At 35.8% G+C, this 72089-nt stretch overlaps 3 long non-coding RNA genes across 9 annotated transcripts; 1 reads left to right on the plus strand and 2 right to left on the minus strand.

The window, feature by feature from the left end:
• The first annotated feature begins 39377 nt into the window (after positions 1-39377).
• LOC141659337 (uncharacterized) lies at positions 39378-48125 on the plus strand. Of its 3 annotated transcripts, none has more exons than XR_012549717.1 (9): positions 39378-39696; positions 39830-39911; positions 40074-40147; positions 40451-40510; positions 40633-40863; positions 41135-41305; positions 41386-41419; positions 41575-41696; positions 47817-48125. It is a non-coding gene; the product is annotated as an uncharacterized LOC141659337 (long non-coding RNA). The 3 variants fall into 3 exon arrangements; XR_012549716.1 differs by having other exon boundaries at positions 39378-39519; positions 39603-39696; positions 40633-41305; XR_012549715.1 differs by having other exon boundaries at positions 40633-41305.
• A 961-nt stretch (positions 48126-49086) lies between these two features.
• Positions 49087-52734, minus strand: LOC141659338 (uncharacterized). Of its 4 annotated transcripts, none has more exons than XR_012549720.1 (8): positions 52496-52734; positions 51803-51920; positions 51474-51720; positions 51108-51152; positions 50143-50223; positions 49732-50023; positions 49576-49632; positions 49087-49438 (listed from the first exon to the last, which is right to left on the minus strand). It is a non-coding gene; the product is annotated as an uncharacterized LOC141659338 (long non-coding RNA). The 4 variants fall into 4 exon arrangements; XR_012549721.1 differs by having other exon boundaries at positions 50143-50237; XR_012549719.1 differs by having other exon boundaries at positions 50143-50237; positions 51595-51720; positions 52496-52733.
• A 3330-nt stretch (positions 52735-56064) lies between these two features.
• LOC141723375 (uncharacterized) lies at positions 56065-59036 on the minus strand. Of its 2 annotated transcripts, XR_012576259.1 has the most exons (5): positions 58747-59036; positions 58462-58533; positions 57929-57989; positions 56539-56611; positions 56065-56216 (listed from the first exon to the last, which is right to left on the minus strand). It is a non-coding gene; the product is annotated as an uncharacterized LOC141723375 (long non-coding RNA). The 2 variants fall into 2 exon arrangements; XR_012576258.1 differs by lacking the exon at positions 58747-59036 and having other exon boundaries at positions 58462-58583.
• Positions 59037-72089: the final 13053 nt, after the last annotated feature.

Below are 72089 nucleotides of genomic sequence, written 5' to 3' on the forward strand. Positions count from 1 at the left end.
ATGCCAAGTGGGGCACGTGTTATACCACGAGAAAGTATGGATCGAACCAGTAATGGTCGAAATTGTTCAGGGCAATTAGGACTTAAGATAAAAGATGTTCTAATTATGATTGAGAGTCAGTCATGACAGTGATTAACCTCTAAAGACTGAGGCAATAACTTATGGAAAAATGGTGATATTTTTTTTTTATCAGATTTTAAGGAAAACATCTTCACATAAGCTGTGATTGAAATGAGGTAGAAAATTTAGTTGAAGGTGGTTAAAAGACATTGATTATAAGGAACTATTACTATCAGGAAAGGCCAAAGAGGTGGCCGACACTTTAACGGTAAAAAGGATAATTGTAGGCGCTTGTGCCAAAGGATACAGTGATGATGGTTAAAAGCTGAAGGTTGTATTATGATTTGGAAGATTGACATTCCTTCTGATGACTGTGCAATACCCAGCCGTAATAGTAGTTGGTAAAGGTTTAATTCGTGTAATCGCCATGAGCGGGCTATCTATCTTAGAAGGTATTATCTTGAGAATGAGCCAGGACCATGTTTCAAAAAGGACTAAACAAACCTTTGAGTTAAGTCTTCTATTGAAGGCATATGATTAAGAATGGTATTAACCTGCTATCGTTGCTTTGAGCGAAACTCTTCTACAATTTTATCTGCTTCATGTCATGTATGTATGTCAGAATCAGGAATGTACTCCATGAATCATGAATGGTGATTATGTTACCTCCTTAGAAGGATTTGATACGACATGTATGGACTCCGTATGGTTAGATATTAAGACTTCATGGAAAATGAATGACTACAGTAGGTCAGTGGTGGACCATAGTAAGGCAGCAATGATTCTGTGAGTAATGAGCTGATTACAACCGTGAGAGTTGTATTGGAATGGTTGTTGAGATTGAGTACCACTAATCGGGTCGTGGTAGTGTATAAGTTATCATTGATAGACTAATTAAGTAGAGTGTCTACCTAGTGAATATTTATTCTTTCTTATCAATAGAGAGTCGTATTATTATACAAGGAAGGTTGCGGTGCAAGCATAGAATTCTAGTAACGATGATGTATAGAATGAGATCCCAGATTCAATTTTTAATGTCGAGGGAGTTTCAAAGGTGATTGTGTATAAGCTCGAGGAAGAGTGTGGGTCCATAGAATGATGGACGGGATAGCGAAAATATTTAGACATAAGAAATACGATGCTATAATGCTTAACGTTGATATAAATACATATATGTTTTGTTCTCCTATGACAAACCTCTATAGTTGAGAGGTAGATTCCAAGCCAGATATTTTATGGCAATATTTTTTTTACATATATACAATTCTCTTCAGTTCGTTCTTTTCTCTTCTTTTCATTTCAAGTAAGCTGAGAAGAACAACCCTTCCAGAAGGGGAGGTATTGCCGAATGACTATCTATCTTTGTGATAGAAGCCTAGTAGGATACCATCTATTGTTTAGTTGCTTGTCAAGTACTAAAGGCTGGCCACCTTCTGTACTAACTATGCGATATAACAAGTGTTCATGATCATAGTGATCTCTCAACAAATTCCTTTACTTCTATTTGATTGATCAAATTTTGGAAAATAGAAACAACTGAAAAAGGAGTAATAAAGTGGTGGTAGTATGCGGAATGGAAACACATTCGTGATACTAAGGTTGACGTGGTTATTAAAAAGTTATAGAATGCTAGCGAGCAAAAGTATAACTAGTATAATATTAGGAACGGAAGGTAGTAGCGACTACGAACTGGGAAAAAGGATGGGTAGTGAGAAGCAAAAGCTATAATGATTAGAAGCTATGATGAGAGTCTGTGTAATAGACTTGAAAGAATTTGGAATGATCACTTAACGCGGATTAAGTTATCTTACGATAATAGATCATATGTCAGTATTGAGGTATCGCCTTATGAGATCCTTGAGGGAAGACAAGGTCGATCTCCCTTATGTTAGGATGAAGTTGTAGAGCGCAAGATGCTCGGACCCGCAGTAGTCCAAAGGACCAGGGATATAATAGATCTAATCAGAGGACGACTGGTAGTAGCCAGGAAGGACATAAGAAGTATGTCGATTTGACACGAAAGGACAAAGAATAGGAAGGAAGCAACCTTGTATTGTTAAAAGTATTCCCTTGAAAAGAATTAATGAGATTCGGAAAGAAAGGAAAGCTAAGTCTACAATTTGTTGGACCCTTGGATATATTAAGAAGTATTGGGAAGTTAGCATATGAGCTAGCCTTACCCCAGAACATGTAGCTAGTCATAACGTGTTTCACGTATCAACGTTAAGGAAGTGTAATTCAGATGCCAGATAAATAGAGGCATATGAGCGCATAGATATGCAACCCGACGTAACCTATATGGAGCAACCAGGAAGGGTTATAGAGTGAAAAGGAACAAGTGCTTAGGTGAAGGATTATCAAACTAGGCAGAGTTGGTGGTAGGACCACAATGTGGAAAATTGACTAGAGAGTTAGAAGGCACAATGCTAGAAAAGCATCCCCAACTGTTTTCTATCTGATTCCGGGACGGAATCCTTTTAAGGAGGGGAGACTGTAATAACCCCAATTTTTGGGAAATTTTTGAAACCCTTATGAATAGTGTTTTTGCTGAATGAGAAAACTTTTCATGCCACACTATGTAGGGGTTCTGATATGGATATTCTGAGATTTTATTAGTACTTTATATGGGATATAAGTGTATGTAAAGATCGTCAGAATCCAAATCCGAACACTTTGATTTTTCCCGGAAATACACTAGATACGGAGAGAGTTGAGTATAAGGTAACAGGATAAAAAGGATTTAAATTAAAGGATTATAATAGAGGATCATAAAAAGGAATATAATGTATTGAGAAAGGTTAAGGGAACCTAAGTAATAAGATCCCGGGTATGATCCTTCAAACGATAAACGAAACGAAAGTTAAGCGAACCGTATAACAGATCAGCGGTCATTAGGCAAATGATTAGGAAGTTAAGCAAAGGGATTAGAGGGAGTGATGTCACCCAACCAATGAGAGGAGGACAAAGAGGGAAAGATGACATCACAACATGATATAGGCATGACATGGGAAGGAAGGAGGTGTGGTGGCTTTTAACCACACAAATTCAAGGGCAACAAGGTAATTAACTAAATCAAACACAAAAACAAGTCAACCAAGCCAAGCAAAATCATTTTTCATCAAAATCAAAAAGCAACCAAGGCATGGTTCATCTTTGCTCTCGGCTTTTTACTATTCAAAAGGCAAGGAAATTCAAAAATCAAAGATCCAAGCTTCCTAAATTGGTGAGTTAATTCCCTAATCATCTTCATGCTTAGTTAGGCCTATATCATGAGTTTAAGCCATCAATTCCTTCTCCATCTTCTTCATTTAATCAAAGAAGAAGACTATGAATAGTGTTTTCAAGTTTTTAACTTGAAATTTTTCTTGTTTTCCTTGAAGATCCAAGCATTCCTAAGACTTCTCAAAGCTTCTTAAGGCTTCCTAGCTCCTCCCACCACTTCAAGGAAGGTATATCATCTCCAAACCCTAGATTCCTATGTATTATAAGATGATTTTGATTAGTAGGGTGATATTGTAGCTTGATGTTGTGATTTAGTGTTTGGGATTTGAAATGGTATTGAATTGGAATGGTAAATGTTGTTGTTTTGATTAAAAGAACTTAAGAATGGTTAAAGTTAAGCTTAGGCATAAGTATGAATGTTAAAATTGAATTTGTTGGGGTTGTTATGATGTGATAAGGATGGATGTTGGTTGTATGTTGGATTTGAGGTTGAATTGGGTTGGTTTTGAATGGTTTAAAATTGGGAAATCGCGTAAACATAGCCGTCGTAACGTCCGATTTTCTTTAGACTGTTTTTGTGCATAACATTAGGACCCGAGAACCCCCTGCTAGATTATGACCATTACCATGTTTAGATAGCTCATGTTACGAGCTTCGTTTTGATATGTAGTTCGTTCGATTCCGATGCACGGTTTAGGAGAAACGACCGTTTCAAGTAACGGCGTTTCGCGAACGAAACTTTTCCCCTCGCCTTACTTTGAAACATAGATTAAAGACCAAAAAGGGTTAATTAATGTATGAAACATTTATGGTAAGTGTGTTAGGCAGTTGGTAAGACACTCGCGAAGGAATCGCCTTAAAACTCGTAAAGGTTAAATTATTAAAAATGGTGGAGCCGAGGGTACTCGAGTGACTTAAGTGAATCAGTAAGCGCAGAATAAGCGGTAGAGTCTAAGTTAGTTAAAGTATAGATTTACAAGTGACTTTGGTTTAATTCCAACTTACTTGTTGTTTATAGGTTACCAGACTCGTCCCGAGCCTTTTATCACCCCAAGTCGCTCAGGCAAGTTTTCTACCCGTTATAACTGTTGTTGTGATGTATATATGTATTTGCATTATCTTGCGATAGATGCATGTTGGTTAATTAGCAAATGTTGCAATATATTGAAGCATGCTGCTATGGTATATATATATATGCATGCCTGTTTAGTATTCTTTCCATATATATCTGTTGATTCAGTTGATAATACCTATGCTAGAGGATAGCGGTAATTTGCATATACCCTTAGTACAGGGACCCAAAGGTGAAAATATTTTCTAAAACCGGGAGTCGAGGATCCCGAGTAGATTTTGTATATATGGATATAAATATATATATATATATACTTATATATATATATGGTCATAGTTTTCAAAACTATTAATCGAATAAGGTTTATTCGATAACTTTAACTTTATTTTATTATTGAATATTATTTCGAATATTATTCGAAGGCGTATGACTCCTTTATATTAAATGAATATTATTTTGAATATTCATTCGAGGACTTATGACTCCTTTTATTTTATTATTTGAATATTCATTTGAGGGCTTATGACTCAGTTTATATTATTTAATGAATATTTTTGAATATTCATTTGAGGATCTATGACTCCGATTATTTGCTGAGATATATTCTTTATTTTATTAAAGAATAAGGTGTAAATAATCAAACTTATTTTCGATTATTCAAATAAAGATAGTACTTTCATATAAGTATATCTTTGGTTATTTAATACTCGTTTCATGTATAAGTTTTAAAACTTCTACTTCAATTATTTTTATAAAGATTATTCTTTATGGGAATATTATTTAAATAATAATATTCAGTCATTTTCTAAATATTCTGGGGACTGATTTACTTCATTAAATCATCTTTACTCCAAACACTCTATAAAGTGTTTTCGAGTCTTCAAAATAATAGCGGATCCCAAAACTCATTTTTATATTTAAGATCTTCCTTTTTAAGGGGATTTAAATACTCGCTCAAAACCTGAGGGATCCGGCTCCGTGGTGTATTTTATATTCGCAACACGGTTGCAGTTTTGGTAAATGACTTGATTACTTACCCAACGTTCGGGAAGTAAGTCCATCTATTGAGTCGGCATAAGCAACATGGGCTCAGTGGGCGTCCATAATAGTGTAAGTGGCTCAGTGGGAGTCCATCAAATGCATAAGTGGCTGAGTGGCAGTCCAGCATAAGGTCCTATTGAGACCAGGGTGATGACCAGTGGGGAATTCGTCCATCTACTAGTAGAAAAGGTTACTTATTGGTATCTTTGCCTGATCAGCAAGATATCTGGTTCATGCCAAAATTCTTTTCCTTTCCAAATTTATTGGATATTGCAATTTTGTTCATACTTTACATGACAGAGATTTTCAGGAAATTATATAAAGAAGATGTATATGTGGATATATATATATATATATATATATATCAGAACTTAATGAAGTATATCATGACTTCATTTCCTTTAATAATATTTCAAAGATTTAATCTATTCAAATCTTGTCTTGCATTCTCATCTATGTGATGAACTGTTGAAAACTCTTAATACTTTGAACAGTGGTAGTTCAAATAGCTTTATAAATGATATAAGTGTAGGGAAGTATTTGGTAACTTCATCCCTTGTTTTTACTTATATCTAGTAAGTAATTATCTTACACTTGATAAAAGATTCTAGTAAGTATCCATTTAGATACTTATATTATTGTTATCACTACATATTATCTTGCGAGCTGTCAGGTTCACTCTTGCTTTTTTCTTCATCACACAACAACAGTTAGGAAAGATGGCCAGACTCCAGCAGACCCAGCGCAAGCGCGTGGGAAGCGTCCCGCGTCTTCCCGATGATGTTGTAGCTGCTATAGCTGCAGAGGTAGATCTATTGGTAGATCAGGCATCCTATTTTGAGAATCAAATTATGTATAATTATAACTTGTGGCAGATAATGACAATTAACTGTAAATTTATCAAGTAATCATTTTGGGTTGTAATAACTTTAAATTGTGGATTCAAAGACTTGTGATTATTTTGGATATTCATCTCTGAGACTATAACGTGTGGTGTGTGTGTTTATTGTGGGGTCACAGTACAGGGTAGTTGAGTAATTATTAAGATTGGGTGTTATTAAGGGAAATGGAACTCGTGACAACCCGGATCCCCGACCCCGGATTTGGGGGTGTTACAGAGCTGCAATCTTTCAAACTGGTGAAGAACTGCAGAGCTTAAAGATGCAAAAAGGAGAATGATTGATGAACTCAGATATGCTGAGAAATGTTTGTTGGAGAACTATCTCAGAACAACTCTTGACATCAGAGAGATCAGATGATGAAGCCAAGTCGAAGATCTACAACTGCTTAAATTCTGATATTTGTACAGACTGAAGTTGTTATCAGAAGTTGAATATTGGTAAAGCTTTAAGGACTGTAAGTTGTAGTTATCTAGTCTAATTCTCATGCATTTGTACTTAATGTTTTTGACATCATCAAATATCTGTTAAACTTGTATATTATGCTAATTTACAAGTTGGGGGAGATTGTTAGATATATTTGATAATGTCATAGCTAATATAATTTATGTTTAGATTTCAGATCTTACTTAACAGGATAAATCAGTACTTAACTGTTGATCAGTACTTATACTGGAAGTCCGGACTTAAGGATATCAGTACTTATATTATCATGAGATAATCATCAGAAGTTAGATATCAGAACTTAAGTGCTGAAGGATGATCAGAGAAGGACAGTAGCTGATTAAAGGAAAGAAGATCGAGATAAACATAAGAAGAGATATGCATGAAGAAGGAATTCTGGAAGAATGGAATACTTGGAAGAAAAGATATCTGATTGATATATTTTAGGAAGCAGAATTATATTCTATATCAATTAGCGATTATCTTGTAACTGTGTAGTATATAAACACAGACATAGGGTTTACACTATAAGTGTTATCATATATTCGAGAAGATTATTCATTGTAACCCTAGCAGCTCTCGTGATATTTGTTCATCACTGAGAGGTAACAGTTCCATACTGTAACAGAGTTTATTGTTTCAATAAAGTTTGTTTTCTGTTACTTAATATATTAAAGTTCGATTTGATTGTATTATATACTGTATTCACCCCCTCTACAGTGTGTGTGACCTAACAAATTCTATGAGTCGATTATTGATAGATGCTTATGATATGTGAGCAGAAGAGGAACGACGTAGGAAAGGGAAACAGATAGTTGAGGAGTAAGACGGTTGTGATTGGAAGCGAGTGCAGTGTAGTAAGCTAATACCAGGCAAGTGTTCTGAACTTTCTCAAGATATTGTAGTACTGGATAGTCTTGTTGATATTGCAAGTGCTTGAAGCACTGAAACCCAAACCCTGATTCCAGTTATTGTTCTTGATCCATGAACCTTATTCTTTCTATACTATTGATTGTTGTATACCCAAACACGAACCACAAGTATACAATACTACTCCACAAATACATACATATTAAATATAAAACACGGAACCAGATTGCTTATACCTTCAAACCATTGTATTTTATGCTTTGAAAGCCCAAATCTTTGAAACCCTGAAATGTTGATTCCTTTGTTATCCAATTATTTCATTACCCAGCATCCAAGCTTTTAAATTACCTTATTGATCCTTACAAAGATTGAAACCCTTTCATTGTTAAACACTCATTGTTGTTAATGATTCTGGTTATTGTTTATTATTGCATATTTTGTTATTATATTAGAATTGGATTGTTTTTATAAAATTATGGACCAGATTCGTGGTCAGACCATACAATGGTCAAGTTAGGCCAATGTGTGCCTTGGATCCAGTAGTTAGAGCAATGTTGTGTGCCTTGCTGGGGGTTAGTGCGTGATTGATCAGCAGCCTAACCTTGGTTTTTAAATTAAAAGTATAATATCTAATTCTAAATCATAATCCATTGTTCACTTGATATCATAATCATGTTCACCTGATGATCATTATTCTCAGTTTTGTCATTGTGACTTGCTGAGCTAGTTAGCTCATTTGTGCGATGTTGTTTATATTCTTTCCAGTTAAAAAGGAACCAGTTGGTAAAGAAGATCCCCAGTCCAGCGTGAGAGCTAGGGGTTCAGGTTGAGAAAGCTGAGCTAGTAGGCTTCTTTTGGGATAATTTAAGGTTGTAAAAGTTGTAATAAAGTTTAATACTCTATTTTGAGTTTGGAATAGTTGGGATTTGAACGGTTTGTAATATATTAGTGTGTTTGGCTTGTGTGCATACTTTAACCTGTTGCGGTCCGTGGTGGTTGGTAAGTAGGGTCACTGCATATATTATTATTATCTTTATTATTGTTATAAGCAGGTTATAAATAAGGTGTGAGTGTGGACCCCAAACTTCTGACCCGGGTTTGGAGGGCGCCACAAGTTTGGTATCAGAGCTACAGGTTATAAGTCACTGACACAAGCCTAGGTTGACAGGAATGGGTAGAGGGTTAGGATTAGAAGTAAGAAATAGAAAGATAGAACGTCGAGAGGTTGAGTGCTTCGGTATATCAGGTATTAGTGTAATTCGCGTTATGGTTCGAGATTCTTATATTGCGATATGATTTCAGATAGCATCGATGGCCGACTCTTTTATTCCCGTATCAGCTGATCACTCAGAGCCTTCAGTTGGAGTGCCATCTTCGGATCCACGTCCTGTTATTCCACCAGCATTGGCTATTCTACCTCCACCGGTGTTGCAGCCCGTACCACTGCAGGCTATTCCACCTCCAGGCATGAGACCACCTGTTAGAGGATCCCCACCTGCTGATTCAGGCTTTACTAGTCATTCAGTTACAGGAGTACCTTTCCAGTTCTCTTCCTATCATGTCCCATATCATCAGTTTGAGGCTTGCCTTATGGAGCAGCGATTCCTACAGGGTCAGATCCAGGAGTTATTGCATATCATGCGTACCAGAGAGGTTGGGAGTGGTGAGAGGCGACTTAGAGAGAGGCTCCAGGCATTTCGTGGAGCAGCTGCTGTGAGGATTGCTGAGGCTAAACACGAGGACATCACTCATGATTTCCTAGTGGAGTGGGCTAAGTGGGTTCTAGAGGAGCTTGAGGAGATTGGAGGTCCAGACTTGCTATGAGCCAGAGATTTAGAGATGGAGATGCTGAGCAGTGTTGTTATGGTTATGTAGTATGTACATTAGTGTGTAGTATGTATTAGTAGACTTTTGAGTTGTATTTATAGACTAGCTATGCTGACTAGTGAGTAGGTTGTTGTACCATTTTTGCTTTTACTTTCAAAGCGTCTTTACGCTTGTACTACCTAAAACTTTTGATCTATATATATCAGTACCTTTTTCCTTTCCAGCACTGTCATTTACTTTATTGCACCTGTTTTACCTTACCTTATTTATTGCACCAGTTATACCCTTGTGATACCATGTACCCTATTTTCCATAACTGTTTAAATTATGTAAAGAAGCATGCAATTTACTTAGTTACAACTCTTTTAAAAAAAAGAGAAAGAAATATTTCTGTTTTGCAAAACTATTCTTTTATGCAAAAGATTGATTCAAAAGCTAAATAAGTTGATTAATTCTTTACAGAAAATGCTTCCCAGAAGAAATACCCGCACCAACACCCAGAATGAAAAAAACCAACAACAATAACAACCAAGATGATACAAACCCGAATGTGAACCCAGGACCCATGGACCCAGCAATAGCCCAGATTCTTCAAATCTTGGCCCAACAAACAGTTCACCTGGCATAACAACAACAAAGACAGACCAATCCCCAGGTAACTTTCAAAACTTTTCAGGCAGTAAACCCACCAGAATTCAAGGGTTCCCTAGAGCCGATTGAAGCAAATGTGTGGTTAAAAGAAATAGAGAAGGCATTTGCCTTAGTGAAAATGAAGGAGGAACAGAAGGTTGAGTTTGCAAGTTACTATTTGAAGAATGAGGCCACCTATTGGTGGGAAATGGTGAAGACATTGGAAGGCACATATGTTATTACTTGGGAAAGGTTTAAGGAATTGTTTTTAGAAAAGTATTTTCCTCAGTTTGTTCAGGATCAAATGGAGCTGAAGTTTTTAGAATTAAAGCAAGGGAACATGTCGGTAACAGATTATGAGGGTAAGTTTGAGGAATTGTCAAGGTATATACCGTCGTATGTGGATACTGACAGGAAGAAAGCTAAAAAATTTCAGCAAGGTTTGAAACCATGGATCAGAGGGAAGGTAGCCATTTTTGAATTGGATACCTATGCAGGAGTAGTACAGAAGGCTATGATTGCAGAGACAGAGAGTGAGATGTTCCAGAAGGAAAAGGAAAGCAAGAAAAGGAAGGTTGAGGGAAGTGAGGGTCAGTCACAACCAGGGAAGTTTCCAAACTTTAAGAAGGAAAGTTCCAGCCAGGGAGAAATTTTAATTTCAGGAGACAAAATGCAGGAGACGGAGGCCAGGGCAACCGTCCAGCTAATGTGAATCAGCCAAGTCAGTTGAGACTAACTTTTACGGATTGTCAAGTATGTGGGAAAAAGCATGGAGGAGTTTGTAATAAGTTGAATGCGGTATGTTTCAAATGCAATCAGAAAGGGCACTATTCAAGGGAGTACCGAAATCAGCCAGCAAGAGAGCCAGCAAATAAGGATCAGCCTATCCGGAATCCAGCAGTGAAGGTTCCAGCCATTGGATTTACATGCTTCAAATGTGGAAAGCCAGGACATATGGTCAGGGATTGCAAGACACCATCCCCAGTCAGTAATGCATTGAGGATTATGGGATCTACCCCAACAGTGAATGAGACTCCAAGGGCTAGAGTTTTCGATATGTCTGTGAAGGATACTCTTCAGGATACGGATGTCGTGGCAGGTACGCTTAATGTGAATTCTTTACGTGCCAAAGTGTTAATAGATTCGGGAGCAACTCGATCATTTGTTTCACAAGATTTTGTTAGTAAGTTAAATTGTCCAGTTGAGTGTTTAAATGAAATAATGACTGTGGAATTAGCAAATCAAAAACGTGTAACTGTTAACCAAGTTTGTGGGAATTGTGAGATTGAGATCTCTGGTAGTAAATTTTGTGTAGATTTGATACCATTTAAGTTAGGAGAATTTGACGTTATATTAGGGATGGATTGGTTATCTAAGCATGATGCCCAGATAGATTGTCGAAATAAGAAAGTAATGGTGAAAACGCTAGACAAAAGAATAGTAACATTCAAAGGTCAGAAATAAGTAAAGAAGTTCTTAACGATGATTCAAGCCAATAAGTTACTACGACAAGGATGTGAGCATTTTATGGCATATGTGATCGACAGAAGTCAGGAGCCAGCAAAACTTGAAGATATTCCAGTTGCAAATGAATTTCCAGATGTGTTTCCCGATGAATTACCAGGACTTCCTTCAGATAGAGAAATTGAATTTGCAATCGACTTAGCACCTGGAACAGAACCAGTATCCAAGGCCCCGTACAGAATGGCGCCTGTTGAGATGAAAGAGCTAGCAAAGCAACTGTAGGAATTGTTAGAAAAAGGAGTAATCAGACCCAGTGTATCCCTGTGGGGAGCCCCGGTATTATTTGTTAAGAAGAAAGATGGAAGCATGAGACTGTGCATTGACTATAGGGAGCTCAACAAGTTGACAATCAAGAACAAATATCCGTTACCCGGAATCGATGATCTGTTTGACCAGTTGAAGGGAGCCAAGTACTTCTCCAAAATTGATTTAAGATCGGGATATCATCAACTAAAGATCAAGCCAGAAGATATACCAAAGACAGTTTTCAGAACAAGGTATGGACATTACGAGTTTTTAGTAATGTCTTTTGGATTGACCAATGCCCCGGCAGCATTTATGGACCTGATGAACAGAATTTTCAAGGAGTATTTGGATAAGTTTGTTATTGTGTTTATAAACGATATTTTAATCTATTAAAAGACGGAAGAGGATCATACGGAACATTTAAGGACAGTTTTGGAGATTTTAAGGAAAATGAAGTTGTATGCTAAATTCTCGAAGTGTGAGTTTTGGTTACAGGAGGTTCAGTTCTTAGGACACATAGTTAGTAATGAAGAGATCAAAGTGGACCCGGCAAAGATCGAGGCAATTACGAATTGGGAAAGACCGAGAACACCCACCGAGGTAAGAAGTTTTCTAGGATTGGCGGGATATTATCGTCGATTTGTTCAAAATTTCTCGAGGATTGCCACACCATTGACAAAGCTTACATGAAAGAATAAAAAGTTTATATGGAATGACAAATGCGAGGAAAGTTTTCAGGAGCTGAAGCGGCGATTAATCATGGCACCTATTTTGTCACTTCCAGACGATCAAGGGAATTTCGTAATTTATAGTGATGCTTCTCACAAAGGATTAGAATGTGTTCTTATGCAGCACGACAAGGTGATTGCGTATGCGTCAAGGCAATTGAAACCACACGAACAGAAATATCCTACTCATGATTTGGAGTTAGCAGCCATAGTATTTGCTTTGAAGATTTGGAGACATTATCTGTATGGAGAGAAATGTGAGATTTATACGGATCACAAAAGTTTGAAGTATATATTCACACAGAAGGAACTTAATATGAGGCAAAGGAGATGGTTAGAGTTGATCAAAGACTATGATTGCTCAATTAATTATCATCCCGGTAAGGCGAACGTGGTGGCAGATGCGTTAAGTCGGAAGGAAAGGCTAAATGAGTTATCAGTACCTGAAGATATATATAAGGAATTTCAGAAATTGGAATTGGAAATTAGAATTTATAAACCTGAGGAAGCGAAAGTGTACAGTATGACTTTCCAGCCGGAGTTGTTGGAGAAAATAAAGAAATGTCAGGAAGATGTAATGGATCAAGATATAAATCGTTTGGTAGGTGAAGAATTATGCACGCAGAAGGATGATCAAGGCATTTTGAGGTTTTCATCTAGAATTTGGATTCCACCGGTAACGGAGTTAAAGAATGAAATTTTACAAGAGGCACATAGTTCAAGATATTCCATCCATCCAGGGAGTACCAAATGTACACAGATTTAAAGAAAAATTATTGGTGGCCAGACATGAAGAGGGAAATTGCGAAATGGATTAGCAAATATTATACCTGTCTGAGAGTTAAAGCAGAGCATCAGAGACCAAGTGGATTGTTACAGCCATTAGAGATTCTAGAATGGAAGTGGGAACATATTACCATGGATTTTATAGTTGGATTACCAAGGACAAGGGTTAATCATGATGCCATTTGGGTTATAGTGGATAGACTTACCAAGTCAGCTCATTTTTTGCCTATAAATGAAAGATTTTCGCTCGACAAGTTGGTCCATATGTACCTAAAAGAAATTGTAGTTCGTCATGGAGTTCCAGTGTCTATCGTATCTGATCGAGATCCAAGGTTTAATTCAAGATTCTGGAAGAGTTTTCAAGAATGTTTGGGAACAAGATTGAATATGAGTACGACCTATCACCCGCAGACGGACGGCCAAAGTGAAAGAACGATCCAGACAATCGAGGACATGCTACGTGTTTGTGCTATTGATTTCAAAGGAAGTTGGGACGAGCATTTACCCCTGGTAGAGTTTGCTTATAACAACAGTTATCACGCCAGCATTGGGATGCCACCTTATGAAGCTCTTTATGGACACAAATGTAGATCTCCAGTATATTGGGATGAAGTAGGAGAACGCAAAATACTCGGACCTGAATTGGTGCAACAGACAAAGGAAGTTGTTGAAATTATCCATAAGAGATTAATAGCCGCACAAAATCGTCAGAGAAAGTATGCAGACCAGTCAAGGAAGGACATGGAATTTGAAGAAGGGAGCTTGGTATTATTGAAAGTATCACCATGGAAAGGACTAACGAGGTTTGGGAAGAAAGGGAAGCTAAGCCCAAGATATGTCGGACCTTTTGAGATTTTAAAGCGCATTGGCAAAGTAGCTTATGAGTTGGCATTACCACCGCACATGGAGCACATCCACAATGTTTTTCACGTATCAATGCTCAAGAAATATAATCCAGACTCCAAGCATGTAATAGAATATGAGCCAATAGAGCTTCAGGCAGATTTATCATATATAGAAAGTCCGATAAAGATTCTAGAGGAGAGAGAGAGAAAGTATTGAGAAATAAAGTGGTAAAGTTAATAAGAGTATTGTGGAGAAACCCAAAGGTTGAATAGTCAACCTGGGAGTTAGAAAGTGATATGAGAAAAAAGTACCCTCATTTATTTTCTTAGGAGATTCTGAGGACAGAATCCTTTTAAGGGGGGGAGGATGTAATATCCGGGATATATCGTGTAATTATTTTTGATATTAAATAATTATTATGTGTGTTCAGTATCTATTCTATGAGTTAATTGTTAAGTGTTATCTGTACTTGGATATTCAAAAATAATATTAATTGAGTATTTTAATTTTTATATGTCCAAAATAAAACATAGATAATTATCATATCTTCCTAATTATTTTTATGTTGATTTATGGATTTATAAGGATCATATGAAATTTATAAAATCTTTTTCCGAGTATTTAAAATCTATTTTATAAAAACGGGAACCAACTGACGTCAACCGTTGTTACGTTTTTGGAACCCGAAACTCTTCCTAACCTAATTGTAATATTCCGAGCATATTCCATGTTTCGACTTTTTCGATCCGGCGTACGGTTTGTCCTGCGCGGGTCCCGGCATAATATTTTCGATACAATATTCGTTTCGGTAAATCAATAAAACCCGTATTTTCGATAAACGGGAGCTTTTTATTAAACTATCCCAATTATCACTTCGTAATACGTGTAATCAGGCGCTGAGACCAAGACCGCAGTACAAATTGTACTGATTTGGATAATTATCCCGAAAACCGATACCGTTTGGATCAGTTTTTACAAATAAACGTACCGTTTTATATCCGGAATGATCCAACGGGATACTAATTTTCCGTAAATATAAATAGTCTTTTTCCGTATTTTATTTCGTATCAAAATCATTTGCAGACAGATAATTATATAATTTTACAGAGAAAAATCATATATTCATAAACTGTTCTAAGAATCAAACAACAAAACGAAGGCGTTACCGATCTATAATTTCAAAGCTTGAGTAACTAAAATGAAGGATTTGAAGTGTTCTATCAGATTCTGAGCTTTGTTTCATTGCAGAATCAAAGGTGTATTTTCTGGAAATTTATTTATTTTCGAATTAAATTTATTAAAAATATGATTTTTTTTGTTCGGATGATTGTTTGTATGATTTGATGATTGCATGTTGTAGAGCTTGTTTTCCTAATGATTTTCATATGTCATACGTCTGATTTGGAGTTCAATAACATGCTCAAAAGTGAGTTTAATTTTCGAATTTTAAAATTAGGGTTTATAACCCGTATGAATGTTTTCAATTGAAATTTGGGGGTTTTTGATTCAGGGGTTATTAGCTGTTGATTTATAGTGGGTTGTGTTCCTTATGAAATTTGCAATCGATTGATATATAGCTCGTTAACAGAGGATGCTTGAATCAAAGGGAGTTGTGTTTTAAAGATTTACGATGTTCGCCGGAAACCGGCGATGTTCTTGGCCAATTTCCGGCCAGAACAGGGATGATTAGAATGTTTTGATTTCATGAATAAGTTCCTGGTGTTGTGTAGTGTTGATCTGGAGGTGTTGGTGGGGTGAGGACGCCGGGATCGTCTTCTCCGGCCACCCCCGACGTTTTCCGGCGAATGGACTGCAAAATTGCAGTTTGGTCCCTGTAGTTTTAAAAACGATACAGTTAGGTCCCTGAAGTTTCCAAACTTTGCAAAAAGTGGATTCCTGTTTTAAAAATGTTTAAAAATCATATTTCCTATTTATTTTTATTATAAAAATTCATTTTTAATTTCTGAAAATTCTGAAATTATTATTTTAATTTTGAAAATTATTTTTAATTCAAAAATAAATCTAAATTAATTAGTTAATTAATTTCAGTTAATTTTTAATTAATTAATTGGTCAATTAATTCAAAAATTAATTGATTAATTGATTTAATTACTTATTAATTGATTTTAATCAATTATTTAATTAGATTTAATTATTTAAAAATGATTTAAAAATTCTGAAAAATAGTCTCGAGCTTTAAAATATTATTCTAAATTATTTCCAAGGCTCGATAATTATTCTAAAATTATTTCGGAGTCAGAATTGGCCAACCGAACCCTGTTTATTAATCCGAAATTGATCCAATGACCCGTTTTAATTCCGAAAAATGTTTTAAAAATCATTTTAAATACCAGAAAGCCTATTTATGACCCGAGACTTCTTTATAAATGATATATCATTGATTATGTGATGTATTATGTGCTATACGTGACTTATTGATTGACTATCGGTCTATATATTCGGTGTTTACTTGATTATTGCATAACTTTCAATCCGTTAATCGGATTAGGGTGAAACGAAGGGTAGATAGAAGTATGTGTTGAATAGAATTCTATGAGTCGATTATTGATAGATGCTTATGATATGTGAGCAGAAGAGGAACGACGTAGGAAAGGGAAATAGATAATTGAGGAGTAAGACGGTTGTGATTGGAAGCGAGTGCAGTGTAGTAAGCTAATACCATGCAAGTGTTCTGAACTTTCTCGAGATATTGTAGTACTGGATAGTCTTGTTGATATTGCAAGTGCTTGAAGCACTGAAACCCAAACCCTGATTCCAGTTATTTTTCTTGAGCCATGAACCTTATTCTTTCTATACTATTGATTGTTGTATACCCAAACACGAACCGCAAGTATACAATACTACTCCACAAATATATACATATTAAATATAAAACACGGAACCAGATTGTTTATACCTTCAAACCATTGTATTTTATGCTTTGAAAGCCCAAATCTTTGAAACCCTGAAATGTTGATTCCTTTGTTATCCAATTCTTTCATTACCCAGCATCCAAGCTTTTAAATTACCTTATTGATCCTTACAAAGATTGAAACCCTTTCATTGTTAAACACTCATTATTGTTAATGATTCTGGTTATTGTTTATTATTGCATATTCTGTTATTATATTAGAATTGGATTGTTTTTATAAAATTGTGGACCAGATTCGTGGTCAGACCATACAATGGTCAAGTTAGGCCAATGTGTGCCTTGGATCCAGTAGTTAGAGCAATGCTGTGTGCCTTGCTCAGGGTTAGTGCGTGACTGATCAGCAGCCTAACCTTGGTTTTTAAATTAAAAGTATAATATCCAATTCTAAATCATAATCCATTGTTCACTTGATATCATAATCATGTTCACCTGATGATCATTATTCTCGGTTTTGTCATTGTGACTTGCTGAGCTAGTTAGCTCATTTGTGCGATGTTGTTTATATTCTTTCCAGTTAAAAAGGAACCAGTTGGTAAAGAAGATCCCCAGTCCAGCGCGAGAGCTAGGGGTTCAGATTGAGAAAGCTGAGCTAGTAGGCTTCTTTTGGGATAATTTAAGGTTGTAAAAGTTGTAATAAAGTTTAATACTCTGTTTTGAGTTTGGAATAGTTGGGATTTGAACGGTTTGTAATATATTAGTGTGTTTGGCTTGTGTGCATACTTTAACCTGTTGCGGTCCGTGGTGGTTGGTAAGTAGGGCCACTGCATATATTATTATTATCTTTATTATTGTTATAAGCAGGTTATAAATAAGGTGTGAGTGTGGACCCCAAACTTCTGACCCGGGTTTGGAGGGCGCCACAAAGGAACTAGCAAGGCAATTGCAAGATTTGTTAGAGAAAGGAATAATCAGACCCAATGTATCCCCGTGGGGTGTACCAATACTACTTATCAAGAAGAAGGATGGAAGCATGAGACTGTGCATTGACTATCGGGAGCTCAATAAGCTTACAATTAAGAACAAGTATCCGTTACCCAGAATTGATGATTTGTTTGACCAATTGAAGGGAGCCGGGTATTTCTCCAAGATTGATTTGAGATCGGGATATCATCAACTAAAGATTAAGCCAAAGGATATACCAAAGACAGCTTTCAGAACAAGGTATGGACATTATGAATTTTTATTGATGTCTTTTGGATTAACCAATGCCCCGACAACATTCATGGACCTGATGAACAGAATTTTCAAGGAATACTTGGACAAGTTTGTTATTATGTTTATAGATGATATTTTGATTTATTCAAAGACAAAAGAGGATCATGCAGAACATTTGAGGACAACTTTGGAGGTTTTGAGAAAGAAAAAGTTATACGCTAAATTTTCAAAGTGTAAGTTCTGGTTACAGGAAGTTCAGTTCTTAGGACACATAGTCAGTAATGAAGGGATCAAAGTGGACCCAACAAAGATTGAAGCAATTACAAATTGGGAAAGACCAAGAACACCAATAGAGGTAAGAAGTTTCTTGGGATTAGCGGATATTATCATCGATTTGTTCAAAATTTCTCAAGGACTGCAACACCATTGACGAAGCTTACACGGAAGAATGAAAAGTTCATATGGAACGATAAATGTGAAGAAAGTTTCCAGGAATTGAAGTGAAGATTAATTACGGCACCTGTTTTGTCACTTCCAGATGATCAAGGGAATTTTGTAATCTATAGCGATGCTTCTCATAAAGGACTCGGATGTGTTCTGATGCAACACGATAAGGTTATTGCATATGCGTTAAGGCAATTGAAACCCCACGAGAAAAAGTATCCTACCCACGATTTGCAGCTAGCAGCCATAATATTCGCTTTAAAGATTTGGAGACATTATCTATATGGAGAGAAATGCGAGATTTATACGGATCACAAAAGCTTGAAGTACATATTCACGCAGAAAGAGCTTAATATGAGACAGAGAAGATGGTTAGAGTTGATTAAGGATTATGACTGCACGATTAACTATCATCCCGGTAAAGCAAATGTCGTGGCGGATGCGTTAAGTCGGAAAGAAAAGTTGAATGTGTTATCAGTACCCGAAGAGATATACAAGCAATTTCAGAAAATTGGAATTGGAGATTAGAATTTGCAAGCCTGATGAAGAAAAAGTGTATAGTATGACTTTCCAGCCGGAGTTGTTAGAAAAGATAAGAAAGTGTCAAGTAGAGATAATGGATCAGGACATTAATCGTTTGGTAGAAGAGGAATTATGCACGCAAAAGGACGATCAAGGTATTATTAGGTTTCTTCTAGAATTTGGATTCCACCAGTAACAGAGTTGAAGAATGAAATTTTACAGGAAACTCATAATTCAAGGTATTCAATCCATCCAGGAAGTACCAACATGTACAGAGATTTGAAGGAAAATTATTGGTGGCCAGATATGAAGAGGAAAATTATGGAATGGATTAGTAGATGTTATACATGTCAAAGAGTTAAAGTAGAGCATCAGAGACCAAGTGGATTGTTGCAACCATTAGAGATTCCAGAGTGGAAGTGGGAGAATATTGCCATGGATTTCATAGTCGGATTACCAAGGACAAAAGCCAATCATGATGCCATTTGGGTTATAGTGGACAAACTTACCAAGTCAGCTCATTTTCTGCCTATAAATGAAAGATTTCACTAGACAAGTTAGTCCATATGTACCTGAAAGAAATCGTAGTTCGTCATGGAGTCCCTGTGTCTATCGTATCCGATCGAGATCTGAGATTTAATTCGAGGTTTTGGAAAAGTTTTCAAGAATGTTTGGGAATGAGACTGAATATGAGTACGGCTTACCATCCACAGACGGACGGCCAAAGCGAAAGGACAATCCAGACGATCGAAGACAAGTTACGTGTTTGTGCCATTAATTTTAAAGGAAGTTGGGACGAGCATTTACCCTTGGTAGAATTTGCTTACAACAACAGTTATCATGCCAGTATTGGGATGTCACCCTATGAAGCTCTTTATGGACGCAAATGTCGATCTCCCGTGTATTGGGATGAAGTAGGAGAACGCAAAATACTTGGACTTGAATTGGTGCAACAGACGAAGGAAGTTATTGAAGTTGTCCAGAAGAGATTGATAGCAGCACAAGACCGTCAAAGGAAATATGTAGATCAATCAAGGAAATATATGGAATTTGAAGAAGGAAATCTGGTATTACTGAAAGTATCGCCGTGGAAAGGATTGACACGATTTGGAAACAAAGGAAAACTGTGCCCAAGATATGTCGGACCTTTTGAAATTTTAAAGCGCGTTGGAAAAGTAGCTTACGAGTTGGCGTTACCTCCGCACATGGAGCACATTCACAATATTTTTCACGTATCGATGCTTAAGAAGTATAATCCAGACTCCAGATATGTAATCGAATATGAGCCAGTAGAACTTCAAGCAGATTTATCATATGTAGAAAGTCCGATAGAGATTCTAGAAGAAAGAGAGAAAGTGTTAAGAAATAAAGTGGTAAAGTTAGTAAGAGTATTGTGGAGAAACCCAAGGTTGAAGAGTCAACCTAGGAGTTAGAAAGTGATATGAGAGAAAAGTACCCTCATTTATTTCCTTAGCAGATTCTGAGGACAGAATCCTTTTAAGGGGGGAAGGATGTAATATCTGGGACATATCGTGTAATTATTTTTGCTACTAAATAAGTATTATGCATGTTCAATATTTATTATGTGAATTAATTGTTAAGTGGTATATGTATTTGGATGTTTAAAAATAATATCAATTGAGTATTTTAATTTTTATATGTCCAAAATAAAATATAGATAATTGTCATATCTTCCTATTTATTTTTATGTTGATTTATGATTTTCTAGGAAATTTATGAATTTTATAAAATCTTTTTCCGAGTATTTATAAACTATTTTATATAATCGGGAACCAACCGATGTCACCCGTTTTTACGTTTTTATAAGCCGAAACTCTTCCGAGAACTCCTTCCTAAACTAATTGCAATATTCCGAGCATTTTCCATGTTTCAACTTTTTCGATCCGGCGTACGGTTTGTCCTGTGCGGGTCCCGGCGCAATATTTTCGATACATTATTCGTTTCGGTAATTCAATAAAACTCGTATTTTTGATAAACGGGATCTTTTTATTAAAGTATTACAATTATCACCTCGTAATATGTGTAACCAGGCACTGAGACCAAGATCGCAGTACAAATTGTACTGATTTGGATAATTATCCCGAAAACCGGTACCGTTTGGATCTGTTTTTATAAATAAACGTACCATTTTGTATCCGGAATGATCCAACGGGATACTAATTTTCCGTAATTATAAATAGTCTTTACCGTATTTTATTTCGTACCGAAAATCATTTGCAAACAGTAATTATGGAATTCTCCAGAGAAAAACCCTAATTTTATAAAACCTACCGAGAATCAAACCTCAATTTCAAGGTGTTACCTGAATCCGTTGGTGAAGCTCAAGTACTCAAATCAAAGCTCTTGAAATATACTATCAGAATCTGTGCTTCATATCGGTGTAGAATCAAAGGTTTATTTTCTGTAATTTTATTTATTTTCGAATTATTTTGATTAAAAATATGAATTTTTGTACGGATGATTGTTTGAATGATTTGATGCTTACATGTTATAGAGCTTGTTCTCCTGATGATTTTCATATGTCATATGACTGATTTGGAGTTCAATAACATGTTCAAAATTGAATTTAATTTTCAAATTTTAAAATTAGGGTTTATAACCCGTATGAATGTTCTTAATTGAAAATTAGGGCTTTTTGTTCTAGAGGTTATTAGCTGTTGAAATATAGTGGGTTGTGTTCCTTATGAAATTTGTAATCGATTGGTATATAGCTCGTTAACAGAGGATCCCTGAATCGAAGGAATTTGTGTTTTGAAGTTTCGGTCGGATCGCCGGAAACCGGCGAACTTCTCGGCCAATTTCCGGCCAACCCAGGGGTTATTGATGTGTTTTGATTGCATGGTTAAATTCCTGGTGTTTAGAAGATATAATCTGGAGGAGATGGTGGTGTGAGGATGCCGGGAACGTGTTCTCCGGCCATCCCCGTAATTTTCCGGCGACTAAACTACAAAATTGCAGTTTAGTCCTTGAACTTTTGGGGACGATGAAGTTTAGTCCCTGTAGTTTGCAAAGTTTGCAAAAAAAGGATTACTGTTTATTAATTATTTAAAAATCATATTTCTTATTTATTTTAATTATAAAAATTCATTTTTAATTTCTGAAAATTCCGAAAATTATTATTTTAATTCCAAAAATTAATTTTAATTCAAAAATAAATTTGAATTAATTAGTTAATTAATTTCAGTTAATAATTAATTGATTAATTGGTCATTTAATTCGAAAATTAATTGATTAATTGATTTAATTAATTATTAATTAATTTTAATTAATTATATAATTAGATTTAATAATTTAAAAATGATTTAAAAATTCCGAAAAATAGTTACGAGCTTTAAAATATTAATTTAAATTGTTTTCAAGGCTCGATAATTACTAGAAAATTATTTTGAAGCCAAATATGGCCAACCGAACCCTATTTATTGCTTTAAAATTTATCCAATAACCCTTTTTAATTCCGAAAAATATTTTAAAAATCATATTAAATACCCGAAAACTTGTTTATGACCCAAGACTCCTTTATAAATGATATGTCATTGATTGTTTAAGGTGTTATGTGTTATATGTGACTTGTTGCTTGACTGGCGGTCTATATGTTCGGTGTTTACTTGTTTATAACATAACTTTCAATCCGTTAATCGGATTTGGGTAAAACGAAGGGTAGATAGAAGTGTATATCAAATAGAATCGTATGAGTTGAATATTGATAGATGTTTATGATATGTGAGCAGAAGAGGCAAGGCATAGGAAAGGGAAACAGATAATCGAGGAGTAGGAGATTGTAATTGAAAGTTAGAGAAGTATAACAAGCTAATATCTAGCAAGTGTTCTGAACTTTCTCGAGATATATTATAGTTGATTGATAGTCATGTTTTATATTACAAGTACTCTAAAGCACTGAACCCTAAACCTTGATTCCGGTTGTTGATCTTTGAGCCGTAAACCTTATTCTTTCTGAACCATTGATTGTTGTACACCCGAATACGAATCACATATATACGATACTACTCCACAAATACATACAAATTAAATGCCAAACACTAAATCAAATTGCTTACATACTCAAACTATTGTACCTTATGCTTTGAAAGACCAAATCCTTGCAACCTTGAAACTTTGATTCCTTTGTTATCCAATTCTTTCATTACCTAACAGCCATTCTTTGAAACTGATATATTGATCCTTTGTGAAGATTAAAACCATTTCATTATTGAATATCCAATATTGCTTATGATTTTATTTATTGCTTTACATTATTTATTCTGTTATTATGTTAGAATTGGATTATTTTATAAAATTTTGGACCAGATTCGTGGTCAGACCTGATTGGTGGTCAAGTTAGGCCAATGTGTGCCTTGGATCCAGTAATTAGAGCAGAGATGTGTGCCTTGCTCGGGGTTAGTGCGTGATTGATCAGCAGCCTAACCTTGGTTTTTAGAATAAAAATATAATATCCAATTCTAAATTATTAAGCATTGTTCACTTGATATCTTAATCATTTTCACTTGATGATCATTATTCTCAATCTTGTCATTGTGACTTGCTGAGCTAGTTAGCTCATTTGTGCAATGTTGTTTATGTTCTTTTCTTGTTAAGAAGGAACCAGTTGGTAGTGAGGATCCCCAATCCAGTGCGAGAGCTAAGGGTCCAGGTTGATCGAGTTAAGCTAGCTGGTAGCTTTTGAGATAGTTTAAGTTTGTAAAAGTTTGTAATAATGTTTAATGTTCAGTTCTAAGTTTGAATAGTTGGGATTTGGACGTTTGTAACATAAGTGTGTGTGTGTGGCTTGTGGACATACTTTAATCTGTTGCAGTCCGTGGTAGTTGGTAAGTAGGGTCACTGCATATTATTATTATCTTTATTATTGTTATAAGTAGGTTATAAATAAGGTGTGTGTGTGGAACCCAAACTTCTGACCCGGGTTTGGAGGGCGCCACATTTATCTTTGGGATCAGTCTGTGATCTTGTCTTGGGCTTTGAAGCCTCAGAATTTGACTTTTCCTTGATCACAATGCCTTTTTCCTTAGGCCTTGGAGGTTTCTTAGCATGAGAAGCTTTAGACTTTAGATTTGTCTTCTCAGCTGCAAATCTAGCTTCCTCCTCCTTGAGATTCTCTAAATCCATTCCAGGATTATGTTTGAGAAATAATCTTCTTGCAATTTCTTCATCAAGTGTCTGAATTTTTGGATCTTTGTAGTAGACAGTAGTCTGCTTTCCTTTGAGCTTCGGAGTATGCAAAAACTTCTAAGAGTCTTGACTTCCACCTTGAATCAGAACATCAGGCTTTGTCATCAGACTTTGAGCTTCAGAACTTGCTATCAGAGCTTGACTATTTACAGCATCAGAATTTATCTTCTTTTGAGTAGAAGATTTGCTTGAATCTAAAATTAGTTTCCTTGAAGAAACTTTGCTGTGCCCTTGACCTTGACCCTTGTTTGGGTTTCCCTGGTCATCACCTTTGTCATCCTTTTTCTTCAGTACTTGAGTATTAGAGCATTTGTACTTAACTACCTTCTCCCCCTTTTTGGCATCATCTGGTAGTAGGAGAGAGAGAAGAATTTATACTGAAGATTGAATTTTATTTAGTTGAGCTTGTTGAGAAGCTAGATTCTGCAGGACCTCAGAAATTTGGGCCTGTTGCTATTCTTGATCCTTCTCAATGGCTTCAACTTTTTCAGAAATAGGTCTGATAAACCTCTTTTTGTCTAGCTTGCTATCTATATCCAGCTTATCAGATTTTTCCAAAAGTTTGTCAACTTTTTCATGAGTGACGGAGCATTGACCTTGAAGAGACTTGATACTTAGAGCTGTGACTTTGAGTTATGTCTTGAAATCAGAATTTGTCATCAGCTCATCAGCTTTGGCAATATGCTCTGTCAGAACTTTGGAACATGGAATGAAATCAGATTCATTCCACTTCTTGGTCCACTCAACACCTCTATGAGTTTCTTTCCAAGGAACAGGAGCAGCTTGTTCAACAAACTTTTTAATAAGTGCCTCCTTGCCAAGAGTAGGAGCTGGAGTATCTACTGAAACACTGTCTCCAGAACTTGAAGAAGACTCATTATCCTCTGATAACACAAGTGTGTGTAAGGCTATAGGAGATTCTAGAATAACTTCATCTAAATTCTGATCTCCAGGTTTCTGATCCAGAATTGGTGTAGATGGGATTTCAGCCTATAAGATTGGAGAATTAACTGTAGATGGCTGAGTTGCTGATGTAGCTTCCGGATAAAGAACAGTTGGAATGTGCAGCCTATGGATGTCAATTTCAGGACTTAATCCTGAATCGTCAACTGTAACATTGTCGTGAAGAGGAGAGATAGGAGGTGTGATCACTGTATCCTGAACAGTGTCTTCAGCCTGAGTTGGGGGTGGCAAAGATTCAATTACTATTGGCTTTGAGATCAGAGATCCCTGATCCCCTTCCTCAGCTTCTTCAGTATCCTCAGATGTAGGCTTAGCCATATGCCTTCGTGCACTCATTTTATTTAATCTCTTTGATAGTGAAGGAGTTGCTTGAGCAGCATCAGAACTTACAGTTCTTTTCATCTTCAAATTATCAGAACCCTCAGCTTCAGTATTTTTCTGATGGGTTGACCCTGCAGCTTCTACTGTCTTCTAAAAAATCACATTTTCAGCTTCAAGTGTCACAGGTTCTGATGCATGAACCTGGACTTGCTCCTCTTCATTATCAAATTCATCCCTAAGAATCATCCTTCTTCTCCTTGGTGGAGATTTAGGAACTGATTTTGCTCTTTTAGGCCTGGAGGATGAAGTTCTGATGGTAGGTACTGATGGTTGAGGTTTAGATGACTGAGCTAGCCGGAAATATGTTCTGATGGCTGGTTGTGGTTGAGGTTGAGAAGTTTGAGCTGTTTGTGTAGAAGTGGTAGGTGATGATGGAGGTTGAGTTGGTTGTACATCAGGATATATAACACTGTATTTGTGAGGATCAGATTTTACTAAGACTTGTTTGACAGATATGGGAATTTGGAGGGGTCTGAGTACAACCTTCTTATTATCAGTAGATAATAAGTCAGTGAAGGCCCTTTTAGCAAGTTTAAAGGGTTCAATCAACTCACTAGCTAGTTGGGGTGCATCAGAGCAACAAAAACTGTATGTAAGATGACAGAATCTAGTAAAATAAACTGTGTTTCTATCTTCTGTCATCCTATCACCTATGAATCCTAAAACAGCACTTGCATAATTAAAATGTGTTTGATTTAAGAGAGCATACCCGATTTGCTGACTTAGGATTGCATCAAAATTTGAGCACTTGTCTGCAAAGGCCTTGGTGATGCAATCAAAGAAGAAACTCCACTCCCTCCTGATGTGGGGTCTCTTCAATTACCCCAGCTTTGCCAAAGTTTTTTCATAGCCCAGATTGGCCATCATTTATTGAAGGGCCGACTCCTCAAATGTTGAACTGTAGACACAGTTTTCTGGAAAATGTAGTGCTTGTTAAACAGTTGATAAAGTCACCACATGCTCATCCTCACCTGTTGTAAAGATAATACTTGGGGACCCATGTGCACCACCATCATCATACACACCACTCCTCCATAACTCCAGCATTTGAGTTCATGAGATTGTTTTTGGTTGGGTCGAAGCATACCCAATCTCACTTTGAGATATAAAATCTTGGATGAAGTGAAGTTTTGATGGAGCTTCATCCTTAGAGAGAATAGACATGTAGTTGTTGGGAACAAACTTGGCTCCATTAAAAATAATGTCCTTTAGTGCCATTTCTCTGAGAAATAAGTGAGAAAATGTGTATTTGCAAACTGTTTGATAAAATGCCTGTGAAAAAATAGAGCTTCAGAGAATATTAGAAAGAGAGAGAGAATAATAGAGATAAGAAAAGAATTAGAAAGTAGGTAAAAGATTATAAAATCTTTTAACTCCCATATAAATACTCTCTCCACTCAACAGCTCTCTTTGGAAGTAAAACAGACACTTTACACCTATCAGCCAGTAAATAGTTAAAGCAGTAGCTAGTGGGCACGAGAAATAAGCAGTAATTATTGTGCACATGCAGTTGTCAAGGAAAACACATTTCCCACTAACCAAATGATTTTGACAATTTCTATCTCACTTAATTATTTTGTGATAAATATGACCGTTACAGTAAAACCATAAATAAGTCAAGTAAATAAATAATGCCACGTAAGCATTAGAGTTTACATCAGAACTTGACTATTATCAGAACTTACCAGTCATCTGAATATGGCTTCTGTACTCAAAAAGTGAATGTCTGTTTCTGTGATTCATCATACAAATACTGACTGGTTTCTTCAGAGTTTAATCATCAGAACTTTCATCAGAACTTGTCCTCAGAATTTATGTAAATAATACTAAACTGTTTGTCAAAAACAACTTAATCACCAAAGTAATTTTCATCATTTACATGGAGTGAGAGTGTGTGCATTTACAAATGATCAGATAATGATTAAAGTCTGATAAACTTCAGTATATCTTAGAAATAAGTCATAACTGAGAAAAGTGCTTAAAATCTGTCTTTAATTTTGAAGTCTACTATAGAATAAATTTATGCAAGAGTCCACCTCAACTGTTTGTGCTCATTTTATGCATCTTTTGACATTCTTTTTATAGTGGCTTCTCAGTGTAAGTGAGTCACAACTGCTATCAGAATTTATGCTATTATCAGAGTATTTCTCCAGTAATCAGAGAATATGAAAAGTCACCAAGAAAATATTATTTGCTTTTCTAATGCATATTACTTAATACCAGCAATGCACTTGGGTCTTCCCTTTCACATGTTTACTTTAGATCTCAAAGGAGTACCTGACTTCAATTTCTTTTCTTTTCTTTTCTTCAGATAAGTGAGGCTTATCAAGCATGTAGTTCATCCTTAAGATTTACTGACATCAGAATTTGACAGATAAGAAGCAAAAATCTAGTTTGTGACTTAGTAATAAGATACACAAAGTAAATTTGACTAAGCTCAAAATCATAATTTTCTTGTATAAATGAATTTCCACATAAACAACTAATTCAAACATGGGATTTCTAGTATGTTAAAGACTACTAGGTCAGCATCTAGCACAGTAATCCTCATTGAATTGAATAGTCACAGAACATTCAAAACACTATCAGAGTATGTAGAATCACATCAGATAATAATCAGCATTTAATATATTACTGTTTAAGCACAGATTACACAGAGATAAGACAATCTGTAAATACTGATCATAAAGTCTGATGCATGAGAACAAAAACTAACCAGATTTGAGAAAGAACCTGAAACCATTCCAAGTTCATTTACCAGTCTTGTAAAAGTAGCTTCACATAGTGGTTTTGTGAAGATATCTGCTAGTTGTTGATCTGTTGGAATAAAATGCAATTCCACTGTACCTTCCATCACATGTTCCCTTATGAAATGGTACCTAATACTGATGTGCTTTGTCATTGAGTGTTGAAATGGATTACCTGTCATATCAATAGCACTTTGATTATCACAGTAAATGGGTATTTTAGAAAATTCTAACCCATAGTCCAGTAACTGATTCTTCATCCAAAGAATCTGTGCACAACAGCTTCCTGCAGTAATATATTCTGCTTATGCAGTTAATATGGAAATTGATTTTTATTCTTGCTAAACCAAGAAACCAATCTGCCTCCAAGAAATTGGCAGCTTCCACTTGTGCTTTTCCTGTCTATTTTGCTTCCTGCAAAATCTGCATCTAAGTAACCAATTAGCTTAAAATCTGATTCTCTAGGATACCACAATCCTAGATCAGCTGTACCCTTGAGGTACTTGAAAATTCTTTTCACAGCTATTAGATGAGGTTCTCTTGGATCAGCCTGAAATCTTACACAAAGACAGGTAGCATACATGATATCAAGTCTACAAGCAGTTAAATAGAGTAAAGAGTCAATCATACCTCTGTAGTTTGTAATATCTACTAGTGCTCCAGTATCTTTATCTAACTTGGTTGCAGTGGCCATGAGAGTGGATGCAGTAAGTCTTGCATTCCAAATTTTTTTAGTAAATTTCTGTTGTACTTGGATTAATTTATGAAAGTACCTTCTTCATTTTGCTTGACTTGAAGTCCCAGAAAATAACTAAGTTCTCCCATCATACTCATTTGATATCTTGACTGCATTAGCTTTGCAAACCTTTCACAGAGTTTGGCATTTGTAGAACCAAAGATATCATCAACATATATCTGTACCAAAAGTAAGTCCTTTCCATGGTTGAGGTAGAACAGTGTTTTATCAATTGTGCCTCTATTAAATCCACTTTCCAGAAGAAATTGAGCTAAAGTCTCATACCATGCTCTTGGAGCTTGCTTAAGGCCATAAAGGGCTTTATCAAGTATGTAGACATGATTAGGAAATTTTGAATCTACAAATCCTGGAGGTTATTCAACATATACCCCTTCTTCCAATTCTCCATTAAGAAAAGCACTTTTCACATCCATTTGAAAGACTTTAAACTTCTTGTGAGCAACATAAGCCAAAAAGATTCTTATGGATTCCAATCTAGCAACTGGTGTAAATGTTTCATCATAATCAATACCCTCCTGTTGAGAGTAGCCTTTAGGAACCAGCCTTGCTTTGTTTCTTGTAATTATGCCACCACTGTCAGTTTTGTTTCCGACAACCCATTTTGTGCCAATAATTGATCTATTCTTTGGTCTTGGCACTAGGGTCCAAACTTTATTTTTTTCAAATTCATTTAACTCTTCCTACATTGCTTGCACCCAATCAGCATCTTGAAGAGCTTCTTCCAGTTTCTTTGGTTCAGTCTGAGATAGAAAGGAATGATAGAGACATTCATTTGATGTTGCATTTCTAGATCTGACACCTGCTTCAGGATCTACAATTATTAAGTCAGGTGTCTGTGCTTTAGTCCACTTCCTTGCAGATGGAAGTTGTTCTCTAGAACTGGATCCTCCCCCATGATCCATGCTGTCTCCATCAGCATTTTCTGATGCTCCTCCTGTAGTTATGCTCTCTGAGACTTCCGAATTTGAGTTGGATCCTTCAGGATTTGAAGAATCAGAATTTCCAGAATTATCAGAATTGGCTCATCAGAACTTGATGAATCAGAACTTGAAGAGCCAGTAACAGGTTTTGATTTTTCTTGAGAGTCTTGAGTTGTGGTAGGATCTTCAGCTTGCTCCCCCTAAACAGGTGCATTTTCCCTTGGAGTTGTTACCACAGTTTCAATGACATCAGAATTTAACCCGTCAGAACTTACAGGATCAGGATTTAAACCATCAAAATTTACAGCATCAGAATTTAAATCTTTATTTTCAAATCTCAGCTGATCATGATCATTGAAATCTTCAAGTCCAGTAATCTTCTTATCATCAAAAGATACATTGATAGATTCCATGACAACCCTTGTTCTTAAATTGTAGACTCTGAAGGCTTTTGTGGAAAGTGGATATCCAACAAAAATTCCTTCATCAGCTTTTAGATCAAATTTTGACAGCTGTTTAGGATGGGTCTTAAGAACAAAACACTTACATCCAAATACCTGAAAGTATTTCAGATTTGGCTTCTTTTTCTTCACCATCTCATATGGTGTTTTTCCATGCTTGTTTATGAGTGTGACATTCTGTGTAAAACAAGCAGTCTGCACAGATTCAGCCCAAAAGTAGGTTGGCAGCTTTGCTTCATCAAGTATAGTTCGTGCAGCTTCAATGAGAGTCCTGTTCTTTCTTTCTACAACTCTATTTTGCTGTGGAGTTCCAGGTGCAGAAAATTCCTGTTTAATTCTATGCTCTTTGCAGAACTCTTCCATGATTGAATTCTTGAACTCAGTGCCATTATCACTTCTTATTATTTTAACAGAATCTTTGACCAATTTATCCAGTTGTCTGACATGATCAGTTAGAGTAGATGCAGTTTTATTCTTCTTGTACAAAAAATACACCCAAGTGTATCTTGTGAACTCATCCACTATAACCATAACATATTTCTTCTTTGCAATAGACATGACATTGACTAGACCAAATAGATCAACATGCAGTAGGTGATAAGGCTCAAGAATTGAGGATTCAGTTTTGCTCTTGAATGAAGATTTTCTTTGTTTTGCCTTTTGACATGAATCACAAAGGCCATCAGGAGCAAATACTGATTTTGGCAGTCCTCTCACAAGATCTTTCTTTACTAGCTCATTTATGTTGTTGAAATTTAAATGAAAGAGTCTTTTGTGCCAATTCCAGCTTTCTTCAATTGGTGCTCTACTCAACAGACAGATTGCAGAACCATCAGAATTTGTTGAAAGTCTGGCTTTATATATGTTACCATTCCTGTAACCTTTCAGAACCACTTTGCCTATAGAATTACTTACAACTTCACAGTGTTCTTCAAAGAAATCCACATGATAACCTCTGTCACATATTTAACTCACACTTAGAAGATTGTGTTTAAGTCCTGAGACAAGAGCTACTGATTCAATGATGACATTCCCAAGATTGATATTGTCATATCCTAGAATTTTTCCCATGTTTCCATCTCCATAAGAAACTCCTGGGCCAGCTTTCTCCACAAAGTCTGATAGCAGGGCTTTATTTTCAATAATATATCCTGAACATCCACGGTCAAGAACTAGGATATTTTTCCTGTTGCCCTACAATCACAAAGACCACTATTGGTTAATTTTAAGGACCCAGACTTGCTTGGATCCTTTGGCCTTATTTAGTTTGTTAGCATTTGCAGCGGATTTAATTTCAGAGTTTATGCTAACATACTGTTTATCAGACTTTATATCAGGCTTTGCATCAGAATTTACACTAGAAGGAATTACACTAACTTTCTTCAAAGAAGGTTTTATTTGATAATAATCATAATACAAACTATGATATTCCTTACAAGTATAAATGGAATGCCATAAACTACCACAATGAAAATAAGGATTTTGTGGTTTAAACCTAACAGACTGACTCTTAACTCCTTATTTAGGAGGTAAAGAGTTTATATCTTTATTTTTCCTACAAAAAGAAGCAAGATGGTTAGAGTTTCCACAGTTGTAACATTTCTTTCTAGGAGCATTAGGAACAGGCATATAATTATTGCTTTTATTCACATCTTCTTTTCCATTACTATTTTTCCTAGCTTCCTTTACCTTGTTCACATTTCTAATCTCTTTCAACTTATGCTTAAGCTGCTTCTTAGTCATTAAGCCTATGTTTACTTCAGCTGGTTTATCCTGTTTTAATTTGTCAGAATTTGACTTCTCTTTTACTTCTGTCTTAGAATCTTTCATCTTTTCAGAATCAGACATTACAGTTTTTGCTACAAAATTAACAGGATTTACCTTTGGCTTAGCAGTCTGTTTAACAACAATTGGCTCAATTTGCACAGTTCCTTTCTCACTTTTATTATCTCCATAACCTAAGCCCTCTTTCCAGTTTCCACTACTTAGTAAATTCTGAGTTGTTCTGCCAGAGTTAGTCCAAGTTCTGAGATCTCTTTCCTTTTCTAAATCACTTTTTAGAGATTCATTTAATTTTAGCACTTCATCTCTAACATACAAAGCCTCATCTCTTTCTTTCTTAGTTTGATGAAGAAAAACTAACTCCTTTTCTAAATAGTCATTTCTGTTTTATAGATCAAGATTTTCAGATGTTAATCTTTCACATATTAAAGTCTGATCTCTAAAACTAATGAACATGATTTTAAGGTATAATCTCAACTCAGTAATATCATCAGTATGAAAAGTAAAGGTTATTTGAGCTACCTTCAATTCAGCAGTTTTAGGGCTGCTATCAGCATTTGCCATCAAGGCATAGTTCACCTCATCATCAGAATCTGAAGTGTATGTCCAGCTTTTCTTCTTTATGATAAGTGCTTTGCCTTTATCACTTTTTCCTTTCTTGCAGTCAGGAGATATGTGGCCTCTTTCACCACAATTGTAGCATTTGACATTTGAGTTGTCTCCTCTGTCAGACTTTCCTCCTTTGCCTTCAGACTTTCTGAACCCTTTCTTATCAGAACTTCCACCTTTCTTCACTACGCCATAAGTGGGCTACTGTAATGCAAGTGTTACAAGCAGCGTTACATTAGCCAAGAAATTTTTGTCCTATTGTAACACCTCAAAATTAGTGTTACAATAACTATAAAATACCGTTACAGATAAATGCCGGTGTTGCACCACATGTAACACCAGCACCTAGTGTTACAATAGTTACTTTTTTAACTTTTAAAAATATTTAAGTAAAAATATTATTATAAATTAGTATTAAAATTATATTTTGGATTATTAATATATCAAGAATATATTATGTATTATTATAAAATTTATTGTACATAAATATAAGTCACTTTTTTAGTTTTTTTATTTAATAAAATAATAAATAAAATTAGAAATTAAAAAATTAAAATTAAAATTATACACATTTTAGTGAAAAATGGGCGGTATATTTCCCTCGTAAATAAAAATGACCCGTACTTAAGTGAAAAATGTGCTGTATATTTCTCCTGTTTGTTTCTTTTCCTCTTCCACTCACCCCCTTCTTCTCATAAGGACCCGACCCTGTCTCTCATCTCACCCCACTCGCATCTCTCTATTTTCCCTCTCCTCTCCCCTAAACCCCACTCCTGACACACCCTCCCACCCAGACACCCTAATCTCTCATCTTCTATATGTCATGATTTACTCTAAATGAGATTATTGCATTGTTATAACTGTGTTATTGGTCTATCAATTATCACGTGCTCAATCATGTGCTAACATTTCAACTAGTATTATTTTAAATAGCAGTACTAGTGGTTGTTAGTATTGGACTAGTAGTTTGCTGACACGTGTCGTGTTACAGCCTCTATATATAGTTCAGGGGATGTTATTGGTAAAATCATGAATTGAGAATTATCTTTTGCTTTTACCTTCTGTCTTGTCTCGTAGTGTAAACATCTAACTGTGAAATCCTAACCCTACCTCTGACACTTGGTATCAGAGCTTTAGCTCCTCGACCGCCGCTTACCCAAAAACTCATAATCACCATAACAGAGAAAAGTAGTCTACAGAAATGTGAAAGCTCAATTTCTACCATGGCTGATAAACTGAGTATATTTGAAGAAGGTCAGTCTTTTACTCAAGAACAGATCTCTTCCTTAAGATCTGAGTTTGAGACCCTTTCTCAAGATAACAAGGAAATGAAGAAGGGTATTGCAGAACTCACTGAGCTATTCAGAAGGGATTTTTTATTGAGAAACAAGGAGCTGGACACCGGACAACAAACAAACCCACATACCACGTTATTCACCATTACTGTAAGTCATACACCCCAAACCCCTACTCATTTTGCTACAGTTAATGATTCTACTAGTAATATGCAGTCTAAATCTAGAAGCATAAACTGGGAAGGGCAGGTTCACAACCCTATTACCCAGCCCTTCGAGTTATCTGCTAGATTCATTGACCCATTTTCGTTACCTGAATACAGACATCTTACACCTAGAAACTTCACTCATCCACCGCCTTTTAACACTGAACAGTCACACCATTCCACTCAATACATACCATCAAGTCTCAATCCCTTTGTACAACCGTTATATCTACAGTACCCACCCCCTTCCTACTCCACCATGTTTTCCGCCCAGGGCACCACCCCTGTTAATGTTATACCTTCCAGCACTGTAATACACACAAACACCAACATGGAACAAACTCACAACCGACCACCAAACCCCAACCATCTCACTTATAAAGTACCTAAGCTTGATTTCCCAAAATTTGAGGGTAAGGATCCCAGGGGATGGATCAGTAAATGTGACAAATTCTTTCAACTACACCCCCATACTGATTTAAGGTCCAGAGTTTTATGTGCTGCTCTGCACATTGAGGGTGAGGCAGATGTTTGGTACAGATGTTTGGAGAAGGAAAAATACAACTTATTATGGCCTGAATTTGTGACCTTAGTGTGCCAAAGATTTGCTAAGTCGGGTTACGAGAATTTGGTAGGACAGTTCAATAAGCTCACGCAAAAAGGCAGAGTAGATGATTATATCTATCAGTTTGACGAGTTAAGAAACTATGTGATGGTGGATGAGGGATTCCACAGGGAGTCATATTATGTGGATAACTTTATCAGTGGATTGAAGGAAGAGATAGCACAACACCTCTATAACCACAAACCAAAAAATCTCCAAGAAGCTAGAGAACTAGCTAGAGGGCAAGAGCATTATCTGAGTGTTCTTGATAAGAGATACAAGTCTGCAGGCCAGAATCAGAAACCAAACTCAGTTTCTTATACCTCTAATAAACCTACTAAGCCTTACCAAGAGAATACCCTAACAACAACCAATACAGAGGGATATAAAAAACTTACACTGGCAGAAATTACTGACAGGAAACAAAAGGGGCTTTGTTTTTATTGTGACCAGAAATTTGAACCTGGCCACAACTGTAGGAAGAAGAAACTATTTATTATGATAGGAGAGGAAGGAGGAAAATTTGAGCAGAACAATGAAGAGACAGCTTTAGTTTGGGAAGGTGATGATGCTGCCACTATAATTCCAGAGAAGGAGTTGAAGGTTTCCCTGAATGCACTAACAGGGTGGAAGGGTACTAATACCCTGAAAATACAAGGGGAGACTCAAAACAAGCTTATCGGCATTCTGTTGGACAGTGGATCTACTAATAATTTTCTTTCACAAGGCCTAGCCAAGCAATTTCAACTGAGACTAAAGCCATGTTCACCAATGCAAGTAACAGTTGCAAATGGTGAAGTGTTGTCCTGCTCCAATGTTGTTGAACAATTTAAGTGGACTATGGCGGGTGAGATCTTTACTGCTGTTGTACACATACTAAATCTAGGGGGTTATGACCTCATATTGGGTGTGGAATGGATGGCATCTGTCAGCCCATTAACCTTTGATTATGAAGAGGAAACAGTCACTATAAAGAAGGATGATAAAAAAGTCGTATTATCCCAATACTCTTTGTCACCCCAAGTCAAGTTACAACTAAAACCACCAGCTATGAAAACAACGCAAGAAGAAGCTTTCTTCCTGGTCCAAATAGCTGCTATTGAGGAGGTCGAAACCACTGATAAACCAACAGCCCCAAACCCTGTAATCTCTGACCTGATCATGACATACTCAGACATCTTTGCCCATCCAACCAACCTTCCACCACCGAGAAAACAAGATCACCACATTCTCTTAAAACCTAATAGCTTCCCAGTTAACTCTCACCCATACCGTTGTCCCATAGCTCATAGAGAAGAAATAGAAAAAATTACAAGGGAAATGCTTTCGGCTGGCATAATCAGAACCAGCACCTCTCCGTTTGCTTCTCCTGTGCTGCTTGTTAGGAAAAAAGACAACACTTGGAGGCTTGTTGTCGATTATCGAGCCCTCAATGAACTCACTATCAAAAATAGATTTCCTATTCCCGTCATTGAAGAGCTGTTGTCAGCTTTGAAAGGAAGCCAAGTCTATTCTAAATGGACCTCAGAAGCGGATACCACCAAATTAAGATTCATCCGGATGATATCTACAAAACGGCGTTCAGGACTCACCAAGGGTTGTTTGAATTTGTAGTCATGCCCTTTGGCTTGACAAACGCACCAGCCTCCTTTCAAGAACTGATGAACGAGGTTTTCTCAGATTATCTCCGAAAGTTCGTCCTGGTCTTCTTCGACGACATTCTGGTTTACAGCAATTCGTTGGATGAGCACAAGAAGCATCTCCAATTAGTTTCTGATAAACTCAGGGAGCACAAACTCTTCGTGAAAGGCAGTAAATGTGAGTTTGCTAGGCCACAGGTTGAATACCTTGGCCATATCATATCGGGTAGCGGAGTGGCAGCCGATGACAAGAAAATACAGGCCATGAAGGACTGGCCAACTCCAACAAATGTCAAGTCGCTCAGAGGATTCTTGGGTCTAACGGGCTATTATCGAAGGTTCATAAGAGGGTATGGCATGCTGAGTAAATAACTGACCCAGCTGCTCAAAAAGGGGAAGTTCTCATGGGGAAATGAAGCACAAGAAGCCTTCACCACTCTCAAAACAGTGATGGCTACCCCCCCAGTACTTGCTGTCCCGGATTTCACCAAACCTCTCGTAATTGAAACAGATGCGAGCAAGAATGGGGTAGGGGCCGTTATGATGCAAGATGGACAACCCATAGCATTTCTGAGTAAAGCATTGGGACCAAAACACTTGGGTTTGTCCACTTACGAGAAAGAATTGCTCACTGTGATCATTGCCACCCAGAAATGGAGGTCGTATCTGCTTGGCCACCACTTCATCATAAAGACCGATCAGGAAGCACTCAAGCACATTGTGGAACAGGAGATCACTACTAGTCTCCAACAAAAATGGTTATCAAAACTTTTAGGATTTGACTATTCAGTGCAATACAAAAAGGGGAAAGAGAATGTTGCGGCCGATGCCTTGTCACGGATGCATGGTGACAGCGAATTATATTCTCTAAGGCACAATATTAAGCCTATGTGGAAGGAGGAGTTGTCTGAAAGTCTGGATCAAGATCCTGTCGCTCAACAGATCATCTTAGAGCTATCTATAACTCCCTCGAATAGTGAAGGATATCATATACTCAATGGGGAACTCAAAAAAAGACAACCGATTCTATGTTGGTGCAGCCACTGAATTAAGGCAAAGGATCATCTCAACATTACACAGTGGACCTGAAGGAGGACATTCGGGTATTGCTGCAACAATAAAAAGAATAGAAAGAATTTTCTACTGGCCAGGTCTCAAAAATGATGTTACCAAGTTTGTCAAGGAGTGCACTATATGTCAGACAAATAAAACTGAGCATGTCAAGACTCCGGGGCTACTACAACCGATTGAACTACCAAATAATGCTTGGGAGACCATCAGTATGGATTTTGTTGAGGGGCTACCAAGATCAAAGGGGAATGACACTATCTTAGTGGTGGTTGACAGATTTACTAAATACTGCCATCTAATCCCTCTGCATCCATACACAGCATCTAAGGTGGCTCAAGAAGTCCTTGATAATGTTATAAAACTCCATGGAATGCCACAGATTATAATCTCAGACAGGGATCCTATCTTCATCAGTTCTTTTTGGAAGGAATTATTCAAATCACTGGGCACAAAAGTCAAGCTTAGCTCAGCCTACCACCCACAAACCGATGGCCAAACCGAGCGAGTAAATCAATGCATAGAAATGTTCCTACGTTGCCTTGCGGGTCACAAACCAGGATCGTGGTCTTCTTGGTTATCCCTGGCCGAATGGTGGTACAACACTTCACACCACTCAGCCATCAACATGTCCCCCTTCCAGGCTCTATACTCTGTTTCCCCTCCCTCTGTTAACTTCTTGTATCACAGAACCGCAGACAACCAGGTAAATGAGTTTCTCAGGGATAGGAGCTCAACTCAACAACTAATTAAAGACAACCTCATTAAAGCCCAGGAGCGTATGAAGTGGTTCGCGGATAAGAAACGTAGTGAAAGGGCATTCTCAGTAGGTGATGAAGTCTATTTGAAGCTACAACCGTATAGACAACAGTCACTAAATGAAAGAAGGAATCATAAGTTCTCTGCTAGATTTTATGGTCCTTACAAGGTTCTGAGCAAGATTGGACAGGTGGCTTATAAACTTGATCTCCCTCCCTCAACAAAAATACATGACATATTTCATGTCTCGCAGTTAAAGAAGAAAATTGGTCACAATAAAGAGGTTCAGAACTCTCTGCCAACTGCTGATGATAATGGTATCCTAAATCCTCAACCTGTAGCTGTGTTAGACCGGGGATTGGTTAAAAGAGGTAACAAGCCGGATGTTATGGTATTGATCCAGTGGGAAAATGGTTCTCCTCAGAATGCAACGTGGGAACGATTGGAGTCCATCAACAAACGTTTTCCAGACTTCCATCCTTGAGGTCAAGGATGCAGTGAAGAACGGGGATATGTCATGATTTACTCTAAATGAGATTATTGCATTGTTATAACGATGTTATTGGTCTATCAATTATCACGTGCTCAATCATGTGCTAACATTTCAACTAGTATTATTTTAAATAGCAGTACTAGTGGTTGTTAGTATTGGACTAGTAGTTTGCTGACACGTGTCGTGTTACAGCCTCTATATATAGTCCAGGGGATGTTATTGGTAAAATCATGAATTGAGAATTATCTTTTGCTTTTACCTTCTGTCTTGTCTCATAGTGTAAACATCTAACTGTGAAATCCTAACCCTACCTCTGACACACGAATCGAGAAACCCTAATTTTCTCTATATCGAGTCCTCAACACATATGAGTCCTAAATTGTAAGTATTTTTCAGTTTTTTTCACTTCTTTGAAAAAATTAATCGGCGCTTTTGACAATACTCGGGTGGTTTCTGGTCACCAGAAGAGTTTGTGGACAGAGAATATTTGGGATTTTTAATCGAAGGTGTGTGGAGGACTCAAGTCAGGACTCAAGGTTTAACTGGGTATATGACTTGGTAAGTAGAGTACCTTCAAACTTGCTTCACCAGATGGTTGAGGAAAGTCCAGGTTTTATATAGGGAGATTAATAATTTTTAGGTTTTATTATGCCATCTATCTGACTGACTGTATTTTTATGTATTTTTCTAGTGCTTCCAAGTGATGCGCCGGTGCAGAGTGAATATCTTATCAAGCAGAAAATGTCATAGTAGAGGGAGAACCAGTAGTTGAGGTTGTTAGCAAAATGCAGATGTATTACAGTGGTTGTAGAATCTAAATTATATAGCAATTACTAAATAATAAGCATCTACTAATTATTGTCAGAAATAAGAGAGGATTTATAATTAACATATTTACAATTGTTGATATCTATCTATATTGTGATATTTTTTAGGAAAATGATCTGAAGGGAAGTTCTCTGTATTTTTCATCTCCAACACCAACCCCATTTTGCTTTCTCCTTTTAAGGTATTCTTCATATGTGATATCTTTAGTTGGATTCCTGTGATACAAGAAACTCTATATGGGATACTTTTGTAGTTGGTAAAAGTTTATTTACCTATTCTTGTAATGATGTTTTATTGTCGATATTGCAAGAAACATTAGAAGTTGTTTGTCCCTTGCACAATGACATGGTGTAGTTTTGATGTTAATGTATATGGCTATAAAATTCTTCAAATTAGTAAGCAGTACTTTACTTTTAGATCTAGTGACATGCACATAATTTTTTGTATACTTCTAATCACTGCAACTATTGTGTTTTGCACTTAGATCATGTCTCTCTGAGCTTTGCCAGAAGTGGTGGCCCTGGAGGTCAAAATGTCAATAAAGGTTTGTAATAACCTGTCTTCTAAATGCATTGAAGAGCATTTCTATACATTCAGTGGCATTTGAGTTTTTTCAGTTTCCTCTTTTCCTTCCTGTTATTGTTTATCATTATACATGTTTTACAGTGAACACCAAGGTGGATATGCGGTTTAATGTCAAAGATGCACATTGGTTAAGTGACAGAGTCAAGGAGCGGATAATACAAGTGGTTAATTTTAGTTCTTATATACATTTTTCCTAAATAAAGAATCAGTCTATGTTAGAATTGTTTTTAGAATGTGAGACTGCAGAAGAGTTGATCTAGACTAGATTGAGTTTTTGGAATCTTGGTAAAATCGATTGACATGCTCTAGAAGGTTCGGGTTTCTCTCTTCTCTAAAATGATATGCATTTGCCTATTTCTCGTGTCTGTCTCATATCTACACAAATTCTACCATCTTTACTTACATTTTCTATGTTTTAAATCTGTTAGTCCTTACCATGTGTTAATTGTGATCATCATGTATTTTTTGCTCTCACGTTATATATTGCTCTGATATGTATGCACATATGTTTGAATCAGGTGTTCATCCAATATAAGGATTATCTTATTTAGTGTGTTTCTTTTTATTTCTTTTTGTACCCTAGGAGGCTAGAACATATATATTGAGCCAGTGATCCAAATCTTTGGTACCTTGGTGCCATTACGTTAAATGTAATCTCATTATGCAAGTTTTTGAGATCTCATTAATAGGAAAAGAATCGGATCAACAAAGATGGAGAGATTGTGATTTCTTTAACAAAAACTAGAACAAAGAAGTAAGTCTGCCTATGCTGAATAATTCTTAACATGCGTTGAAATGATTTTAATTACATGCTTGTTCTATTTTTTTTTCCAGGGGTAACATTGAAGATGCGTTGGGGAAACTACAGGTAATGTAATTGAAACAGTTGAGTGTTTAAAGGATTCATGCATCCATCTTTGTATATTTATCGTTGGAAACCATGTTACTATAAATCTTAATGGCAAAACTGTGAAAGGTATATTAATAAATTCAGCAAATTTATCTCCTGCAATATTTAAAAAGGTAAATATTTTTGGAAGTCTGAATACTGAAACTGCTGTGAGGTTCCTGCCTTTTTATATCCTACACAAATTGGGGACTTCTCAAAAGGCATGGCTGAAGTTGACCACAAGATTAACTCTGAGGTAAATTGGTACTTTTCTCTATATCCATTAAGTACAGAATTTCTTACAGACTCTGGCTTTGTCTACTTACCATTCAAATCGGGTGACTATTAGAGGGGTTGATTTTCATATCAAACTTGGTCCTTACCATTCATATGGAATAAGTATTCTACAGAATAAGGGAAATCTACTGATTGCCCTATTTTAAAAACTTTAAATGTCTGAGAAATTTTTCCGTGAACTATGATGTTTTCTGAATAGGGGAAACTGTTTTCTTGGAATATTGTAATTATAATTCTAAATCGTGAATTGTGATGTTTTGCTATATCTTTTTAGATATTTACTGGAAACTGCAATAATTGTGGTTGTTTCTCCTAAATATTGCTTTAGAATTTTACTTATGTTTTAAACTAAAATGAATGCATTACTATAGTTGTCTAGGTTATTGTTAAGGTGTTACTGTCACTTCATTTCAAAATTTTAAAAATGTATGGTGAACATTCATAAAGTATAGCTTACCTTAGATACTATGTTAAGACTCTGAACAATCTTAACCTAGAACACGAGAAAAGTAAGCAATATGATTTATTGAAATGATAGTAGAACTCTTATAATAGATATATTCTGATGCTACACCAGAATTAAAACCGATGATGCTTCACCATCGCTGCAGAGCTGCTCTGCTACAAAACTTTTTATAAATTTCTCAATACCTAAACTACAACTAAATGACAGAATAAATACTTTATTTTCTCCAATCTGATCCCCCTAATCATGCAGGGAATCCTTTCCTAAATTATTTTAAATCTTCCCTTTATTGAGTCTGATACTGTCCCCACCAATCAAGATATATAGTTGACCCCTTGATTATGTCTCCACCATATTTCCTTTCTTTTTGCGTCTCTGATAAACTTTTAACTCCTTAATTTTCTTTGCCCTTCTATGGTAAGTAGCTATGATTGGGGGTCTAACAATTCCTCCCTCCTCAAGAGTAGCCTTGTCCCCAAGGCGGAATAGAGGAAACTGCTCCTTGATTGTATTGACATCTTCCCAAGTAGCCTCATCTTGTGACTGACCTATCCACTGAACTAATATTTGCGGAGTAGACTGATCATCGTGGACTATATCACGGTATGCTAGAACAAATTGTGGTTCTGCTGTAGGAGGAAGCTCGACTTCTAGGCCTGCTGGTAGATGACCAGGTTGAAGACCATGTCCTAAAGCCTTTTTTAATAAAGAGACGTGAAAGACTGGATGCACGCGAGAGCCTTCTGGGAGTTGTAAGCGATATGCAACGGAGCCAATTTTTGCGATGATTTCAAAGGGGCCGTAAAAACGAGCAAATAATTTAGGGTGGATGCGTCTAGCTATAGACTGTTGGCGATATGGCTGAAGCTTTAAATACACCCAATCTCCCACCGTAAAAGAATAATCTCGACGTTTTAAATCAGCTTGCTTCTTCATCCTATGTTGGGCACGTTCCAAGTTGTATTTAAGTTGACGAAGAATCTCATCTCTGTCCTCGAGTTCTTGTGCTACTGCCTCCACAGCTATTTCCCCTTTCAAAAATTTCAAAATCGTTGGTGGAGGTCGGTTATAAACGACCTGGAATGGAGTCATTTTAGTGGCTGATTGGAACGAGGTGTTGTACCAATATTCTGCCCAGTGGACCCAACGACTCCATTGTTTAGGCTGATCGGACGCAAAACAGCGAAGATAAGTCTCAACACAACGATTCAATACCTCGGTTTGGCCATCGGTCTCTGGATGGTACGAAGAGCTCATTCTCAACGTTGTACCCTGTAATTTAAAGAATTCGGTCCAAAATTGACTCAAAAAGGTCGGATCACGATCACTTACAATCGATCGAGGCATGCCATGTAAGCGTGCAATCTCTTTGGCATACACTTCAGCAACCTTTTTAGCTGTATACGGGTGCTTCAACAATACAAAATGACCATATTTTGAAAAACGGTCAATTACCACCAATAACGTGTCATAGCCCTGTGATCGCGGCAAACCTGATACAAAATCCAACGAGATATCTTCCCAAACAGCAGTGGGTAATGCAAGGGGCTGAAGCAAACCTGCCGGAGAGGTAGCCTGATATTTATGTTGCTGACAAATAGTACATTCTGCCACATATTTCATAATATCAGCTTTCATGCCATTCCAGAAGAGGTTGCTGGAAATACGTTTGTAAGTACGGAGAAAACCCGAATGTCCTCCTGTGGGAGTTGAGTGAAATTCTTGAATAAATTGACTCACCCACTCAGAAGTTGCAGGAATTACCAAACGCCCTTTATAGAGTAGTTGACCATGAGCAAGGGTGTAACCTGATAGTGTAGGTTGATTGCTTTCCAAAGCTTGCACAATCTTAGATAAGTAAGTATCTGATCGAACTGCTGTTGCCAAAGCTGGGGTATCACTCCATTGGGGTCGAGATATGGCAGATAGTTCCATTGCATCAGTTGCTTTCAACGCTAGTTCACTGTCGTCATCCCGACGTGATAAAGCATCAGCGGCATTATTTTCAGTTCCTGGCTTATAGACAATATCAAATGTGTATCCTAACAAACGAGATAGCCATTTTTGCTGATCTGGAGTTGATATACGCTGAGTTAACAAGTGTTTAAGGCTTTTATGATCAGTGCGGATGATGAACTGCCTTCCCAACAAATAAGGTCGCCAATGGTGGACAGCAGACACTAATGCTAACAACTCCTTTTCGTATGTTGACTTGCTAAGTGCTCGATCTGAAATAGCTTTGCTAAAATAGGCTATAGGACGACTATAGGAAGAATTTCCAACACGATCCTGTATGTTCCATGTGAGATTCCCAATCTCGACTGTAAATCAATATATCATCAAAAAATACCAACACAAATTTTCGTAAATACGGCCTGAATAAATCATTCATTACAGATTGAAATGTAGCGGGACCATTTGTAAGTCCAAAAGGTAGCACCAGAAATTCGTAATGGCCATCATGAGTTCTAAATGCTGTTTTCGGGATGTCTTTGGGCTGAATACGAATTTGATGATACCCTGATTTAAGATCAATCTTTGAAAAATAACTAGCACCTCCCAATTCATCTAATAACTCATTTATAATTGGAATCGGATACTTATCTGGAATAGTGGCGTCATTCAAAGCCCGATAATCCACACAGAATCGCCAACTCCCGTCTTTCTTCTTAACCAAAATAACCGGACTAGAAAAAGGACTGCTGCTTGGTTGAATGATTCCGGCACCCAGCATCTCTTGAACTAAGCGTTCAATTTCATTCTTTTGGCTATGAGCATAACGATAAGGTCGCACGTTAATAGTAGTAACACCCGGCTTCAATGTAATTGCATGTGACCGATCCCTTTGAGGAGGTAAACCCACTGATTCCTGAAAGACCACATCATATTGTTCCAACAACATGTGTAATGATTGTTGTTGGAGTTCCGTCAAATGTTGGCTGTTAGAATGTTTTGGTTCCACTGCTGACATAGCCCATAACATGAAGCAAGTATCTGCATCTGCAGTGTTGAGAATAGACTTTAAAGAGACTACAGTAGTAGACAGAGATGGATTGCCCTGTAATCTCCGTAAACATCCGTCCGCATCAAATGTCATTGTCATCTTCTGCCAGTTTACTTTAACCTCTCCCAATGTTTCGAGCCAAGCAATGCCAAGAATTAAGTCCACCCCGCCTAATTGGAAGGGATAACAATCTGCTGTGATGTGTAAGTCGCCGACACGCATCTTCACAGCTCTACAGACCCCGTTACAAGGCACTGTATGTCCATCACCCAATTTCACACCAAATTCATTCGTTGGAGTCACGGGTAGACCCATGTTTCTTACCAAATCAGCTGAAATAAAATTATGGCTAGCACCGCTATCAATAAGTATCACAATCGGACATTTTTGTACAAATCCCTGCATCTTCATAGTGCTTGGTCGTGTAATGCCTGCTGTAGAGTATAGATGCAACTCCATGGTGTGACATTCCACATGGGAAATTGACGTATGAATGTCATCTTCGTCCACCTTGTCCGCTGGCAGCTCGTCTTCTGGATTCTCAGCCGCAATCATAACTCGGAGATGGGCATTCGGGCAAACATGGCCCGGTGAGAACTGACCTTCACAACTAAAACATTGATTGCGCGCACGTCGGGCTCTCATTTCAGCAGGTGATATGTTCAAATTTCCCCTATTGCTTCTATAAGGCTGCTGATTAGATGTTGCTGCTGTTGCGGACAATTGTGGCACAGACTTCACTCGTATGTCGCCTTTATGTACTACAGCTGACGTTGGCTTTGTCACCATGTACCCCGCTTTTGGTGGAATTGGATTTGAAGAAAATACAGGTCTGTGACTCTGACTACCGACCTGAGTTGGATTTCCTTCTGCTAACTCATCATCAATATCTCTTGCTAACTCCATAGTGCGAACTAACTCTTGTGGATCGTGTACCCGCAACCTTCTTTTAATGTTCTCCTTCAACCCGTTGATAAAATTTCCCACATATGCTTGTTCAGGAAGACCTGGAATCATACCGGCCACATATTCAAATGCTTGAATATACTCTTCCACCGTAGAGTCTTGACGAAGCTCTGCCAATTTCTCATATGGGTTACCCGCCTTCGAGCCTCCGAATCTTCTCATTAGCTCCGTAGCCAAATCATCCCATTGAATGCCCGGAGACTTGCCTCGCAACCACTTTAACCAATGAACCGCTACTCCTTCCATTGCAATAAATGCCAGTTTGGCCTTATGCTCCGGCTTCGTGTTTTGAACTTCAAAATACTGTTCTGCTCTATACACCCAGCCCACCGGGTCATCCCCGTTAAAGTTTGGAAGTTCCACCTTCTTGACGGCAAGCCGGAAGTCATCATATTCCTGATACGATGGTGGTTGTATCAAAGTTGATGACACCCCTTTCTCATGCGGATGTTCTTTAGATGGTGATGTATTTTCACTTGATTGACCACCGGAAACAGTGAGTTTGTCTTGCAGGCTCGCAAGCATCTGATGGATAGAAGATATCTCCGACAGTTTCCCTTCTAGTACCCTGAACTGATTATTACGCTCCAGATGCTCCTTCTGTAACAATTCCTGTAACAACTTGACCTCTTTCTCAACATTGTCCAGTCTTCCTTCCATTCTTGTACCGACCATTTACTATTGCACAAAAGACCTTGATAACCTGAATCTGATACCAATTGTTAAGACTCTGAACCATCTTAACCTAGAACACGAGAAAAGTAAGCAATATGATTTATTGAAATGATAGTAGAACTCTTATAATAGATATATTCTGATGCTACACCAGAATTAAAACCGATGATGCTTCACCATCGCTACAGAGCTGCTCTGCTACAAAACTTTTTATAAATTTCTCAATACCTAAACTACAACTAAATGACAGAATAAATACTTTATTTTCTCCAATCTGATCCCCCTAATCATGCAGGGAATCCTTTCCTAAATTATTTTAAATCTTCCTTTTATTGAGTCTGATACTGTCCCCACCAATCAAGATATATAGTTGACCCCTTGATTATGTCTCCACCATATTTCCTTTCTTTTTGCGTCTCTGATAAACTTTTAACTCCTTAATTTTCTTTGCCCTTCTATGGTAAGTAGCTATGATTGGGGGTCTAACATACTAAAATGTGCATTCTTTATTTTTTCTTTTCATGTTTAATGTTTTCCCTTACCCTTCGTACCCATACTATGACTTTGTTTTATTTTATACTATATAATATTTATTAGGTAACAATGTTTGTGATTGATTTGTGGACCTAACAAATCTGATTGTACTAACTCTTGAAATGTTTGGTAGAACCGTAGAAGAGGTAGGAGCAACCAGATATTAAAGTTTGTCTAAAAACTAAATAAACAGCAACAAATCAGTAGCCACAGTGGTACCGGGCACATCAATAATTTTTAGTTTGTAGCTTAAATTAGTTTGTATTTGAACATTTGAAAAGTCAAAATGCTTTTCAATAATTTTTAGTTTGCAGCTTAAATTAGTTTGTATTTAAATGTAAAAGATTATAAACACTGCCTGTTTATGTATAACAAATATTTTAATCTGGATAAGTACTTTATTCTCAAATTCCTCCCATTTTTTCTTTGTCCAGGATGCCAAATAATTGTGAATTGTGGGACTGTATACAAAAATGCCGAGAAATGAACTAGTTGGTGTCGTCAATACTTTGAAAAGGAAGAACAATACCAAGAGGGTAATATAACGGAGAGTGGTAGCAGTTAAAGGAGATGCAAATATTATATGTAGTTCAATATTTTGGTTAAGTTGGTATAATTGAGATTTTATATTTATGTCTTGCATTTGCCTATTGTAAATTTATATTTATACAATGTTATAATTCTAAAACAAATGTAATGTAACTTTTACATTTATCTATTTTAATGTGATATATGTTTATTTATATATAGTGTTACATTATAAATGTTAACATTGCTTAGTTACAGAAAATTGGTGTTACAATAGATAAAAAAAGTTGTTACAATAAGTCATATGGGACCCACGCAAGGGTGCCATGTGGCCCTATCCCCCACCAGTGGGTCCCACTTATGCAATCTTGATCAATCTATTGTATCACTCATTTTGTGTTACATTTGGGCCAGTTAGTGTTACAGTAGGTGCTTATTGTAATGGTTTCCTCTCTGTTACAATATATTAGTAAAGTGTTACAATAGGGTGTCTATTTTAATGCTCGTATACGTAACGCCCCCTGGTGTTACAATAGACCTATTGTAACGCTTTTGGGGCCTATTGTAACACCATTTAGGCATTACAATAGCTCACTTATGGCGTAGTGCTTGGAAAACCTCTTACCCTTTCTGAATTTCTTGTAGGCTATCTTTGTGATACCCTTCACCATTAGAGCACACAGTTGCATCATCTCTGCATCAACATCAACTTCAGATAAACATTACACCATATTTGACCTGTAGCAACACCAAAAAAATGTGTTAAAATGACCAAAAAATGTTACCTAAAGCCAAATTATTGGCTATGGTTACACTTTTTAAAAATAAGGGGGTGTTGGATTTGAGCGTGCTACAATAGGGGTCTACGGTTACATTTTTTGAAATTTTGGTAACACCTCTCAATGTGTTACAATATAGTACCTATAGTTACATTTTCTATTTCTATGGTAACAAGTTGAAAATGTAACCACAGTTATGTTGCAACATACCTAACTTTTTAGTAACACCTAAATATGTGTTGGAATAGACTCTTTTGCAACACTATATTAGCTATTGTAACACTCAATTTAATTTTTTGGTAACATTTTTATATCTTATTGTAACATTCTTTTTTAACAATCTGGTATCTTTTTTAACAATCTGGTATTTTTTTTTTGGTCTAAGCCTCGTAAAATATATAAAAGAGAGAATTTGCAGGAGTCACTTCTTAAAATTTCTCTTAGAACAGGCTCTAAGAAAAACAAAGAGAAAATAGAAAAAAAGAAAAATAAATTACATCAAAAATCAAACCTAACTTAAAATAAGAAAGGCAAAGCTAAAAGACTTAACCAAAAAGCCCACTAGCTAGCAATCTAAAAACAAACACCAGCCCAACGTCTCTAAAAAAGAGAGCCCAAAGACATCCCTGGCCCATATGGCCCAACAGCAACCAAAATCCCCTTCGCAGCATCACAAAATTCATCTACTCTCCAGTAAAAGAACACGACCTCTACCCCTATACTCCAATACTTCAACAACCTAACAGCCCCTATAAACAAATATTTAAACAAAATTAGTATTGCAGGGAGCCTGAGAAATCAAGTGCATCAGCAAAACAAGGTAAAAATTGAAACAAATTCGTAATCAAGATCGATCTGTAAAGACAATTTAACTGCCGAACTTTACCTTGCTGCTGCATTAAAACTACATGAGATTGTAAAAGCCCATCCATTGATTGTAGTGCTGCAATTGTCACCATTCAAACATCTCAGATAATTACATTATTTATTAGAGTGAATATAAAAATCCCGTTTGGCTATAAGAAAAGAAGCTAAGAGGTACCCTTGCAACCAACATTAATTTGTGAGTCTGGGAAACCAGGTTACTAGTTTGTTTGGATGGCTGATCATGAACAAAGTTTGAGCGGATTTTAATGATTGGTGAGGTAGTATTAGTGGCATTAACCACCGGCTTTCGTGAACTATTTCGGCCTCCGTGCATGTGACTCTCGCAGTATTTGGATTCCCTGTGAGCTTCCCTTGAGCACCTCCACTTCTTCCTATCTGTTCTTTTGCACCTCCCTACTTCCAGCTCTTCTTTTCGTTAAACCTGTTATGATAACATCCCCATCTACCTGCAAAATCCATGGATTTACTTTACTTTAGCGATTATTTTTACCCTCAAAGTGGTTTGATTCTGACAAATTATAAATTTCTTGTAGATAAAGGAGTATATTATAATTATAGGGATTACCTTGTTTGTGAAGACAGAGGGTTGATGAGAAGTCTAGCTTTCTTTTGTGATCAGAAAGTAAATCAGTTGGAACTGGAGCACCTGAAACCATGCAACTGTAGATCAAAGCTTGGTGTTTGAACTCTTCCAGCTGTGAACAAGTATCTATTTTGTCCACTCCCCGTCATTTTTACATACACTATAAAAGTTTGTCATAAATTAAGATGCCACAACTGAAAACAAAATCTTAGAAGACCAAGGAATGAGATGATATAAGGGCATCTGTAAATACAAGAGTTGTGGCAAGATCTTTGACTCAAGTGATTGCATCAGGTGATTGAGCCTAATGAGTCTGTCTACTGTTCCCTTTGATAGTGCTCTATGTTAATGACTGTCAACTCTGTAGTTGTTTGTGCACTGATACATTGTTGATGCTTCCACAGTCCCACTGTATTCTTGTAGTGAGTAATCTTTGACATACTTAATAATCCCATAAACCAATGAATTGATAGAACTTTCAAGAAAGAAAAGAAACTAATTTTTCTTGATGGACTAGTCTGATATATATATGCACTTGGTTTCATAATGCTCTGAGCTTGTAGAAATTTTTGGATAGGAAAGTTTATCGCATATGCGAATATTTGAGGAATGAGGCCAAAGATGAAGACAGCAGCAGCTGATGCAATCTCATCCGACTCGCCAAGTAAAATGAGAAATGACACAGGAAAACATATTTTTGGATGTAATATCCGACTGAGTCCAGTTCTGAGCAAAAGGTATTTATTAAGGTAAACATAAATCAAATGATGCAGTAATAAAACATCGTGCATAAAAAACCCTCTAAGATTTTTGTTAAACTCTCTATCAACTGAGCCTCTACGCGAATCTTGTAATTATTCAACCACCAACTCATCAAAATAAGAGGATATAATTTATTAGTCTAATTTGTTACTGTTATAACTCTTCAAGATGGAAATATCTTGTACCTGAAAGCTACAACTTCCAATTTTTCACATTATATGAAAAACAACCTGAAAAGAATGTTAATTCACAATCAGTAAAAATGTTCGCTCCCCTGCCTTGCACAAATGATAAAACAATACACGTGGACTACTTAAAAAGAAATAAAATCATTTCCATATGCAGTCGAATCTATAACTTCCCACTTGTACAATACAGTGCTACAATAAAAAAACTTCAATCAGAATCATTTGGGGAAAAAATAAGCGTTGCCCTATACCCTAATCAAAGTGTTCATTTTATTCACAATTTGAAGCAGTTATCCATAGCGGTACAAAGGTAATTAGTACAAATTAGTATAAAGGTAAAGAAAATAATAGAAAAAAAGAAACCTGATTGCAAACAGTCTTAGCGTACTTAAGATCATCTTCCTAAGGACATTCAGACCAGAAATTCTCAAAGTCCTCCTATAATTTAAAAAAAATGAAACAAAAAAAACAAGATCAGAAATACCTTTGTAGGCCAATCTGCCATGGATGATATGGTCCGTCAGAATCAACGCATTTGTAATCCATGACAAAAGACCTTTGTCTATCCTTGTGGAGAAGTAATATAATCCTCTATGATATAATAGGACCCCTACGGTAATAAATCAATCTATAAGCCAAAAATATAATTAGTGCTAAAGAGGGTGAAAAGTAATAGTAGAAGCAACTTAGACCTTCCAGACGTAGTATCAACCACTCATTAGAACTCCATATCATGTTCCATTCTCCCTCGAGGAGATGGTGTTCATCTTTAGCTGCACTTTGATTCATTGCAAGAAAGTCATCGATTTCCTGTGAAATAATTGGTCAATTATATACAATTTTGGATGTAATGCAGTTTTGAGAACAATAAGGTCAATTATATACAATTGTCGAGTTTCTCAAAACTCGACAATTTCTTTCATCTGCTGTTAATCCATTCTCTTGATTCCCTCAATAAGGTCAAAAAGCGATATAGAAATATATCAGCAATTGAAAAATATACATGATAATTTTACACTGATCAATAATAAATACGTAAAACAAAATTCAGGATAAGAAAAAACATAACAAACATATTCAAAAACCCTATTTTCACCGAGCTTATGTATCGATAGGATTGGAAAAAATCTTCTCTACTCCGAAACATTAAAATTCTAGTAATATAATCACTAAAACACAAGAGACCTCATATCAGTTGAACAAATTACCATGGTTTCAAGTTTGAGAAGTTGTTATAAAACAATTTCAAAACAAACAAATCATCAATCGCAAACAATTTAACAACAGATCTAAAAATAACAAACAACGAATTCTAATTTACAAATTGGTTATCGTTATTTTTTTCTTTCAAATATAAATACAAATCTATGCAAGAAGAGGCATACCTATAGAATAATTTTTGCTGAAAGCCCCATTTGAAAAAACCCTAATTATTGAAATCCTCAATTGAAAGTCGATTGATGTTGAGGGATGGAACAGTAGCAAAGACCCTAATCAGATAGTAAGAAACTCGGAGTGATGACCCGATTCTTGTGTTGAAGATGTGAAAACTGATTTATTGAAGATGGGCTAGGCATGACAGTAGTTTGAGAGTTTTGTATGTTCTGAGGTTTTTTTTTATTTTCTTTTGGATTTTTAGTTAGGCTAAATAAACGAAACATCAAGTGTACTGGGCCAGGAATTTTGAAAATTACCACCTAAAAAATCAATTTTAGTAACATTTTTTGAAACATCGAGTGTAACACCATAAATTCGTGTTATAATAGAGACTTTTTCTTATCTAAGGTAACACCAGATGACATCAACTATAATACCAAAAAAAAGTATTGCCTTATATCTATATTTAGTCATTTAAGGCAATATTTTTGCTTGTAACATCGAAAAAAGTGTTGCTACAGGTCAAATATGGTGTAGTGAAATTTTCAGTTTCTAAATCATCATCATCAGAATATGATGACTTTGAATCAGACTTTATGATGAGAACCTTTCCTTTGTCCTTCTTTGAGACAGCAACTTTAGAAGATTCCTCCTCAACTTTAAGAGCAACTGTCACTGACTTTCTTCCATGCCTCTTACTCCTTTGATCCATCTCAAGTTCATAAGTCTTGAGCATACCATAAATTTCATCAAGAGTAGTTTCAGTAAGGTCATAGTTGTCTCTTATGGTAGTAGACTTCAAATCCCAATTTTCAGGAAGAGTTAAAAAGAATTTTAGATTTGAATCTTCAAGATCATATTCCTTGTCCACCAGTGACAGATCATTCAAGAGTTTGACAAACCTGTCATATAAATCAGTTAATGACTCATCAGCTTTTGAGTCAAAGTGCTCATACTCTTGAGTGAGTATAGTCCTCCTGTTCTTTTTTATTGCATCAGTTCCCTGGCATCTTGTCTCCAAAGCATCCCATATCTCCTTTGCAGTCTTGCATCCAATTACCCTGTTTGACATGACATTATCAATTGCACTATGCAGCAAATGCCTTACCCTTGCATCCTTAGCAATAGATGAGATGTCTTCAGCTATGTACTCACTTTTCTCCTTTGGAATCATCTTTGCTGGTTGATCAGCAACTGCAACAGAGAGCTTGGTAGGCTTATATGGTCCTTCATTAATTTTGTCAAGGTATTCTGGATCTGTAACTTCCAGAAACATAGCCATCTTCACTTTCCATATGGGATACTCAGAAGGTCTCAGTATGGGAACCCTAATTGTCTCATATCGACTGTGGGTTTGAGTGTTCTGAGTTTCTTGAGTTTTGGTGGGCTTAGTTGGGGTTTGTGTTTCTTCAGACATGATTGTTTGGATCTTTACTGTATGTGGGTTAACAGAAAAGCTCTGATACCACTTGTGAGGTCACACAACACTATAGAAGGGGGTTGAATATAGTGCTTATACAATCAAATCGATTTCAACACAATTATGTAACAAAGATCAAGTATATTCAAATAAACTCTGTTATAATAGAACTGTTGTTCTCTCTCAGTGATGAACAATATCACTAAGAGCTGCTAGGTTACAATGAATAATGTTTCTCGATAATGATAACACATATAGTGTAAACCCTAAGTCTGTGTTTTTATATAGTACACAGTTACAAGATATCTTCTAATTGATATGGAATATAATTCTGTCTCCTAAAATATATCAATTAGATATCTTTTACAAGTCTTCTAGTCCTCTAACTCTTCATGCATATCTTCTTTTGTCTTAGTCCAGATCTTCTCTTGTAAATCAGCCGCATTCCTTATCAGAAGTCTTCCCGCACTTAAGTTCTGATATATATCTTCTAACACCTTAAGTTCTGATATTAAGTTCTGACTTCGGTAACTTCTGATTTCAGTAAGTCCTGATATGTCCTGTTGTTAAGTTCTAAAAACTAAACACAAATCAGATTAGACATGACATCTCAAATATATCTAACACAGTCAGATTGTTGATGTGAAACCAGGCCATGTAATAATCTATCTGGACAACAGGTCTGCTATAGATTTGGCTAAGATTCAATTTTTCCATGGTCGTAGTAAATATATAGATATTCGGTACCATTTTATCCGGGAATGCATTGAGAAAGGAGAGATCAAACTCAAGCATGTACACACTAGTGAGCAGAAGGCAGACATTCTGACAAAGGCGCTTGCAGTTGTCAAGTTTGAGAGAATGCGTGACTTTCTTGGCATGAAGAAGCTGGTTGCATAAGTTTAGATTAAGGGGTGTTTTGTTGGATTTAATCTAAACTTATTATTTATTTATTTTAAGTTGTGATTTGTTTTAATAAATGGGCATCTGTTAGCCACGTTGTAGTATTAGAATGAGTCAGTAATTGTTGGAGATTTATGGAGTAGTTAGAGTGTGGGAGATTTTTTTAGGTGAGAGTTGCTAGTTTGTAGGAAGCAGTTTTTAGCTATTTTTTTTAAATTCTGCGTGTATGCTGTCAGTTTTCTATCAGCAAGAAATAAATATATCAGTTTTACTCTTTATCGTTTCAAATTACACACGTGTGTGTTGTGTATACAAGTTTTGTTATTCAACAAAAATAGTACATATAATTTATAACTTATATTTAGGGTTCAATTTAAAAATCATTTTAACATTAAAATTTTAAAACTATTATTTTTTATGTTGTTGTGAAAATATTTCATGTAATTTTTTTGTTTATAAATGATTTTTGGCATAACCTTTTTTTAAACTATCATAAGAATAAAATCAATGGTGTCATATTGGTTAAAAAACGTTAATAGAAAACTTTTAACAGTAGAATTGCTTAAATACATTATATCATGTGGGGCTAAACCATTATAGCATCGTTCTCTACCAAGGGAGTTTGCTTTGCTTATTGATATTAACCATTAATCAACATGATAATTACATACATGTATATTGAAATGCATTTTTCAATAAGAAATTGGTTCATATGTAAGTAGAAGTTATATAGTTAATATTGGAAAACTGGTAATATTTTCTATATTTAATAACTCTGTAATTTGATCAATATAGGCATTAGCAATCATCACAACTTTCGATAAAATGAAATATAAGTAAAGAAAATCAAATTGTTGAAAAAAAGTTGACATATGTACAAGTTACAACCTGAAGACCTGAAGGTTAAACTATTACGAAGAATTTGCAGAGTGAACTTGGAAGTGGTAGGAATCAATGGGCTTGATGGTAGTCATAGACTAATATTCTGAAATTAGTTCTTATAAAGCAGCAATGTTTTGTACTGCAACTTATTTTTGATATAAAAAGAACATGTATCTTGTAGTCATCTTCTTAGTACGGAGCTCTATCAACCTTATAAATACTATCTAATTAAATTTGAAATCTGATCGATCAGTTGTAGAAGCTCATATATAAAGCACAAGTATTTCATAATCGTCTCATCAAATTCTGAATCTATAAAGACAAATTCAGATGACATATGTAGATAAAAAAGAACCACTAATATTTTCAGTATCTTTGTCTCTAGTATTTCACTTGTGACACACCATAAAATGATCCCATAAATTTCCTAGAATTTGCAACATGGGAACCTCAGAATTCTTTCTATCTTGTGCTCACTAGATTTCGGCATTCTCTCTGGACTGCCTGCCATTTCCAAGTTCCCTCTGCAAATTCGGGTAAAATATATGAGTCAACTAGAGAATATAGTAAAGCCTAAAATACATTAGATAACACTACAAATTAAATACCAGTCAAATACTAACAACACTATAAATCTCAACCAAAAATTGGAGCATGTTGTCATAGTAAATTGAAAACCTAAAAATTTTATGAGGGAGTTATACTGAATGGTTCAGGGTGTCCTGTTTAAGCCGGCAGATCCACGAAGATCACACTGGTAGTACTCGTCATCTTCATCGCTTGAATCTTCTTCTATGATCATTTTCATTTTTCTCTTTAAGCCAATGTTCATAGAAGAAAAGTTACCTTCCAGACCACCAAGCAATCTAGGTCTTCGGGTTGGCTCCGACAGTTTTATGCCATAAGATCTTGAGGAATTCTGTGAAGGACGGAAATAAGGAGCAACAGAAAAAGGTGAGAAGCATACGTTAATCATTTGAATTTTTTAAAGATGTATATAGTTGCCTACTCTGTGTAGTCATTTTTCTGAGGTCACTAGAAGTCATGTAGTATGGTGTAAGATTGATGGAGTATAAATTTATTAATTATCGAGTAGCAAAGAACTGATGTATTATTAAACTCCGTCTATCAGTTGATCTATCTGATGAATCAACTTTTTTTGGCATCGGTGCAAATGCTTCTGTATATATAGTATTGTAAGAGCCCTTCTAAAAGATCCTTGTTAATTAAGTGAAACAGTACCTTTTTAGTTGATCCTTTAATCAGGATAAACTACAAACAATTCTAAAATTCTTCTATCTTCGTATTCTTCTATATTGTCAAAAAAATATAGAATAATTGTGTATATATAACTAACATCATTCCTTTTCTCGTTACAATGATCCGCCCAACCGTCATCTTTCTCACTTTCTTCTTCTCTCCCTAAAGTAATTATCTAATTCAGTGGCTTGTCTATTGGAGTATTTTTCACCATTAGAAAACATAATGAAAGGATTGCATTGATCAATTATCTATCGTCAATAAAAATGAAAATAAAGCATATTCTTAATTAATTTGTAATTGTTCCTTAGCTTAATATTATTCTTAACAAGCCAAGATGAGCTATCGCAAAAATATGTATCAACCTCAAGTTCTTAAAATAATCGAGCCACACACGATCTTTCATCAAATAAAAACAAGCCATGACATACTCGTGCCATTAACGAACAGCTCGTGAAAAATAACATTTATTATTGGAAAAAAAGTTCAAACCCGCCCACCAGGACCACTATAATTATCGGTTTCAACACAACTGAAAAAGCTTAAATTTGAATTTATTATTTTCAAAAGATTCATGGATTACATATTTGAGTATAATTTTAAACTTAAAATATTAATAATCAGGATATATGTCAATTTTTTTAGATTTAACTAGCCAAGTTCAAGTCTAATGATCTTGTGCTGAGCTCAAGCCACCAATGCTAATAGCTCGGCCCGAGCTTGTTAGCTCACACATTCTTATGTTCGAGTTTAAGTTCATAATAAACCATGTCATTATCAAGTTGGGCTGTTCACCATATACACGTTTATAGCCAACATTATTTGTAATAATTCAATTTCAATATTGGCATAGGATTGGTAGCATGTACATTCGAGGGTACATGTAAGAGTACATATAAGAGCAACATAATAAAAATATCTAAAGTGTGGTGTTGAAAATTTTGGAATAAATGAAAAATATATGAAAGAGTATTACCGATAGGTAAACCATGGTGCAGAGACATCCATCTTTTCTGGAGCATTTACTTCATTGTTTACTGTAAATAATTCATAAACATATAAGTAAATACGTATTGGTCACTTGAGCAATAAAGATTTCAAATCATGATGGAATACTATATATTTAATATGTGTATTTTGCGTAGAAAACTCATATCAAAATGGGTAAAGATCATGTTCAGTAAATACGTAAGGTTGATCCAAATCTCGTTACACCAATATCCAAAATTGATGTCATTAAGACACAAGACACGATTGATGGATATTTGAAAATGAATTAGAAATCGAACAAAAGAAACAATATGCTATATATAAATAAATATTCAGATTTTCGACTAAGTTCGAATATGGATTCATTTTTTATTTAAGAGCAAAATAAATCTGAACTAAATCCTTTTCGGTTTGATAAAAATATAAATTCAAAAAAAAAATTCAATCATACCTAACCGAGGCAATGAAAAATTCACTATACATTTATCGTCCAAATTAAGAAATTTAAATATAGCTTACCTTCGAACTTGAGCAAAGTCATGATGCAATTCAATTTTCATGAAAATATCGGTGTCGCGGAATATTGAAAATCTGTAAAAATTCGCAAACCAGTAAAAAATATTAAATCACATATAAATAAAATAGAACATAACATGGTGACATAATGTTTTGAGATTCTTGTTGGTATAGTGTTGTGCAATGTAGGATGTAATCAACTGATGAAGAAAGACTTACATTTGTACGTAATTAATACTTCAACACATATATCGATTTAAAGAGATTGTAAAATTTTGAGATACATACCAAGAAGGAGATGGTCGGATGTGTACCGAGAGATAATGTAAAGAATGGAAAATGAGATTTCGTATATGGAGGGGATTGAAAATATTCATAAAATATGATAAACTTCCAGAGACCAGTTTTGCAAACTTGATTGTTTGAATGGAAAAGGGAAGTGATTACATATCTCGCGATTTGACATAAATACACATAAACAACTATTTAACCAGTCTCTTGGATGTGTAAACTAGTTAATTTTATAAATAGTTGCAGGAGAAATCAAGAGATTAAGCCAAAGAAAGAGAGGGTTTGTTAAGATATATGAACGAGAGAGAGCGGCGGTAAGGGGGTATAAAACCCTAAAATGAATACATGATATATATATATATATGTAAGTATCATCCTATATCAACAGATCAGATTGGTTCATCTTATGTATATCTGACGGCTATTAATTAATCAAGGTTAAACTCGGTTATGGTTAAAGGAACCAATCGGGTCGGAATTAATATATTTTTATGTGGGTATCATATTAGATTAATTAACTTTAGCAATCTATTTAGATTTTACAATATTATATTTTAAGAGTGTATTCGCTAATTAGATTGAATATAAGTATTAGCTTAAAAGGAATTTATATTTTCACTCTATGTAAGTAGAATTTATGTTCTTAATATTGGAAAATTGTTAATATTTATATGTTAAATCACTATGTAACTTATCATCATATTGTTAAAGAATTTAGGAATTATCAAATAAAGCATCACAATTTATGATAAAATGAGATAGAAGTAAGGAAAACCAAACTGTAGAAATAAACTTTAAAATTTATAAGCAAGTCTGGTCATTAGGATAGTAGTGACGAAGGGCTTTGGCTCAAACTTGCAAGGGCCCTCTTTTTTTAGGTTTTATAATTGTAGAGAGAATAAAAAAATTAATGTACAAAATATGGAAAATAATTATTTTCACTTTATGATGCACTTAACACTCTTTACCCTACAAAAATTAAATATTCCTTTCTCTTTCTCTACTCCGATACACACTTTTCTTATTATCAAAATTATCTCCTCCTATAATAAACAGATCTACAATTATTGATTGTACAACAATGAAAGCAAAACCCAAAGTGAATAAATAAGAACAAGAAAATAAACGACAATCACACAAGACAAATATTTATGTTGTGACGCCTTCATCCTCGGGGTTAGGAAATGAGGACCCACACACCTTTAATCTAATAATTAAATAAGCATAAACCCCGATTAATTACTAACAGGATCAAACAGGATAAAGTATGAGACAAGATTACAACTACCAATCATAAAATATAACTTACAACCCCAAAATAATATCAAATAAACATAATCGATTCCAGCTTGGAACCGACAGATAACCCATTGTATCTTTACAACTCTCTAGCTAAGCGCTTGTTCACTCAAAAACACCACTACCTGCTCTGGAAACCAGAAGCCCTCAACGCGATAGGGACCACCAGGTACGCTCTTACGAGCAGTGCGCCTAAGCCTGACCATCTTCTTGCTTAACTGCCATGGTTAGATTAAAACAAAATATATGAGTATAAAACTCAGCAAGTAACTATAAAGCAGTTCTACGATATAAAATCCACATTATACTTTACCAATCTCTGGGCATTCTACTTTATCTGATCTAGGTGGCAGATTTCTATCTTTCGGGTTAAGAAAAGGGTTATGAAGGAAAAAAAATGTGGGGCTTTCAAGGAATAAGGTTCAAAGCAGGATGAAAGCCGACATTCATCACAAATCATTAAAGGATCAGAACAGATCTTTCAGAAAGGAAAGCGACAATATTTTCATTATATGGAATCAATTATATGATCAACAGATTAAAATCAGGGTTCACGAGCTTTAAGCTTCGCAATATCACCATCAACTCTTTTCACAACAATATAAACCATTTTTAGTTTTCAAAGAATCAATTACTGAATAGGAAGTTTCAATTCCTTTTTAAAAAATCAATATAGAACCCTTGATTGGATCACTTTATCTTTCATTTCATTATAATACGAGTGATCAGCCCGTACCGACCTCCATCTGGTCTTAAGGTACCAATCGGCATAATTTCAGCCTTAAACTGGACTAGCCCCGCTAGCCTCTTACCATGACTGGACTAGTCCCCCTAGCCTCTTACGTCCAATCCAATCCATCAGGAATTCGTTTGGAAAACCTTGAGTTGGAAAAAAAAGTAGGTTTTCTAAATTCATTTTATCATTACCAAGAATATGAAATCATTTGGACTCTTTCAAGTCGAAACTCATTCTTAGATTCAATTTCAAGAAATCAAAGTGAAGGAAACGAATCAAGGATAAGCAAGATGAAATTCTAGGGGTTTTGAATCAATGATAGCAAAGTACTTAAGTTAAAAGAATCAGACTGTTTCAAAGATCAATAGGAGATATGGTGATCAAAGAATATGGCTTCATTACAAGGGGTTCATAAAGGTAATTATAGGGTTTATAACATTTTATGGCATAACAAATAATTGGAACAGAAAAGATAGGTTACCAAAAGGTTGAATCAATAAGCTTATCAATAACAGTTTTACAAGATCAAAGACAGGGTATTTCAAATCAATAACAGGGGTTCATTATTTTAACAGTTCAATACTCTATATGGTATGAACAATATTCTCTCTATAACCATTTACACAAGTAATTAGAGTTACTTGCCAGAATTCGCTTTCCTGTTTCACGAAGGTTGAACTACTGCCACCTAGTATACCTTTCCCTTTCCTAGCCTGAATGCCCTCACGTTCCGAATCTACAATCAAAACCAAAACCTCAATTAGTTTCTCAACTCTCGTTCCCGGAACATTCACTCAATACGATAGCTCGATTATACTTCTAACTCGAACTATACGAGTATAGCTTATATACACACATGCACATAGCACGTAACACATTATTTTCTTATAGCCTTTATATCTCTATATATAAATACTCAATCAACAACTTATACTCGCTAAATCATGACTATTCCTCAAATCAAACATTTATAACTCATACGAGTACACGATTTCATTCATAGCTAATTACTTACGACCATAGCTATTACTTACAGCTTTTAAAATCAATCTACTTAGTTCCATTTTTCCTTTATCCTTAATTCGAACCAAAACAACAATCCAACAAGAAAATCCAAAGATTTTCACATATAAACACTGAATCATTCCATCAATTACCAAAAAAATCAGATTTTGACTTTTAATTCCTATGGCCTATTCGGCCTTATCACTTAACACAACAAGAATCGAACATGCAAAGCTCTTATTTGACATGCATTAAGTATATCATCCCAAACTAATTTAATTTCATTCTTACAACTCAATTAAACTCATAATTCAAATGTAATCATGGATGATCACTCAATTTAACACTTAATTCAACTTAATCGAGTAGAAATATTCGAAATTTCCAAGAATCACAACATGCATGCATCAATTTGGACTTTTAACCATAACTTATTCTCATTAATCTACAAACAATTATCATTAAGTCATTCACGTCAAAAAAATCAACATGATCTTCCAAAAATATTAAGAGCCATTCGACCTCTTCAAGAATTCCCACATGCAAACTCAATTTCAAACCCTTGCATCCTAATCACACTAATCTTTTAATCATTATGCTAGATTAACATCCATATCCAACAAAAATCAACTTATTAACTTTTTTGAACTACAAAACCATTCGGCCTTTTATCAAAATACCATATGCAAACATAAATATTTGATTTAAAGATACTAGAGCTCAGTTTTTAACATCATTGCTCACCACCGGTTCACCGGAGTTCATCACCGGTGGCGGTGGCTTCACGGTGGTGCCCCATTCGGGGTTTTCCAACCTTCAACCACCAATTTTCTCAAGTAATTACACACATGCAAGCACACATCTTCACTTTAAATCATTCAAGAACCAAAACCCTTTTGTTTTAATGAAAACCGAATTCAAAACCACCAAATCCAACTTTGGTTTTTCTCAAAAACTTGAAGATAGTGACATGCATGCATATATATGGATAGATAAAGCAAAATCTCCCACAATCATGGTTTTATAACCGAAAAAGGATGAAGAACAAGTGAGAGATTGAAGAGAGAGAGTATCGAGAGTGAGAGAGAGAGAGAAGTCCCGAGAGGGAGAAGAAAATGAGAGAAAAGAAAGAGAAGAGAGAAGCTCGGGTCAAAAGAAAGAAAAGAGGGGGTGGGTGAGGTTTTATACTACTAAGGGAGGGGTAGTATGGTAATTAGGTTATCTCATTTCTGATTCACTTTTTATTCTTAAAAGAAAACGAATTTGATCTGCAAATATCTCTCTCGGAAAAGATGAATTTGATACGAATGATAATTTTAAAACGTGAATCTCGAAATTAGCTTTCCAACCATTACTCATAATAAGATTTTGAGCGTACGGTTGATTTTATATGATTTTTACAAGTTTGTGCTGATAATAACATTTGATCACATAAAAATCAATTTAAAATGCAACGATCACCAAATAAATCCGTCCATCACTTTTAGAAAGTCTACAGGATTATTTTGAAGATATCAGAACAAATCTAATGTCTTTATCTTACTCAGATAATTTTATAAAAATGCACGAAGGTTAAATAAATCTTTATTTAAATCAAATAATTCCCTTAAATCCATAAAATATCAACAGATCACGTAATCATGCATACAGACACACAAGCACACATACGAACACATCAAAACTCATATCTGATCATAGAAATTATCCTTCTTTAATATTATTCCCTTTTTACGCGTTCTGGATCACGTTCTGTCTGACGGCTCGACGCTTAGCGTTTCAATTACGCTTCTCATTATCATTATCGACTGACGCGTCACTAGGACGTAATACTCTACTCAAGCATTTCATTACACATAATATCACATTATTCACATTTTAAATACCTTAATCCCTTTTTAGGACGGGTTCCGTTCTACTTGACGGCCCGACAACACAGCTTAACTCCTAAGCTGACTCTTTAAATTGGAACGCTTCTATTTACGCTCCTAGATTCTAATATACAATAAAGACAATTAACCAGCACTTAATCACACATATTTTATAATCACATCACATAAATCATACTTTATTGACTTAATTACGTCACAAACTTCTCAGTCGTCACAATCTACCCTCTTTAAAAGGATTCTGTCCCCAGAATCTAGTCTAAGCAAATAGACGGGGATACTTTTCTTTCATTTCACTTTCTAATTCCCAAGTTGATTCTTCTACTAATGGATTTCTCCACAACACTCTCACTAGAGGTACAACTTTATTTCTAAGTGTCCTCTCCTTTCGGTCTAATATTCGAACTGGTTGTTCTACATAAGACAAATCTAGTTGAATTTCCATTGGTTCCAATTCGATCACATGGCTCGCATCGGCATTATACCTCTTCAGAAGGGATACATGGAATATATTGTGTAGATGTTGCATTTGCGGAGGTAGCGCTAATTCATATGCCACCTTCCCAACTCGTCACAATACTTCAAATGGTCCAATATACCTAGGACTCAACTTTTCTTTCTTTCCGAATCGGGTTAAACCTTTCCAAGGAGATATCTTTAACAAGACTTTGTCTCCAGATTCGAATTGCACATCTTTTCGTTCTCGATTTGCATACTTCGTTTGTCGATCTTGAGCTGCAACTAACCTTTTCCGAATCATTTCCATATTTTCCTCCGTTTGTTGAACTAGCTCTGGGCCAATTAATTTGCGCTCACCAACCTCGTCCCAATACGTAGGGGACCTACATTTTCTTCCATACAATGCTTCATAAGGCGGCATGCCAATACTCGCGTGATAACTGTTGTTGTAGAAAATTTAATTAACGGCAAATGATCGTCCCAATTTCCTTTGAAATCTATTGCGCATGTTCGCAACATATCTTCAATTGTCTGAATTGTCCTTTCACTTTGTCTGTCACTCTGCGGATGATATGCCGTACTCATTCTCAGCTTAGTTCCTAAATGATCATGGAATTGTCTCCAGAATCTCCAGTTAAACCTTGGATCTCTATCAGATACGATAGATACAGGAACTCCGTGACGCATCACAATCTCATCCAAATATAATTTGACCAACTTTTCAAATGAAAACCTTTCATTTATCGGCAAGAAATGTGCTGACTTAGTCAACCGATCGATTACCACCCAAATTGCATCATGATTAGACTTGGTTTTAGGTAATCCTACCACGAAATCCATCGCGATATGATCCCATTTCCATTCTGGTATATCTAGTGGTTGAAGCAATCCGCTTGGCCTCTGATGTTCCGTCAAGTGTAACACTTACTTATCCATTCCACAACTTCCTTTTTCATATTTGGCCATCAATAACTTTCTTTTAAATCCTGGTACATTTTCGTACTTCCAGGGTGAATTGAAAATCTCGAATTATACGCTTCTTGCAAAATCTCGTGCTTTAGTTCCACAACATTAGGTATCCAAATACGTGAGTTAACACGGTATATTCCTTTTCCATCCTTTTGAGCTTTAATTTCTTCTCCTGATAACTTATCCTTTTCGTGATTCATCACTTGCTCTTGACAGCATCGAATCTTTTCCAAAATTTCGGGTTGAAATGACATCACATATATAGCTTCACCTCCAAATTCTGGAGTCTGTACTTCTATTTCCAACTTTTCAAAATCCTTGACCAAATCTTCCGATGACATTAACATATTCAACCTTTCCTTGCGACTTAGAGCGTCTGCTACCACATTTGCCTTTCCAGGATGATAGTTAATCGCACAATCATAATCTTTGATCAACTCTAACCATCTTCTCTATCTTATATTCAATTCCTTTTGAGTGAAGATATACTTTAAACTCTTATGATCTGTATAAATCTTGCACTTTTCCCCGTATAAATAGTGCCTCCAAATCTTAAGGGTAAACACAATTGCTGCCAATTCCAAATCATCCGTAGGGTACTTTTGCTCGTGCGGCTTGAGTTGCCTTGACGCATATTCTATTACCTTCCCGTGTTGCATTAACACACATCCAAGTCCTTTATATGAAGCATCACCGGATATCACAAATTCTCCATTTTTATCAGGTAAAACCAACACTGGGGCGGTTACCTGTCTCTTCTTTAACTCTTGAAAGCTTTCCTCGCACTTTTCCGTCCATATAAACTTCTCGTTCTTCCTTGTTAACTTCGTTAATGGGACAGCAATCTTAGAGAAATCTTGCACAAACCTTCGGTAGTATCCAGCTAATCCCAGAAAACTTCTGACTTCCGTAGGAGTCTTGGGCCTTTCCCAATTCATTACAGCTTCTATCTTGGTTGGGTCCACTTTGATCCCTTCTTTATTAACTACATGACAAAGAAATTGCACTTCCTTTAGCCAAAATTCGCACTTCGAAAACTTAGCGTATAACTTCTCTTTTCTCAGAATTTTCAAGGAAATCCTCAAATGCTCCTTATGATCTTCTTCCGTCTTGGAGTAAATCAGTATATCATCAATAAACACAATAGCGAATTTATCCAAATATTGCTTGAATACTTTGTTCATAAGATCCATAAATGCGGTTGGCGCATTCGTCAAACCAAACGCCATTACCAAAAACTCGTAGTGCCCATATCTTGTTTGAAACGCTGTCTTGGGTATATCTTCCGCTTTAATCTTTAATTGATGATACCCAGATCTTAAATCAATCTTGGAGAAACACAAAGCTCCTTTTAAATGATCAAACAAGTCATCGATTCGCGGTAGAGGGTACTTATTCTTAATCGTCAACTTATTCAATTCGCGATAATCAATGCACAACCTCATACTTCCATCCTTTTTCTTTACAAACAACACTGTTGCGCCCCACGGGGATACACTCGGCCGAATTACTCCTTTATCCAACAATTCTTGCAATTGAGCTGCCAATTCTTTCATCTCGACTGGCGCCATACGATAGGGAGCTTTCGATACTGGTTCCGTTTCAGGAGCCAAATTAATCGTAAACTCGATCTCTCTATCTGGAGGTAGTCCAGGCAATTCATCAGGAAATACATCTGGAAAATCTCTTACTATTGGGTTATCCTCAATCCTCACAGGTTCTTTCTCCACATCCACAACATGAGCCAAATAAACTTCGCATCCTTGACGTAATAATCTCCTTGTCTCGATAGCCGTTAGGAATTTCTTCTCTTGCCTCTTTCCTTTGAATATCACTTCCTCACCATCCTTGGTCCTTATCTTCACCTTCTAACTTTTACATTCTATTTGCGCCTCATGGTTCGACAACCAATCCATTCCTAGTATAACCTCAAATTCTCCTAACTTAAAGGGAATTAAGTTAGCAGAAAAGTGCCGACCTTCTATAAACACATCACAATCGGGACAAACTTTGCTAACAATAACTTTCTCTTGATTTGCTACCCTCTATAATCAAATTAGGTTCCAGAGGGTACGCAACATAATTTAACTTATCAAGAATACTTTCAGAGATATAAGATCTAGTTGCTCCAGAATCCATCAATACTTTTACTTCTAATGAGTTAATAACAAGCATACCTGCCACCACGTCCACATCTTGCACCGCATCTTTCATTGTCATATTAAAGGTCCTAGCTCTGGGTTGAGCTGATGGTGCTGGGAGAGACGGCGGCCCAACAATCCTAAGAGCATTGGCCTTTTGAACAGGCTCCTTGTAATTCCTGGCCATATGGCCCACCTTTCCACACTTGAAACAAGCCAAGTAAGGCTTCCTTGCTCCATTTGGACACTCTATAGAATAATGCCCTTTCTGGCTGCACTTGAAACATGTCACGTCCAACTTATTACACCTTCCCGGGTGCCTCTTCCCACAATTCTTGCATTCTTGAATCTGAGGTCTGTTATCCTTTCCTGATTGACCTGCCTTCTGGAAACGGTTCTTCTGAGCTCCGTGATCGGGTTTAAACTTCTGAAACTTTTGGTGTTGACCTCCACCATTCCTTCCAAACTTTCCTCTAAAGTTTGAACTTCCTTGCTCTTGCTCTGAGCTTTCAAATTTCCTTTTCCTTCCTTCATTTTCTCTCTTCGCAGCTTCACGCCCACCTTCTACTATCATTGCCTTCTGTACCAAGGCAACAGCAAGTCATACCCGAAAATAATTGGATATATATGGTGTTCACTTGCAGATTTCTGATGATGACCTAAATCAAGATGTACGTAGAGAATGCAGATTATGGGACTCAGTTGTTATAAGTGATAGGGTATTTGTAATTCAATTTGATTGGGTAAACAAGTTTATCTCCAAAACAAAATCTATCTTGATAAACCTATTTGAACTATTGAAATCTTTTCTTTTCTAAGGTTTATCTTTTACAACCAACCAACGGGTTATTTTACAAAGACTTATTCAAATATTTTCATGAGGAATTTCCAGTCGTTATAATTTTCAGCACCGTGAAGCAATGGTGGATAATTATTTGAATACCTTTCTGATTTAGCCATGGATCGCTAGCAAAGTATTTTTGATAGGGGGAGCTTAAAGTATTTTTGATAGGGGGAGGAATTATTTACCCAGTCAAATAGAATTACAAAAAACCTATCACTTACAATAACTAAGTCCCATAATCTGCATTTTCTACGTACATCTTGAATTAGGTCATCAGAAATCTGCAAGTCAACATTCTCCCCCTTTTATGATGATGACAAAGAGAACAATTGCTACCTCTATCAAAAATACTTTAAGCTCTGTTCAAGATGTTAGTAACAAGAAAATAACATATGCAGATTATATATTTATGCAACAGATATAGTAGTGAGTATAAAACCAAATCAAATAAGTACATAATCAAAATAAAAAAAACAACTATTTATCCCCCCTCAACATCATAAAAGGGACAAAAGAATTAATCAGACAAAGAGCACATACCAAGTTCTCGACGCATCAAACAAAATCTATCTTCAGCCAATGGTTTTGTAAAAATATCAGTACTCTATTTCTCAGTAGAAATTAAATAAGCTCAATATTACCTTTGAAGACATTATTCTCAATCAATAATCCATTTGTTCAAAAAAACATGGACATTCAAGCACACCTGTAAAAGATTCTTTATCTCTCTGGTACCCACATTACTTTGAGTCTTTATTTGTTAGTATCATAAACCTTATATAAATGTCACGGATTTCTTAATCCACATTTGAACAATATTAACAGATGCATGAGCAGATTTATATCTAGCAGATGATTTATAAGATGAGTTAGAGTAGTGGCCCTTGATACCACATACTCTTGATTCGGAAGTAGTGTGACCAGGTTTGCCACAATCTCGATATTTCTCATACATCATCTTGTACTTCATTGTGAAGGGTTTCGATCACATAAGCGCAACGGAAACAGTAATTAAAAACGTGAAAAATCAGAATTTTCGAAACCCACCGCAGGATCCATGAGAAAAATAGATATTTAATTCGTAGATCAGATTGTTTACCTTAAGAAGCTTTACAAATTGGTTGATTAATGGAGATCCAAAGCTTGTTCAATCACCACGCATCCCGCTTTCGCGAATGCTTGAACTCAAGAATTGGATGTGTACTAGCACAATCTTGTTTCTTCTTTCTCTCTCCATCTTCTCTCTTGGTGGCTAGGATTTTAGTAAAAGTCTCTTCCTCGCAAAATCAGCCACAAGAGATATTTTATAGAGAGTAGAAAAATGAATTATAACTCTTAACTAATCAGGAGTTATTATTAATTCAAAATTCCTTTTTGTATAATAATTAAGTCACACTTAATTATTTAACAACTGAATTTCATAATTGATATTAGTAAATTCGAATATCATTATTTATCTAATTAATTAAGTCATACTTAATTAATATTATAAATAATTCGAATTACTTTAACATAATTTAAATTCAATTTAAATTAAATAATCCTCCAAGCATTTTTTGTGTGTGACCCTATAGGTTATTACAATGTTGGCAACAAATTTTAAATCTAATTTAAAATCGTAAACAATGAGCAACATCTAGTAATACATCATTGCTACCCAAGTAATAATAATTGAATCGGTGATCGATTAAACCTTTCGTGAATAATGTACAATGTAATATAATCTCTTTAACCAAATATTATAGATTAAACTAGAGGCATGTAATGTGTCATCCTCATCATAGTTTAATCCTGGTTTTCTTGATCAATGAGTAGACTATCATATCAAATCAACATTTGAGCGTGGTCATGCATTTCATAGTCTAGCTCACACAAGAGGCCAATAATGTCACTCCTAAAATAGGAGGGTTAAATCCCATCTAGATCATTCATATTTCTCATACGATTCATAATATACCCAATGTCCACTTTTATCATTACCCGGTCAAGGATAACTTTTAATGGAATCAATGTATATTAATTCTCGTATAAAAATATAATGACTTCAGGTCTAAGGACCATTACATCATTATCACTGTGAGAATTACTTATGACACAACAGACATGTAGAATCTCACATCGGGTCTATCCAGCACCATGTACATATACATATGCCTGTGTCTTTGACTTTAGTATCACTATACCTATGATCAATGAGATGTGATCATCAGTCAACAAATACACTAGTCTTAATGTATTATTATTGTAACGACCGGGAAATTTACGTTGTATTATATCATATTTATAATAAAATATGTGTATTAATATGTCAGTTATGTGTGATTATCTGTTAAACCCTAATTGTTATGTGCTACGTGTATTCCGTATCATTTCTGTATTTTTAAGGTATGTTTCAGATGTTTTATATCGTATTCATAGGTTTCATTTCAAACGTTTTACGACCTAAACAATGATTTTAAAGCCAATATTTCAAATAAAATAATGGGCCTTATTTTTCATCAAACGGCTTTTACAATCGCAATATTCTGAACATCTAGATAATTTATAAATTTTCTCGTTTTGCGAAAAATGATTTTTCCGGGCCCCATTGGGTGTCAAAAACCCCACAAAAATCACATTTTTATTTTTATAAAATTATAGGACTTTCATTTATATTATTTCTTTGCATTTTTGCATTATTCACAATTTTTGGGAATTTTTGGCATATATATTGCATATATAAAATATTTATAAATTAAATTTTAATACCCAAAAATTATGAAAATTAGGGCCAAATATTTTTATTAAATGTATAATTAGCCCCTTAATTTTATTTAGGGGTATTATTTTTCACACTATAAATATCCTAATTATTATTAATTAATTCATTAATTCTGCAAATTATTCCCAAATTCAGAAATTAGGGTTCTTGAAACCAGAAGGTTGAAGAAAGAAGCTGTAAAACTCAAGGCTGACAAAAGAGCACAAGCAAAGCTTGAAAAACAGCTAAAGTCAAGCCAAGTTGAAGAAATGAAAGGAATTGAAGTCAGGGGTGAAGAAAAGATTGCTAACTTAGATGAGGTTCTTGGGAGCATATTTGGTGAAAATATGGAAGAAAGAGAGGAATGGCAGAAGGGAAACAGAAGAAAGGCCAAGGCACACAGAAGGAGTGAAGATAACCCTGAAGATACCAAATCTATATCTAAACCACTACCTTCCATACCTAAACCTTTTGTTGCTGATCCCTCTATAAATATCCATGGTGAACCAATCATTCCAAAAGAGGAACCTATTGATTGGGACAACATCACATTGCCTACCTTTTTAACCACTCTACCACTACCAAAGAAACAGAAAAGAAAATCTAAATCTACACCTCCCCTAACCTCTAAGAAATTCACTCAAAAACAAAAACCTAACCCTAAGCCACCCATTTCTAAAGATGATTATGTTCACATCTGTGACATAAAAGAAGCTTCAGACATTAATCTCTATCTGGATGAGCTGGAGGAAGTAAGGGGAATAGCTGCCTACAGACAGCTACCAGAGAGATTGGTTTTCAGATATAAGGGAGCTGGGGAAAGAACATGGCCTCTCTACAGGATTCTAAATGAAGGCTACTCTACCTTGATCAGAGTCTTTTCAGCCATCAAAAAGGATTCTGGCTTTACCAGAACAGCCAAGACTGAAATTCTCAACAAGATTGCCAACATAAGGAAGACTTGGAGGGAACCAAATGCTTTGCCCAGAACCTTACTCATACAAGAAAGGGGAACTAAAATTCACAAATCACCTCATTGGTTGATGGAATTTAGAGATGACAAAGGAGTCAGAAGATTTTTCAGACTTGAAGACCAACTCAAGATTGCCAGCAATGAAACTCTCAAAGAAATGCAATCTAAGTTGGATATCAGTGATGAAGATGAAGCTGAATTCTTCAGACAACTCCAACTCCAATTTGAGGAAAATGACAAAGGGCTAGGAAAGAAAACCAGGGAACAAAGAAGAAAATAATGATTTGC

The sequence above is a fragment of the Apium graveolens genome, chromosome 5 (genome assembly GCF_009905375.1).
Source record: "Apium graveolens cultivar Ventura chromosome 5, ASM990537v1, whole genome shotgun sequence".
Lineage (NCBI taxonomy): Eukaryota > Viridiplantae > Streptophyta > Magnoliopsida > Apiales > Apiaceae > Apium > Apium graveolens.